At 33.8% G+C, this 72,089-nt stretch overlaps 1 protein-coding gene across 1 annotated transcript; it reads left to right on the top strand.

Annotated features, from left to right (window-relative positions):
* Positions 1–26,580: 26,580 nt before the first annotated feature.
* LOC143234484 (corticotropin-releasing factor receptor 2-like) lies at positions 26,581–67,849 on the top strand. Its single transcript, XM_076471875.1, has 11 exons — positions 26,581–26,779; positions 36,789–36,923; positions 40,393–40,484; positions 54,406–54,512; positions 55,826–55,955; positions 57,164–57,320; positions 58,730–58,860; positions 63,517–63,593; positions 64,414–64,549; positions 64,947–64,988; positions 66,065–67,849. The coding sequence occupies exons 1-11, from the start codon at positions 26,659–26,661 to the stop codon at positions 66,284–66,286; spliced, it is 1,350 nt and encodes a 449-aa protein (XP_076327990.1). The 5' UTR covers positions 26,581–26,658; the 3' UTR covers positions 66,287–67,849.
* The last annotated feature ends 4,240 nt before the right edge of the window (positions 67,850–72,089 follow it).

The raw sequence follows: 72,089 nt of genomic DNA, 5'->3' as shown, positions 1-72,089 counted from the left end.
TTCTAATACAAAGTGAAAACGTTGCTTTTGTTTTATATTTGAAAAACTATATGTGCAGAAAACTTGTGAACATATACCAGACTGTTGTACTCGACTCTTCGGTAAGACGGCCACCCCTCTGTGTTATAAGTTATGCTGCCATTTATAGTTGAACTTCTATAACTGTATTTTGCACGAATGTGAAAATTCAAAGCACGGCTACAATTTTTTATACTATTGTTGAACAAATTTGTTCTAAAGTTTTTATTTTTTAGAGCAAAATTACTTTTGGCTGTGTGCTAAGTCCGTGGGACTTAGAGCTCTGAATTTTGAAGTTGTAAGTCCGCAAACTTAACGCTGTCTCAACTGAGGACTTGATCTAACGTAAGCAATTGAAGTTTTGTAAATTGATACAAAGTAGATGATTCAGGTAGTTTCACTCTATTTATGTAAAATAATGAGGAATTACAGACTGTCGACTCACGTGTAAAGGAAACGCGGTTCAAACTGATTTATTGCGAAGAATGATTTAGGGACGACCCCCCACGCCTTACTCCATACAATGACGCTAGTATCCACGTTCTTTTGCCCCAGCCCCCTCTAACTAGATAATACGTTTCTCTTTCACATCCTGCTAGGTGGTTAAGACATTCCACTCGTAATATGAGGGTCGTGGGTTCTAATCCCGGTTGCATCAAACATACTCGCCCTCCCAGCCGTGGAGGCTTTATAATGTTACGTTCAATCCCACTATTCGTTGGTAAAAGAGTAGCCCAAGAGTTGGCGTTGGGTGATGGTGACTATCTGCTTTCCCTCTAGTGTTATACCGCTAAATTAGGGACGGTTAGTGCAGATAACAAACCAATGTGACAATGATGTTTGCAGTTATCTGAAGCCCCCTGGTGGCTCAACGGTAAACTAACGAAATTATAGTGCAGCCCAGGTATTAAACTTTCTCTCACTACGTAATCAAACCTCTGTTTTCTGACAAGTGAATTCCTCGTCATCTAAACAAAGAAACAGTTATTTGGAAAACATTTTTTATTTTCATAAACAAGATTGCTATACTGTTGATTGTCTCTTCTTACGTGACTCTCTTGGGTATAAAGGGTTAGCGCGAATAGATCAGTACGTCTCTTGGGATCACCCATTTACCCCTTTAGGTCTCTCGATGATGTTGTCCACGTTTAGAGGTTTGATTGAGAATACTGCGTGAAGAAGAAGCATGAAATATGTGAAATTAAGATTAGTCAAGGCACAACCTAGCTGTATATCTTAAACCTAGCTGTATATCTTAAACCTAGCTGTATATCTTAAACCTAGCTGTATATCTTAAACCTAGCTGTATATCTTAAACCTAGCTGTATATCTTAAACCTAGCTGTATATCTTAAACCTAGCTGTATATCTTAAACTTAATTGTATATCTTAAACCCAGTTGTATATCTTAAACCTAGCTGTATACCTTAAACCTAGCTGTATATCTTAAACCTAGCTGTATATCTTAAACCTAGCTGTATATCTTAAACCTAGCTGTATATCTTAAACCTAATTGTGTATCTTAAACCTAGCTGTATATCTTAAACCTAGCTGTATATCTTAAACCTAGCTGTATACCTTAAACCTAGCTGTATATCTTAAACCTAGCTGTATATCTTAAACCTAGCTGTATATCTTAAACCTAGCTGTATATCTTAAACCTAGCTGTATATCTTAAACCGAATTGTATATCTTAAACCTAGCTGTATATCTTAAACCTAGCTGTATATCTTAAACCTAGCTGTATATCTTAAACCTGAATTGTATATCTTAAACCTAGCTGTAAACCTATCTTAAACCTAGCTGTATATCTTAAACCTAGCTGTATATCTTAAACCTATATCTTAAACCTAGCTGTATATCTTAAACCTAGCTGTATATCTTAAACCTAGCTGTATATCTTAAACCTAGCTGCTGTATATCTTAAACCTAGCTGTATATCTTAAACCTAATCTTAAACCTAGCTGTATATCTTAAACCTAGCTGTATATCTTAAACCTAGCTGTATATCTTAAACCTAGCTGTATATCTTAAACCTAGCTGTATATCTTAAACCTAGCTGTATATCTTAAACCTATCTTAAACCTGTGTATCTTAAACCTGCTGTATATCTTAAACCTAGCTGTATATCTTAAACCTAGCTGTATATCTTAAACCTAGCTGTATATCTTAAACCTAATTGTGTATCTTAAACCTAGCTGTATATCTTAAACCTAGCTGTATATCTTAAACCTAGCTGTATATCTTAAACCTAATTGTGTATCTTAAACCTAGCTGTATATCTTAAACCTAGCTGTGCATCTTAAACCTAGCTGTATATCTTAAACCTAGCTGTATATCTTAAACCTAGCTGTATATCTTAAACCTAGCTGTATATCTTAAACCTAGCTGTATATCTTAAACCTAGCTGTATATCTTAAACCTAGCTGTATATCTTAAACCTAGCTGTATATCTTAAACCTAATTGTATATCTTAAACCTAATTGTATATCTTAAACCGAATTGTATATCTTAAACCTAGTTGTATATCTTAAACCGAATTGTATATCTTAAACCCAGTTGTATATCTTAAACCTAGTTGTATATCTTAAACCGAATTGTATATCTTAAACCTAGTTGTATATCTTAAACCCAGTTGTATATCTTAAACCTAGTTGTATATCTTAAACCGAATTGTATATCTTAAACCTAGTTGTATATCTTAAACCGAATTGTATATCTTAAACTCAGTTGTATATCTTAAACCTAGTTGTATATCTTAAACCGAATTGTATATCTTAAACCCAGTTGTATATCTTAAACCTAGCTGTATATCTTAAACCTAGCTGTATATCTTAAACCTAATTATATATCTTAAACCTAGTTGTATATCTTAAACCTAGTTGTATATCTTAAACCTAGCTGTATATCTTAAACCGAATTGTATATCTTAAACCCAGTTGTATATCTTAAACCTAGTTGTATATCTTAAACCTAATTGTATATCTTAAACCTAGCTGTGTATCTTAAACCTAGCTGTATCTCTACAGCCTAGCTGTATCTCTAGAACCAAACTGTTTTTCTGAACCTAACTGTATCTCTACAACCTAGTTGTTTTTCTGAACCTAACTGTATCTCTACAACCTAACTGTTTTTCTGAACATAGCTGTATCTCTACAACCTAACTGTTTTTCTGAACATAGCTGTATCTCTACAACCTAGCTGTTTTTTTGAACCTAACTGTATCTCTACAACCTAGTTGTTTTTCTGAACCTAGCTGTATCTCTACAACCTAGTTGTTTTTCTTGAACCTAGCTGTATCTCTACAACCTAGTTGTTTTTCTGAACCTAGCTGTATATCTCTACAACCTAGTTGTTTTTCTGAACCTAGCTGTATCTCTACAACCTAGCTGTTTTTCTTGAACCTAACTGTATCTCTACAACCTAGCTGTTTTTCTGAACATAGCTGTATCTCTACAACCTAGTTGTTTTTCTGAACCTAACTGTATCTCTACAACCTAGCTGTTTTTCTGAACCTAACTGTATCTCTACAACCTAGCTGTTTTTCTGAACCTAACTGTATCTCTACAACCTAGTTGTTTTTCTGAACCTAACTGTATCTCTACAACCTAGTTGTTTTTCTGAACCTAGCTGTATCTCTACAACCTAGTTGTTTTTCTGAACCTAACTGTATCTCTACAACCTAGTTGTTTTTCTGAACCTAACTGTATATCTACAACCTAGTTGTTTTTCTGAACCTAACAGTATCTCTACAACCTAGTTGTTTTCTGAACATAGCTGTATCTCTACAACCTAGTTGTTTTTCTGAACATAGCTGTATCTCTACAACCTAGTTGTTTTTCTGAACCTAACTGTATCTCTACAACCTAGTTGTTTTTCTGTACCTAGCTGTATCTCTACAACCTAGTTGTTTTTCTGAACCTAGCTGTATCTCTACAACCTAGTTGTTTTTCTGAACCTAGCTATATCTCTACAACCTAACTGTTTTTCTGAACCTAACTGTATCTCTACAACCTAGTTGTTTTTCTGTACCTAGCTGTATCTCTACAACCTAGTTGTTTTTCTGAACCTAACTGTATCTCTACAACCTAGTTGTTTTTCTGAACCTAGCTGTATCTCTACAACGTAGTTGTTTTTCTATACCTAACTGTATCTCTACAACCTAGTTGTTTTTCTGAACCTAGCTGTATCTCTACAACCTAGTTGTTTTTCTGAACCTAACTGTATCTCTACAACCTAGCTGTTTTTCTGAACCTAGCTGTATCTCTATAACCTAGCTGTTTTTCTGAACCTAGCTGTATCTTTACAACCTAGTTGTTTTTCTGAACCTAACTGTATCTCTACAACCTAGTTGTTTTTCTAAACCTAACTGTATCTCTACAACCTAGTTGTTTTTCTGAACCTAACTGTATCTCTACAACCTAGTTGTTTTTCTGAACCTAGCTGTATCTCTACAACCTAGTTGTTTTTCAAAACCTAACTGTATCTCTACAACGTAGTTGTTTTTCTAAACCTAACTGTATCTCTACAACCTAGTTGTTTTTCTGAACCTAGCTGTATCTCTACAACCTAGCTGTTTTTCTGAACCTAACTGTATCTCTACAACCTAGTTGTTTTTCTGAACCTAGCTGTATCTCTACAACCTAGTTGTTTTTCTAAACCTAACTGTATCTCTACAACCTAGCTGTTTTTCTGAACCTAGCTGTATCTCTACAACCTAGCTGTTTTTCTGAACATAACTGTATCTCTACAACCTAGTTGTTTTTCTGAACCTAGCTGTATCTCTACAACCTAGTTGTTTTTCTGAACATAGCTGTATCTCTACAACCTAGCTGTTTTTCTGAACCTAACTGTATCTCTACAACCTAGTTGTTTTTCTGAACATAGCTGTATCTCTACAACCTAGTTGTTTTTCTGAACATAGCTGTATCTCTACAACCTAGCTGTTTTTCTGAACCTAACTGTATCTCTACAATCTAGTTGTTTTTCTGAACATAGCTGTATCTCTACAACCTAGCTGTTTTTCTGAACCTAGCTGTATCTCTACAACCTAGTTGTTTTTCTGAACCTAGCTGTATCTCTACAACCTAATTGTTTTTCTGAACCTAGCTGTATCTCTAGAACCTAGTTGTTTTTCTGAACCTAACTGTATCTCTAGAACCTAGTTGTTTTTCTGAACCTAACTGTATCTCTACAACCTAACTGTTTTTCTGAACCTAGCTGTATCTCTACAACCTAGTTGTTTTTCTGAACCTAGCTGTATCTCTAGAACCTAGTTGTTTTTCTGAACCTAACTGTATCTCTACAATCTGACTGTTTTTCTGAACCTACCTGTATCTCTACAACCTAGTTGTTTTTCTGAACCTAGCTGTATCTCTACAACCTAGCTGTTTTTCTGAACCTAGCTGTATCTCTACAACCTAGTTGTTTTTCTGAACCTAGCTGTATCTCTACAACCTAGCTGTTTTTCTGAACCTAGCTGTATCTCTACAACCTAACTGTTTTTCTGAACCTAGCTGTATCTCTACAACCTAGCTGTTTTTCTGAACCTAACTGTATCTCTACAACCTAGTTGTTTTTCTGAACCTAACTGTATCTCTACAACCTAGTTGTTTTTCTGAACCTAGCTGTATCTCTACAACCTAGTTGTTTTTCTGAACCTAACTGTATCTCTACAACCTAGTTGTTTTTCTGAACCTAACTGTATCTCTACAACCTAGTTGTTTTTCTGAACCTAACAGTATCTCTACAACCTAGCTTTTTTTCTGAACATAGCTGTATCTCTACAACCTAGTTGTTTTTCTGAACATAGCTGTATCTCTACAACCTAGTTGTTTTTCTGAACCTAACTGTATCTCTACAACCTAGTTGTTTTTCTGTACCTAGCTGTATCTCTACAACCTAGTTGTTTTTCTGAACCTAGCTGTATCTCTACAACCTAGTTGTTTTTCTGAACCTAGCTATATCTCTGCAACCTAACTGTTTTTCTGAACCTAACTGTATCTCTACAACCTAGTTGTTTTTCTGTACCTAGCTGTATCTCTACAACCTAGTTGTTTTTCTGAACCTAGCTGTATCTCTACAACCTAGTTGTTTTTCTGAACCTAACTGTATCTCTACAACCTAGTTGTTTTTCTGAACCTAGCTGTATCTCTACAACCTAGTTGTTTTTCTGAACCTAACTGTATCTCTACAACATAGCTGTTTTTCTGAAACTAACTGTATCTCTACAACCTAGTTGTTTTTCTGAACCTAGCTGTATCTCTACAACCTAGTTGTTTTTCTAAACCTAACTGTATCTCTACAACCTAGCTGTTTTTCTGAACATAGCTGTATCCCTACAACCTAGTTGTTTTTCAAAACCTAACTGTATCTCTACAACCTAGTTGTTTTTCTGAACCTAGCTGTATCTCTACAACCTAGTTGTTTTTCTAAACCTAACTGTATCTCTACAACCTAGTTGTTTTTCTAAAGCTAACTGTATCTCTACAACCTAGTTGTTTTTCTGAACCTAACTGTATCTCTAAAACCTAGTTGTTTTTCTGAACCTAGCTGTATCTCTACAACCTAGCTGTTTTTCTGAACCTAACTGTATCTCTACAACCTAGTTGTTTTTCTGAACCTAGCTGTATCTCTACAACCTAGTTGTTTTTCTAAACCTAACTGTATCTCTACAACCTAGCTGTTTTTCTGAACCTAGCTGTATCTCTACAACCTAGCTGTTTTTCTGAACATAACTGTATCTCTACAACTTAGTTGTTTTTCTGAACCTAGCTGTATCTCTACAACCTAGTTGTTTTTCTGAACATAGCTGTATCTCTACAACCTAGCTGTTTTTCTGAACCTAACTGTATCTCTACAACCTAGTTGTTTTTCTGAACATAGCTGTATCTCTACAACCTAGTTGTTTTTCTGAACATAGCTGTATCTCTACAACCTAGCTGTTTTTCTGAACCTAACTGTATCTCTACAATCTAGTTGTTTTTCTGAACATAGCTGTATCTCTACAACCTAGCTGTTTTTTTGTACCAAACTGTATCTCTACAACCTAGTTGTTTTTGTGAACCTAGCTGTATCTCTACAACCTAGCTATTTTCCTGAAACTAACCGTTTCTCCTGAATCTATTTCTCCTAAACTTAGCAGTTTTTCATAAACCTAGATGTCTGTCCTGATTCCTAGCCTTTTCTTTTGAACCTAACTGTTCTCCTAAACTTAGCTGTTTCTCCTGCAAACAGTGTAGGAATCACTCTGGATTAGAGAAGAATATACCACTCAACCAAAACTTCTAAGTTCGAACCTGGGTACTCCTGTCTTCAACAACGTTCTTCTAGAGAAATGATGGTAAAAGACAAAATATTTAGTACGCCACCAGGTGGGTTTTATTACGTAATGCGTGCACATAGGTGAAACCAGTTTTACAAACTGTGTATTGTATGAAGCTTGATTTTGCAGTATTTTAATTCTCACAGGGTATATTCACTGGTAGCATATGGACATCAAAGAAAGAACATTTACCAAGGTATAACTTAAGCTTTCTTCTTATGTATGTATATATATATATGTAACAACTCTAAGCCTGCTTATTTTAATGAGGTCCTTTTTTTCGGGTTTTTTTTCTGCGCATGCTTCCTGTAGTTCAGCGATAAGTCTGCGTGCTTACAAGGGTAAAAATTGGGTTTCGATATCCGTGATGGGCAGAACACAGTCCGTTGTATAGGTTTGGGCATAACAGCCCACCACCTTACTACACCGTGTAAACACATTTCCGAGACTCCCTCTCTCTCTCTCTCTATATATATATATATATATCTACGTTCCACGGAAAGTTGCGTTTCCTGTATAGACATGCCTCTTAACAGTTTTGTCAACTGGTGGTGATGACGTCACCTTCCGTCTTTTTTTTTTTTTTTAAATCATTGTTTAGTGAATTATCACACAGGTATAACAAACTAACGGTCCGGCATGGACAGGTGGTTAAGGCGCTTGACTCTTAATCCGAGGGTCGCGAGTTCGAATCGCAGCCATACCAAGCATACTCGTCCTTTCAGCCGCGGGGGCGTTATAATGTGACGGTCAATCCCACTATTTGTTGGTAAAAGAGTAGCCCGAGAGTTGGCGGTGGGTGGTGATGACTAATTGCCTTCACTCTAGTCTTACACTGCTAAGTTAGGCACGGCTAGCGGGGGTAGTCCTCACGTAGCTTTTCGCGAAATTCGAAAACAAAGAAACTGTAGAGGAAAAAGGCTTAAAATATTGTAACTCATTTGAAACGTGATAAATAATTTACAACTAACTGAGAGTACATGGTATAAACAGTGAAATGTCTTGACTCGATTTGGTAGCTACGAGGAGACAGGTAGAAAATAGTTTACTTTTTAAAGATTAAAAGAACCGTCGCCTCCTCGCCCCTAAGCAGAAAAACACGTGAGCCACTGACATCTTTCTTGTAAACAGGAATCGACATGAGCAGTTAGATTTATTTTTCGTGATTATCTTATAAATTAACTAATTGGCCCTTTATACATTGACAGAAATGATATGTGTCTAAAACCAAAGTAAAGTCAAGGTTCTACAAATATAGAATCTATTTGTATACATGAAAACAACATAACAAATGTATATTGTTATTAATACAGCTGAATTACTTATTTATAAATCTAATTCGTGACCTAAGTAGATATGGATATTAAAACCGTTCATGCGTAAATAACAGTTTCAGTTATACAAGCGGACTCGCGTTTAATGCAACATGTAACTGGAAGTTATAAAGATTACACATGTATTTATGTTCGTGTACTTACAGGGTTTAAAGATTACACACGTATTTATGTTCATCTACTTACAGGGTTTAAAGATTACACATGTATTTATGTTCGTGTACTTACAGGGTTTAGAGATTACACACGTATTTATGTTCGCGTACTTACAGGTTTTAAGGATCACACACGTATTTATGTCTGGCGTACAGTGATAAGTACAATCAGCTCAAAACGTACGGTCAGTTGTTATCATAACACCTATTCCAAAGTTGTTCACTTATAATAATAATTTATCAAATTTCAAATGTAGACCTATTTTTAGATGCTTCACATAAATACAATAGATTAATTTTGTATGTAACACTGTGGCCCAAAGAGTTTCGTTTAATACGTTTTAATATTCGTATCCAGTTTATCTCCTGTCGTATTATTCATTACCTCGTCTTCACGACTCCTGTTGGGTGTTATAGCAAATCGTATCAGTTGCTTATACGGAACATTAGTCTGTTTTAACCAGAACTGATAAGCGAACCCAGCCAAGTAAAAATATCGATTATTCAACGTTAAGGAAATGTAACTTATAATTTATTTTTTTCACGGCGTGGTCTAGTGATACGAGACAGTAACGTTTCTCTTCTTTTATACTCAGTAACCTGAAACGTCGGATATCTACAAGAATAATTATACTAACATTTACTTAAATGATTCATAATATAAACGAATGTCATATTGGTAATTTCAGTGATATCACTGTGAGTTATAAAACAGTTACACAAAGTCCTTTAACGATAGATTTTATGAAACTGAAAGTTATGTAACATTCTAACCAACATGATAAAAAATAAACTTAAAAGGTAAGGTTTAAACATGAAAACTGATAACTTGAAATACTGAGGTGAAATAGACTTGATGAAGAAAATACTAGACATTAGCAGTAGTCTAAACATTCACTGTGTAGCCTCCAATAACGTTTTATACAGGTAGTTTAATATTCTGTTATAATTACTAGAAAAACAATAATTTAAATCGCAACTTGTAGTTTACATTTGAATGTTACCATAATCTTAGACTTATGTGTTACGTGCAGACGTGTTGAAGGAAACACTGATTAACTGGGACTGACCTATGTCTTAGTCATGTTATACTGATCAGTGAAGATAACATGTATTGAACAGAATACTGATTAACTAGGACTGACCTATATCTTAGTCATGTTATACTGATCAGTGAATATAACATGTATTGAAGAGAATACTGATTAACCAGGACTGACCTATATCTTAGTCATGTTATACTGATCAGTGAAGATAACATGTGTTGAACAGAATACTGATTAACTAGGACTGACCTATATCTTAGTCATGTTATACTGATCAGTGAAGATAACATGTATTGAAGAGAATACTGATTAACTAGGACTGACCTATATCTTAGTCATGTTATACTGATCAGTGAAGATAACATGTATTGAAGAGAATACTGATTAACTAGGACTGACCTATATCTTAGTCATGTTATACTGATCAGTGAATATAACATGTATTGAAGAGAATACTGATTAGGAACCAGGACTGACCTATATCTTAGTCATGTTATACTGATCAGTGAAGATAACATGTGTTGAACAGAATACTGATTAACTAGGACTGACCTATATCTTAGTCATGTTATACTGATCAGTGAAGATAACATGTGTTGAACAGAATACTGATTAACTAGGACTGACCTATATCTTAGTCATGTTATACTGATCAGTGAAGATAACATGTATTGAAGAGAATACTGATTAACTAGGACTGACCTATATCTTAGTCATGTTATACTGATCAGTGAAGATAACATGTGTTGAAGAGAATACTGATTAACTAGGACTGACCTATATCTTAGTCATGTTATACTGATCAGTGAATATAACATGTATTGAAGAGAATACTGATTAACTAGGACTGACCTATATCTTAGTCATGTTATACTGATCAGTGAATATAACATGTATTGAAGAGAATACTGATTAACCAGGACTGACCTATATCTTAGTCATGTTATACTGATCAGTGAATATAACATGTATTGAAGAGAATACTGATTAACCAGGACTGACCTATATCTTAGTCATGTTATACTGATCAGTGAAGATAACATGTATTGAAGAGAATACTGATTAACCAGGACTGACCTATATCTTAGTCATGTTATACTGATCAGTGAATATAACATGTATTGAAGAGAATACTGATTAACCAGGACTGACCTATATCTTAGTCATGTTATACATGTATTGAAGAGAATTGATCAGTGAAGATAACATGTATTGAAGAGAATACTGATTAACTAGGACTGACCTATATCTTAGTCATGTTATACTGATCAGTGAAGATAACATGTATTGAAGAGAATACTGATTAACTAGGACTGACCTATATCTTAGTCATGTTATACTGATCAGTGAATATAACATGTATTGAAGAGAATACTGATTAACTAGGACTGACCTATATCTTAGTCATGTTATACTGATCAGTGAAGATAACATGTATTGAAGAGAATACTGATTAACTAGGACTGACCTATATCTTAGTCATGTTATACTGATCAGTAAATATAACATGTATTGAAGAGAATACTGATTAACCAGGACTGACCTGTATCTTAGTCATGTTATACTGATCAGTGAAGATAACATTATTGAAGAGAATACTGATTAACTAGGACTGAGTTATATCTTAGTCATGTTATACTGATCAGTGAAGATAACATGTATTGAAGAGAACACTGATTTACTAGGACTGACCTGTATCTTAGTTTATCTAGGACTGATCTATATCTTACTCATGTATCCAATCAAAGAATACCTCGTCTACAGTTATAGCCGATATCGTATTGAACAATACTCGCCTTGTAGTAATTAGAACCAAGTGTCCAATCAAGCAACGCCTAGTCTTATTGTTCTAACGAATTATCCAATCAAACAACATCTCATCTTGTATTAGTAACCACTAAATACACAGTCAATAAATGCAATGCAAAGTTTAAACCATGAACCATCGTTTTCACATTACCGGTAATTTTATTATTAAGTCACTCCATACCACAATAAACCGAAACAACTATAGGACTGAGGTTCGATTTTTTTATAGAGGTAATAAGTAAAGTACCATTTAGTAGAATATGTTTATCAAATTCTTTAACATAACTCTATAGGCTTATAAAATACTCTTTTGGTTTTATAGTTTTTCCCCATTATTTGTATAGTAAACGTTAAGATTAAATCGTTTGATCAGAAATAATTAGAAAGTTTACGGAATTATCAGATCCATGGATCGTTCACTAGATCATTGTGTATACAAACTTTCACTAGATCATTGTGTATACAAACGTTCACTGGATCATTGTGTATACAAACGTTCACTAGATCATTGTGTATACAAACGTAACCTCATTCATAAATCTTACGTTATGTGAGTTTCGAACAAAACGAAAATAATCGATCTACGTGAATATGAAGGTAAGATGACGAAAGACCACCTTTAGTCTTTGATGTGTTTTTTTAATTATATTGTATCGTTATTGTATTGAAACTAAAGACCCTTTCTTTGTTTTCTTTTGAGAATTTTAAAACCTAATGAGGTTATGATGGAGCCAGCATCTTTTGTTTTGTTTTTTAATTACTAGTCAAGGAAATGACTGCATTAACATTTCAGACGTGACTTGTCTGGTTCATGGAACCGAATGAAAGACTTGACTGCCAATTGTGATCCACAGTTTAAAGTGAAGGGCATGTTTCACGGCTACACACGTCTCGAACCATAGACCTTCGGTTTGTAGACCGACACGCAAGTACTCGGCCACAGCCCGTCAAGTACGTTTCCTCACTTTGAATGTGGACAGTCTTGTAAATTTTTTCCTTTTGAAAGTCTGTCGATAGGACGTATACTGTTTATATATATAGGTTTTATATGGTATAAGGTTACACGATAGAAATGTTACATATGGTGATAGATTATACGTGATAAAACTGTTGCATATGATTATAGAGTATACGTGATAAAACTGTTACATATGTTGATAGATTATGCGTGATAAAACTGTTACATATGGTGATAGGGTATACATGGTAAAAGTTACATGTGGTGATAGAGTATACATGATAGAAATGTCACATATGGTGATAGAGGATGCACGAAAAAACTGTTAAAACTGAAACAGAAACTCTTATAACCCGAGCGCTTTCAAAAGGTGGACATTTCTTCTTTAGGGACAATCTAGGCGATAAAACTGTTACATATTTTGATGAAGTAACAATTTGGATAAATCTCTGATGTCACAACTGGACTCATGTTTCAGTGTCTGTGTGTTTGTATTACAATAAATATTAAAACCATTTTGTTAAGCAGTTATCATTGGTATTATTTTGTTAACAGTTAGTACTGGTATTATTTTGTTAAACAATTATTACTGGTATTATTTTGTTAAGCATTTGTTACTGGTATTATTTTTTTAACAGGTATTATTGGTATTATTCTTTTGAGCATTTGTTATTGGTATTATTTTTTGACAGATATTACTGGTGTTATTTTGTTAACAATTATTACTGGTATTATTTTGTTAAACAATTATTGTTGGTATTATTTTGTTAACAGTTGTTATTGGTATTATTTTGTTAAACAATTATTGTTGGTATTATTTTGTTAACAATTATTACTGGTATTATTTTGTTGACAGTTATTACTGGTATTATTTTGTTGACAGTTATTACTGGTATTATTTTGTTAACAGTTATTACTGGTATTATTAGTTTTTGGTATTATTTTGTTAACAGTTATTACTGGTATTATCTTTGTTGACAGTTATTACTGGTATTATCTTTGTTAAACAGTTATTACTGGTATTATTTTGTTGACAGTTATTACTGGTATTATCTTTTGTTGACAGTTATTACTGGTATTATTTTGTTAACAGTTATTACTGGTATTATTTTGTTGACAGTTATTACTGGTATTATTTTGTTGACAGTTATTACTGGTATTATTTTGTTAACAGTTATTACTGGTATTATTTTGTTGACAGTTATTACTGGTATTATTTTGTTAACAGTTATTACTGGTATTATTTTGTTGACAGTTATTACTGGTATTATTTTGTTGACAGTTATTACTGGTATTATTTTGTTAACAGTTATTACTGGTATTATTTTGTTGACAGTTATTACTGGTATTATTTTGTTAACAGTTATTACTGGTATTATTTTGTTGACAGTTATTACTGGTATTATTTTGTTGACAGTTATTACTGGTATTATTTTGTTGACAGTTATTACTGGTATTATTTTGTTGACAGTTATTACTGGTATTATTTTGTTAACAGTTATTACTGGTATTATTTTGTTAACAGTTATTACTGGTATTATTTTGTTGACAGTTATTACTGGTATTATTTTGTTGACAGTTATTACTGGTATTATTTTGTTGACAGTTATTACTGGTATTATTTTGTTGACAGTTATTACTGGTATTATTTTGTTAACAGTTATTACTGGTATTATTTTGTTGACAGTTATTACTGGTATTATTTTGTTAACAGTTATTACTGGTATTATTTTGTTGACAGTTATTACTGGTATTATTTTGTTACAGCCATTACTGGTATTATTTTGTTGACAGTTATTACTGGTATTATTTTGTTGACAGCCATTTATTACTGGTTATTACCGGTATTATTTTATTATTTTGTTGACAGTTATTACTGGTATTATTTTGTTGACAGTTATTACTGGTATTATTTTGTTGACAGTTATTACTGGTATTATTTTGTTGACAGTTATTACTGGTATTATTTTGTTGACAGTTATTACTGGTATTATTTTGTTAACAGTTATTACTGGTATTATTTTGTTAACAGTTATTACTGGTATTATTTTGTTGACAGTTATTACTGGTATTATTTTGTTGACAGTTATTACTGGTATTATTTTGTTGACAGTTATTACTGGTATTATTTTGTTGACAGTTATTACTGGTATTATTTTGTTGACAGTTATTACTGGTATTATTTTGTTAACAGTTATTACTGGTATTATTTTGTTAACAGTTATTACTGGTATTATTTTGTTAACAGTTATTACTGGTATTATTTTGTTGACAGTTATTACTGGTATTATTTTGTTGACAGTTATTACTGGTATTATTTTGTTGACAGTTATTACTGGTATTATTTTGTTGACAGTTATTACTGGTATTATTTTGTTAACAGTTATTACTGGTATTATTTTGTTAACAGTTATTACTGGTATTATTTTGTTGACAGTTATTACTGGTATTATTTTGTTGACAGTTATTACTGGTATTATTTTGTTGACAGTTATTACTGGTATTATTTTGTTAACAGTTATTACTGGTATTATTTTGTTAACAGTTATTACTGGTATTATTTTGTTAACAGTTATTACTGGTATTATTTTGTTGACAGTTATTACTGGTATTATTTTGTTGACAGTTATTACTGGTATTATTTTGTTGACAGTTATTACTGGTATTATTTTGTTGACAGTTATTACTGGTATTATTTTGTTGACAGTTATTACTGGTATTATTTTGTTAACAGTTACAGTTATTATTTTGTTAACAGGTATTACTGGTATTATTTTGTTGACAGTTATTACTGGTATTATTTTGTTGACAGTTATTACTGGTATTATTTTGTTGACAGTTATTACTGGTATTATTTTGTTAACAGTTATTACTGGTATTATTTTGTTGACAGTTATTACTGGTATTATTTTGTTGACAGTTATTACTGGTATTATTTTGTTGACAGTTATTACTGGTATTATTTTGTTGACAGTTATTACTGGTATTATTTTGTTGACAGTTATTACTGGTATTATTTTGTTGACAGTTATTACTGGTATTATTTTGTTAACAGTTATTACTGGTATTATTTTGTTGACAGTTATTACTGGTATTATTTTGTTGACAGTTATTACTGGTATTATTTTGTTGACAGTTATTACTGGTATTATTTTGTTGACAGTTATTACTGGTATTATTTTGTTAACAGTTATTACTGGTATTATTTTGTTGACAGTTATTACTGGTATTATTTTGTTAACAGTTATTACTGGTATTATTTTGTTGACAGTTATTACTGGTATTATTTTGTTGACAGTTATTACTGGTATTATTTTGTTGACAGTTATTACTGGTATTATTTTGTTAACAGTTATTACTGGTATTATTTTGTTGACAGTTATTACTGGTATTATTTTGTTAACAGTTATTACTGGTATTATTTTGTTGACAGTTATTACTGGTATTATTTTGTTACTGGTTATTACTGGTATTATTTTGTTAACAGTTATTACTGGTATTATTTTGTTAACAGTTATTACTGGTATTATTTTGTTAACAGTTATTACTGGTATTATTTTGTTAACAGTTATTACTGGGTAACATTATTTTTGTTGACAGTTATTACTGGTATTATTTTGTTAACAGTTATTACTGGTATTATTTTGTTAACAGTTATTACTGGTATTATTTTGTTGACAGTTATTACTGGTATTATTTTGTTGACAGTTATTACTGGTATTATTTTGTTGACAGTTATTACTGGTATTATTTTGTTAACAGTTATTACTGGTATTATTTTGTTGACAGTTATTACTGGTATTATTTTGTTAAGAAGTTATTACTGGTATTATTTTGTTAACAGTTATTACTGGTATTATTTTGTTGACAGTTATTACTGGTATTATTTTGTTGACAGTTATTACTGGTATTATTTTGTTAACAGTTATTACTGGTATTATTTTGTTGACAGTTATTACTGGTATTATTTTGTTAACAGTTATTACTGGTATTATTTTGTTGACAGTTATTACTGGTATTATTTTGTTAACAGTTATTACTGGTATTATTTTGTTGACAGTTATTACTGGTATTATTTTGTTGACAGTTATTACTGGTATTATTTTGTTGACAGTTATTACTGGTATTATTTTGTTAACAGTTATTACTGGTATTATTTTGTTGACAGTTATTACTGGTATTATTTTGTTAACAGTTATTACTGGTATTATTTTGTTGACAGTTATTACTGGTATTATTTTGTTGACAGTTATTACTGGTATTATTTTGTTGACAGTTATTACTGGTATTATTTTGTTGACAGTTATTACTGGTATTATTTTGTTGACAGTTATTACTGGTATTATTTTGTTAACAGTTATTACTGGTATTATTTTGTTAACAGTTATTACTGGTATTATTTTGTTAACAGTTATTACAGTTATTACTGGTATTATTTTGTTGACAGTTATTACTGGTATTATTTTGTTGACAGTTATTACTGGTATTATTTTGTTAACAGTTATTACTGGTATTATTTTGGACAGTTATTATTTTGTTTACAGTTATTACTGGTATTATTTTGTTGACAGTTATTACTGGTATTATTTTGTTGACAGTTATTACTGGTATTATTTTGTTGACAGTTATTACTGGTATTATTTTGTTGACAGTTATTACTGGTATTATTTTGTTGACAGTTATTACTGGTATTATTTTGTTGACAGTTATTACTGGTATTATTTTGTTAACAGTTATTACTGGTATTATTTTGTTGACAGTTATTACTGGTATTATTTTGTTGACAGTTATTACTGGTATTATTTTGTTGACAGTTATTACTGGTATTATTTTGTTGACAGTTATTACTGGTATTATTTTGTTGACAGTTATTACTGGTATTATTTTGTTGACAGTTATTACTGGTATTATTTTGTTGACAGTTATTACTGGTATTATTTTGTTGACAGTTATTACTGGTATTATTTTGTTGACAGTTATTACTGGTATTATTTTGTTGACAGTTATTACTGGTATTATTTTGTTGACAGTTATTACTGGTATTATTTTGTTGACAGTTATTACTGGTATTATTTTGTTGACAGTTATTACTGGTATTATTTTGTTGACAGTTATTACTGGTATTATTTTGTTGACAGTTATTACTGGTATTATTTTGTTGACAGTTATTACTGGTATTATTTTGTTGACAGTTATTACTGGTATTATTTTGTTGACAGTTATTACTGGTATTATTTTGTTGACAGTTATTACTGGTATTATTTTTTGTTACTGGTATTATTTATGTATTATGTTGACAGTTATTACTGGTATTATTTTGTTGACAGTTATTACTGGTATTATTTTGTTGACAGTTATTACTGGTATTATTTTGTTGACAGTTATTACTGGTATTATTTTGTTGACAGTTATTACTGGTATTATTTTGTTGACAGTTATTACTGGTATTATTTTGTTGACAGTTATTACTGGTATTATTTTGTTGACAGTTATTACTGGTATTATTTTGTTGACAGTTATTACTGGTATTATTTTGTTAACAGTTATTACTGGTATTATTTTTGACAGTTATTACTGGTATTATTTTGTTGACAGTTATTACTGGTATTATTTTGTTGACAGTTATTAGTTAACATTACTGGTATTATTTTGTTGACAGTTATTACTGGTATTATTTTGTTAAGAAGTTATTACTGGTATTATTTTGTTGACAGTTATTACTGGTATTATTTTGTTGACAGTTATTACTGGTATTATTTTGTTGACAGTTATTACTGGTATTATTTTGTTGACAGTTATTACTGGTATTATTTTGTTGACAGTTATTACTGGTATTATTTTGTTGACAGTTATTACTGGTATTATTTTGTTGACAGTTATTACTGGTATTATTTTGTTGACAGTAACAGTTATTACTGGTATTATTTTGTTGACAGTTATTACTGGTATTATTTTGTTGACAGTTATTACTGGTATTATTTTGTTGACAGTTATTACTGGTATTATTTTGTTGACAGTTATTACTGGTATTATTTTGTTGACAGTTATTACTGGTATTATTTTGTTGACAGTTATTACTGGTATTATTTTGTTGACAGTTATTACTGGTATTATTTTGTTAACAGTTATTACTGGTATTATTTTGTTGGTATTACTGGTATTTTTGTTGACAGTTATTACTGGTATTATGACAGTTATTACTGGTATTATTTTGACAGTTATTACTGGTATTATTTTGTTGACAGTTATTACTGGTATTATTTTGTTGACAGTTATTACTGGTATTATTTTGTTGACAGTTATTACTGGTATTATTTTGTTGACAGTTATTACTGGTATTATTTTGTTAACAGTTATTACTGGTATTATTTTGTTGACAGTTATTACTGGTATTATTTTGTTGACAGTTATTACTGGTATTATTTTGTTGACAGTTATTACTGGTATTATTTTGTTGACAGTTATTACTGGTATTATTTTGTTGACAGTTATTACTGGTATTATTTTGTTGACAGTTATTACTGGTATTATTTTGTTGACAGTTATTACTGGTATTATTTTGTTGACAGTTATTACTGGTATTATTTTGTTGACAGTTATTACAGTTATTACTGGTATTATTTTGTTGACAGTTATTACTGGTATTATTTTGTTGACAGTTATTACTGGTATTATTTTGTTGACAGTTATTACTGGTATTATTTTGTTGACAGTTGACAGTTATTACTGGTATTATTTTGTTGACAGTTATTACTGGTATTATTTTGTTGACAGTTATTACTGGTATTATTTTGTTGACAGTTATTACTGGTATTATTTTGTTAACAGTTATTACTGGTATTATTTTGTTGACAGTTATTACTGGTATTATTTTGTTGACAGTTATTACTGGTATTTTGTTAACAGTTATTTGGTATTATTTTGTTGACAGTTATTACTGGTATTATTTTGTTGACAGTTATTACAGTTATTACTGGTATTATTTTGTTGACAGTTATTACTGGTATTATTTTGTTGACAGTTATTACTGGTATTATTTTGTTGACAGTTATTACTGGTATTATTTTGTTGACAGTTATTACTGGTATTATTTTGTTGACAGTTATTACTGGTATTATTTTGTTGACAGTTATTACAGTTATTACTGGTATTATTTTGTTGACAGTTATTACTGGTATTATTTTGTTGACAGTTATTACTGGTATTATTTTGTTGACAGTTATTACTGGTATTATTTTGTTGACAGTTATTACTGGTATTATTTTGTTGACAGTTATTACTGGTATTATTTTGTTGACAGTTATTACTGGTATTATTTTGTTGACAGTTATTACTGGTATTATTTTGTTGACAGTTATTACTGGTATTATTTTGTTGACAGTTATTACTGGTATTATTTTGTTGACAGTTATTACTGGTATTATTTTGTTGACAGTTATTACTGGTATTATTTTGTTGACAGTTATTACTGGTATTATTTTGTTGACAGTTATTACTGGTATTATTTTGTTGACAGTTATTACTGGTATTATTTTGTTGACAGTTATTACTGGTATTACTGGTATTACTGGTATTATTTTGTTGACAGTTATTACTGGTATTATTTTGTTGACAGTTATTACTGGTATTATTTTGTTGACAGTTATTACTGGTATTATTTTGTTGACAGTTATTACTGGTATTATTTTGTTGACAGTTATTACTGGTATTATTTTGTTGACAGTTATTACTGGTATTATTTTGTTGACAGTTATTACTGGTATTATTTTGTTAACAGTTATTACTGGTATTATTTTGTTGACAGTTATTACTGGTATTATTTTGTTGACAGTTATTACTGGTATTATTTTGTTGACAGTTATTACTGGTATTATTTTGTTGACAGTTATTACTGGTATTATTTTGTTGACAGTTATTACTGGTATTATTTTGTTGACAGTTATTACTGGTATTATTTTGTTGACAGTTATTACTGGTATTATTTTGTTGACAGTTATTACTGGTATTAGTTATTACTGGTATTATTTTTGACAGTTATTACTGGTATTATTTTGTTGACAGTTATTACTGGTATTATTTTGTTGACAGTTATTACTGGTATTATTTTGTTGACAGTTATTACTGGTATTATTTTGTTGACAGTTATTACTGGTATTATTTTGTTGACAGTTATTACTGGTATTATTTTGTTGACAGTTATTACTGGTATTATTTTGTTGACAGTTATTACTGGTATTATTTTGTTGACAGTTATTACTGGTATTATTTTGTTGACAGTTATTACTGGTATTATTTTGTTGACAGTTATTACTGGTATTATTTTGTTGACAGTTATTACTGGTATTATTTTGTTGACAGTTATTACTGGTATTATTTTGTTGACAGTTATTACTGGTATTATTTTGTTGACAGTTATTACTGGTATTATTTTGTTGACAGTTATTACTGGTATTATTTTGTTGACAGTTATTACTGGTATTATTTTGTTGACAGTTATTACTGGTATTATTTTGTTGACAGTTATTACTGGTATTATTTTGTTGACAGTTATTACTGGTATTATTTTGTTGACAGTTATTACTGGTATTATTTTGTTGACAGTTATTACTGGTATTATTTTGTTGACAGTTATTACTGGTATTATTTTGTTGACAGTTATTACTGGTATTATTTTGTTGACAGTTATTACTGGTATTATTTTGTTGACAGTTATTACTGGTATTATTTTGTTGACAGTTATTACTGGTATTATTTTGGTATTATTTTGGTTGACAGTTATTACTGGTATTATTTTGTTGACAGTTATTACTGGTATTATTTTGTTGACAGTTATTACTGGTATTATTTTGTTGACAGTTATTACTGGTATTATTTTGTTGACAGTTATTACTGGTATTATTTTGTTGACAGTTATTACTGGTATTATTTTGTTGACAGTTATTACTGGTATTATTTTGTTGACAGTTATTACTGGTATTATTTTGTTGACAGTTATTACTGGTATTATTTTGTTGACAGTTATTACTGGTATTATTTTGTTGACAGTTATTACTGGTATTTTTGTTGACAGTTATTACTGGTATTATTTTGTTACAGTTATTACTGGTATTATTTTGTTGACAGTTATTACTGGTATTATTTTGTTGACAGTTATTACTGGTATTATTTTGTTGACAGTTATTACTGGTATTATTTTGTTGACAGTTATTACTGGTATTATTTTGTTGACAGTTATTACTGGTATTATTTTGTTGACAGTTATTACTGGTATTATTTTGTTGACAGTTATTACTGGTATTATTTTGTTGACAGTTATTACTGGTATTATTTTGTTGACAGTTATTACTGGTATTATTTTGTTGACAGTTATTACTGGTATTATTTTGTTGACAGTTATTACTGGTATTATTTTGTTGACAGTTATTACTGGTATTATTTTGTTAACAGTTATTACTGGTATTATTTTGTTGACAGTTATTACTGGTATTATTTTGTTGACAGTTATTACTGGTATTATTTTGTTGACAGTTATTACTGGTATTATTTTGTTGACAGTTATTACTGGTATTATTTTGTTGACAGTTATTACTGGTATTATTTTGTTGACAGTTATTACTGGTATTATTTTGTTGACAGTTATTACTGGTATTATTTTGTTAACAGTTATTACTGGTATTATTTTGTTGACAGTTATTACTGGTATTATTTTGTTGACAGTTATTACTGGTATTATTTTGTTGACAGTTATTACTGGTATTATTTTGTTAACAGTTATTACTGGTATTATTTTCATTGGTCACTGTGCAGTCGTCAGATTTGAGACAAGACGTCCGTTTTACCAGAAAGAAACATTAATACGTGTAGCCTTCAAATTATGCTGAGAAATTATATCTTGCTTTAAAGCGTCCTTAGATGAAAATCAGTTTTAATGAGCAGGCGCGGGAAACACCCGGGAACTAGAGTAACATTTTATTTTACCTTTACCTTATAGGGGACCGTCTTAAAATCTTTATCTGGTTTGTGTTATTCGCGGTTATTAATTTACTTCTACATCACGATAAAGTTCGAGCAACGTAACAATTGTGAAGTTTTATAATTAACCTATAACTGTACCGAAAAATACTGACCAAAGTTTCATAGTACGGAGAGAAAAAAAATTACAAACATATTTTAACCATAAGTAGGCAGTACTTTAACATGATATTACTAGAAATAACGAAATCCTATAAGATTAAAAATGGATATTAACGTAATTAACGCTCGGTTGAATTATTAGACGATACCTATTGTAGGTAGAGTGATATTTTTACTAAACAATAAGCAGTTAATCTTTAATTCATCTCAGGAGTTTACGCTGTTCAGTTAGTTAGGTTGACTAACGTTAATCCTATATCTCAACTCATTAAATCCACGTTGTTTCCAGAGGATGTCAAGTCTCATCCACAATGGAGGTCACCGAACGTTAAACCACACCTGAAGTGAACTGTATAATAATTTCATTGCTAGATTTACTTACTGCAGTCTTTCTTTGATCGTTTTAGTACATCAAATTTTAAAGTCCAACATAATAATTTCTATCATTAGATAGTCGTTGCTAAGCGCTATATAATTACATTCCTAATTAATGATATTATTACAGACCAGGCTATTTTGATTGGTCAGTTTCCTTCGACTTGTGCAACATTAAAAACAAAGTGAGACAGGATTTGTTTCAGAAAGATGTAAGTTTTATGTAAAAGAGGTCGCTCTCGTGGATGAGTCTTACTTAAGAAACACATATATTAGTTATAATAAACTAATCATTTTCCAAGTACCGAGTAAATTTTGCGTTACGATTGTAAAGATATTACTAGTACAAGATGATTCAGTGTTATTTCGTTAGAACGTATTTGGAGCCCCAAGCGACACAAACATAAACTAAATACTTCTCCAAGTGACAAGATCATCGGAAGTCCTGTGTCCTTCATCAATTACCGATTCACTCCTTTCATTTGTTTCTCAAATTCTCCCAGCTGTAAATATATTTGTGAATAGAATATTTTATGGTGTGTTTCACGTTTTAACATCAAATCTGAGATTACGGTTTGAATTATTTAATTTTAAACCCGTTTCTTTACTCATAACGTACACAATGGGTTATCTGTTTTGTGCCCATCGGTTGAATCGAGCCCTGAATTTTAGTGATATAAGACCGCAAATACTTGTTAGCTATCTAATTAAGCTTGATAACGTAAAATAATAAAAGAACAAACCATTTAATGGTCCACTTAATACATCTAACAACAATTATATCATTGTGAACCATTGTTAACTTAATACATCTAACAACAATTATATCATGGTGAACCATTGTTAACTTAATACAACTAACAACAATTATATCATGGTGAACCATTGTTAACGTAATACAACTAACAACAGTTATATCATGGTGAACCATTGTTAACTTAATACATCTAGCAACAATTATATCATGGTGAACCATTGTTAACTTAATACAACTAACAACAATTATATCATGGTGAACCATTGTTAACTTAATACATCTAGCAACAATTATATCATGGTGAACCATTGTTAACTTAATACAACTAACAACAATTATATCATGGTGAACCATTGTTAACTTAATACATCTAGCAACAATTATATCATGGTGAACAATTGCTAACTTAATACAACTAGCAACAATTATATCATGGTGAACCATTGTTAACTTAATACATCTAGCAACAATTATATCATGGTGAACCATTGTTAACTTAAAACATCTAGCAACAATTATATCATGGTGAACCATTGTTAACTTAATACATCTAGCAACAATTATATCATGGTGAACAATTGCTAACTTAATACAACTAGCAACAATTATATCATGGTGAACCATTGTTAACTTAATACATCTAGCAACAATTATATCATGGTAAAACATTGTTAACTTAATACATCTAACAACAATTATAATCATGGTGAACCATTGTTAACTTAATACAACTAGGAACAATTATATCATGGTGAACCATTGTTAACTTAATACATCTAACAACAGTTATATCATGGTGAACCATTGTTAACTTAATACAACTAGCAACAATTATATCATGGTGAACCTTTGTTAACTTAATACATCTAACAACAATTATATCATGGTGAACCATTGTTAACTTAATACAACTAACAACAATTATATCATGGTGAACCATTGTTAACTTAATACAACTAACAACAATTATATCATGGTGAACCATTGTTAACTTAATACAACTAACAACAATTATATCATGGTGAACCATTGTTAACTTAATACATCTAGCAACAATTATATCATGGTGAACAATTGCTAACTTAATACAACTAGCAACAATTATATCATGGTGAACCATTGTTAACTTAATACATCTAGCAACAATTATATCATGGTGAACCATTGTTAACTTAATACATCTAGCAACAATTATATCATGGTGAACCATTGTTAACTTAATACATCTAGCAACAATTATATCATGGTGAACCATTGTTAACTTAATACATCTAACAACAGTTATATCATGGTGAACCATTGTTAACTTAATACATCTAGCAACAATTATATCATGGTGAACAATTGCTAACTTAATACAACTAGCAACAATTATATCATGGTGAACCATTGTTAACTTAATACATCTAGCAACAATTATATCATGGTGAACCATTGTTAACTTAATACATCTAGCAACAATTATATCATGGTGAACAATTGCTAACTTAATACAACTAGCAACAATTATATCATGGTGAACCATTGTTAACTTAATACATCTAACAACAATTATATCATGGTGAACCATTGTTAACTTAATACAACTAACAACAATTATATCATGGTGAACCATTGTTAACTTAATACATCTAACAACAATTATATCATGGTGAACCATTGTTAACTTAATACAACTAACAACAATTATATCATGGTGAACCATTGTTAACTTAATACAACTAACAACAATTATATCATGGTGAACCATTGTTAACTTAATACAAGTAACAACAATTACATCATGTTAAAACGTTGTCAACATAATAGAAGTTACAACAATGATATCATATTAAACAATTGTCAAATTAAAACATGTAACAATAATGATATCATGTTAAACAATTGTCAAATTAAAACATGTAACAATAATGATATCATGTTAAACAATTGTCAATTTAATACGTCACAATAATGATATCATATTAAACAATTGTCAACTTAATACGTGTCACAATAATGATATCATATTAAACAATTGTCAACTTAATACATGTTACAATAATGATATCATGTTAAACAATTGTCAACTTAATACATTTTACAATAATGATATCATGTTAAACAATTGTCAATTTAATACAACTAGCAATATTACAGATCGTTCACTGGTACTAATTTGAGTGTACTATGGTACTAGTTTCAGTATGACAGATCGTTTTCTTGCAGTGCTTTGAATGTTTTGCGGTACTAGTTTCAGTATGAGAGATCGTTTACTGGTACTAACTTGAATGTTTCGAACTACTAGCTTTAGTAAGACAGATTGTTTACTGGTACTAACTTGAATGTTTACTGGTACTAACTTGAATGTTTACTGGTACTAACCTGAATGTTTACTGGTACTAACTTGAATGTTTACTGATAGTTTTTCAGTAGAACAGATTCTCTAGTGGTACTAATTTCACTAAGCCATAACCCTTGTTTTATAATAACGTAGAGACGTTTGAAAACAGAAACTGCTACAATTTCCATCGTAATTACTTAAAACCGAAGGATGAAAATTGAACAATAGATTTGAAAGCTAAGATGACAGAACTTACTGCGCATGAATTTCGCGAAGAGCGCTAGTTTACGGTGCCGCACGCGCAGTTTCTTTTAATAACCGTACTTCAACAGTTTCGTATTTCATTCTGATGGGCCTCGTGCTACAAGTAGGTCTGAACAAACTGATTTTCCTATCAGATCGTCTCACCTCGATCCAGCCTTTGTTATGATGAACCAGTCCAAAGAAATTCCTCGCAACTGGACTATGACAGAACCCCTGGAGAAACTTCCACAATCAGAGATAGAATGCACCAAGAAGTACCAGAATTTCAATCGAATAATGAAAGGTAAGGACATGTCTGATAAGCAGGCCAATAATGTTCATAACTAATAAAATAATCTAACGAAGGGTTTCTTAACCAAAAGCTACGCACATAATATAGACAGAGGTATTAAGTTATTGTTTTAAAAGTGACACTTCATAACAGGAGCAGGACTCATAGCTAACGAACATTATCTGAATATTCTCTCTCAGTTTTACTAATTTTATTTTACACTAGTTTAAGAGCTTTGAATTGATAATGAACTTTCCCTTCGTGGAAAAATATAACATAAAATGTAAACAAGAGGTTAGAGAGAATGTCAGCAAATCAACTGAAAGTATTCCTCTATCAGTGTGTGTTTAAATGTGTTCTTTTCCTATCTCTGTTATCGACAGTTTTATCTATGTCTGTGCATCACTGTTTATTTTTTTCTCTTATTGTTTGTTTGTTTTGAATTTCGCGCAAAGCTCCTCGAGGGCTATCTGCGATAGCCGTTCCTAGTTTAGCAGTGTAAGACTAGAGGGAAGGCAGCTAGTCATCACCACCCCGGCAACTCTTGGGCCACTCTTTTACCAACGAATAGTGGGATTGACCATCACATTTTAATGTCCTCACGGCTGAAAGGGCGAGCATGTTTGGTGCGACAGGGATTCGAACCCACCACCCTCGAATTACGAGTCGAAAGCCGTAACACGCTTGGCTATGCCGGGCCGTCTTCTGTTATCTACGTCTGTTTAGCACTGTGTAATATGTTTTTCTATCTCTGTTATTGGCAGATTTATCTGTGAATTTTTACTGTTGTTCAAATATGTTCACCTTCCTGTTTTTCTGTTTGTTAGTAGCTAAGCGTAAAGCCACTGAATGTGCTATCTGTGCATTGCCCATCACTGGTATATAAACACAGTTTTAGTGTTATAAGTCTTGAAAAATTTAATATAGTTCTTTTAGAATTCCTTAAATACGGTTGAAACATTTCTATAGAAATGTACAACATTGTGTAAATACCAAACGTTAAACACTGTGCAAATATGAAATTAACATCTTGTGAATACGAAATATTTAAAATCATGCAAATATGAAATGTTCAACACTGTGTAGGTATGAAAGGTTTAACACTATGTAAGTATACAAGGTTTAACACTGTGTAAATATAAATTATTTAACACCGTGTAAGTATGGAAGGTTTAACACTGTGTAAGTATGGAAGGTTTAACACTGTGTAAGTATCAAATGTTTAACACTGTGTAAATATAAATTAATTAACACTGTAAATATAATTTATTTAACACCGTGTAAGTATGAAAGGTTTAACACTACGTAAATATAAATTATTTAACACTGTGTAAGTATGAAAGGTTTAACACTATGTAAATATAAATTATTTAACACTGTGTAAATATAAATTATTTAACACCGTGTAAGTATGGAAGGTTTAACACTGTGTAAGTATCAAATGTTTAACACTGTGTAAATATAAATTAATTAACACTGTAAATATAATTTATTTAACACCGTGTAAGTATGAAAGGTTTAACACCGTGTAAGTATGAAATATTTAACACTGTGTAGGTATGAAAGGTTTAACACTATGTAAATATAAATTATTTAACAATGTGCAAGTATGAAATGGTTAACACTGTGCGAATATAAATTATTTAACATTGTGTAAGTATGATTTCTGTTGTTGGAAAGCAGATAGTAATTTTGAACTTTAGTGAGGTCAAGACTTGTGATAAAAATCATATGTTTTATCACTTACCTCTTAATTTGTTTACTTGCTATTTGTACTCAGACCTACTTAAGAAGTCAAATCAATCTTATTTGTTAAGTAATTATCTTGCACCAGGTCTTTCGTCAATACCAGAACTGTGAAGGACGACGGAACGAAGTCTAACCAGAAACAATATTTATGTATGATGGATCGAAGTCTAACCACAAACAATATTTATGTATGATGGGACGAAGTCTAACCAGAAACAATATTTATGTATGATGGGACGAGTCTAAACCAATATTTATGTATGATGGGTCGAAGTCTAACCAGAAACAATATTTATGTATGATGGGACGAAGTCTAACCACAAACAATATTTATGTATGATGGGACGAAGTCTAACCAGAAACAATATTTATGTATGATGGGACAAAGTCTAACCACAAACAATATTTATGTATTTATGCTATAAGTGTTTCCAGTCTTCGATGATTTCGATGCTTAAACGATAATGTTCGATAGTAACTAGAATTTTTTAAATACTATTTTTTTTTTGCAGACTCTAGAGCGAAACTGTGGTTTCACCAAGCCAACGGGTTTAACAGAGCTAGGGTTTCTCATAACAATAATGAGACGTCCGTTAGAGCAGTTTTGACGTTTGTTATTGATTTATATGTTAAAAAAATGAGTGCGTCTCTATAAGGTATCTTGAGAGCTGACACTGGTCGGGTGATATATTCATGAAAACCAGATGTCTAGTTTTAAGTCGTTAACATCAGAGCACTAATAACCCATCATATGTATTTAACGCAATTTACAAGAAAAGTTAGATCTAAAGGACAAACCAAGAAGTTATGAATTATGAACTAGTAACTAATGATAAAGAATTGAGGAGGCACCAGTAAAAAAGACTGATTTAAAAGGTGAAGGCACCAGCAAAAATTAGAGAAAAGTGGAGGTGCCAGTAAAGAAGACTGATTTAAAAGGTGAAGGCACCAGCAAAAATTAGAGAAAAGTGGAGGTGCCAGTAAAGAAGACTGATTTAAAATGTGAAGGCACCAGCAAAAAATTATAGAAAAGTGGAGGTGCCAGTAAAGAAGCCTGATTTAAAAGGTGAAGGCACCAGCAAAAACGTATAGAGAAAAGTGGAGGCGCCAGTAAAGAAGACTGATTTAAAAGGTGAAGGCACCAGCAAAAAATTAGAGAAAAGTGGAGGTGCCAGTAAAGAAGACTGATTTAAAAGGTGAAGGCACCAGCAAAAAATTATAGAAAAGTGGAGGTGCCAGTAAAGAAGACTGATTTAAAAGGTGAAGGCACCAGGAAAACTTATAGAGAAAAGTGGAGGCGCCAGTAAAGAAGACTGATTTAAAAGGTGAAGGCACCAGCAAAAACCTATAGAGAAAAGTGGAGATGCCAGTAAAGAAGACTGATTTAAAGGTGAAGTGAAGGCACCAACAAAACTTATAGAGAAAAGTGGAGGCGCCAGTAAAGAAGACTGATTTAAAGGTGAAGGCACCAGCAAAAATTAGAGAAAAGTGGAGGTGCCAGTAAAGAAGACTGATTTAAAAGGTGAAGGCACCAGCAAAAATTAGAGAAAAGTGGAGGTGCCAGTAAAGAAGACTGATTTAAAAGGTGAAGGCACCAGGAAAACTTATAGAGAAAAGTGGAGGCGCCAGTAAAGAAGACTGATTTAAAAGGTGAAGGCACCAGCAAAAACTTATAGAGAAAAGTGGAGATGCCAGTAAAGAAGACTGATTTAAAAGGTGAAGGCACCAGCAAAAACTTATAGAGAAAAGTGGAGGCGCCAGTAAAGAAGACTGATTTAAAAGGTGAAGGCACCAGAAAAAATTAGAGAAAAGTGGAGGTGCCAGTAAAGAAGACTGATTTAAAAGGTGAAGGCACCAGAAAAAATTATAGAAAAGTGGAGGTGTCAGTAAAGAAGACTGATTTAAAGGTGAAGGCACCACCAGTGGAGGTGCCAAAACTGATTTAAAGGTGAAGGCACCAGCAAAACTTATAGAGAAAAGTGGAGGTGCCAGTGCCAGTAAAAAGACTGATTTAAAGGTGAAGGCACCAGGAAAACTTATAGAGAAAAGTGGAGGTGCCAGTAAAGAAGACTGATTTAAAAGGTGAAGGCACCAGCAAAAACTTATAGAGAAAAGTGGAGGTGCCAGTAAAATAGACTGATTTAAAAGGTGAAGGCACCAGCAAAAATTATAGAAAAGTGGAGGTGCCAGTAAAGAAACCTGATTTAAAAGGTGAAGGCACCAGGAAAAACTTATAGAGAAAAGTGGAGGTGCCAGTAAAGAAGACTGATTTGAAAGGTGAAGACATCAGCAAAACTTATAGAGAAAAGTGGAGGTGCCAGTAAAGAAGACTGATTTAAAAGGTGAAGGCACCAGCAAAAACATATAGAGAAAAGTGGAGGTGCCAGTAAAGAAGACTGATTTAAAAGGTGAAGGCACCAGCAAAAACTTATAGAGAAAAGTGGAGGAGCCACTAAAGAAGACTGATTTGAAAGGTGAAGGCACCAGCAGAAACGTATAGAGAAAAGTGGAGGCACTTGTAAATATTCTGATATACAATTGTTAAATATTTAATAAATATTTAAAGATTGTGTCTGATTCTGTTTGTATTATAACATTCTCTAGTGTCGTCCATCGAGCTATTTTAATATGATAGCTGTATGACATTCTTGCAGTTGTGGACTAAACAACATTGAAACAACTAAACCATATGCTTAGTTCTTATACAACCTAAAACACAAGAGCTGTTGAACGTTGTTAAATGTAACTAAACGATATGTAACTGGATTCACGTCTGTTTATCTCTTACCACTGTACTTAAAACCTCCAATTAGAAGCTCAACATAAAGCATTACTGTCACAATTGGTATGAATATAGCATCAGTCTGGTAAAACATATATTTTTGTTTTCCTTTAAAGTGTTCCTGTCACAATTAGTGTGCATGTAGCATCACTTTTACCTGAAAATCAGTGACACGTACCCAAAATAAATCAGTATTATTCCTGAGCTATTTGACCAGAAAATATAATTTATCTTGCCTTTCATATTTCTGTTTTCACTGATGTTTCATAGAAATCGCCAGCTGTGTGTGTGAGATTCAGGAGTGTGACTTTTGCGTGACTGAAACTCGACGTTGCTATGACATGACAAAAGAATACAAGGAATTCACATAATTTATTTATTGGTCAAGTTACGACTAATAGAGTATTACTGTATCACAAAATATAAAACATTTTTGATCATATTAGATGGTTTTTTTTATCAATATCAGCTCAGTAACATCTGTGTAAGTACGGTTTGTTTGCCTGTCGTGATCCACCTCTACCAAAGCATGATTTTATTAACCCTAAACCACTGAATTGATTCAACCAATGATTTGATTTGCTACCACGGAATCACTAACACGTCCGCGTTCTACTAATTAATAAATAGCTAAGAAATCGTTGGATGATAACCTGAGTGTAGTGATTTTGTTAAACTGGTCGTCGTAACATTCTTTTCATTGTTGCGTGTGGTTTGAACAAAGTTTTTCCCAGTGAACGAACTGTTTGATACTTTCAGCAATCATACTGAAATAGAACTGCACATTACAGTAGCGACAGAAGATGAAATAAATCTCGAATAGTTTCAACTGATTAGAAGACTTCAATGACTGAACTTCCTGTCTGCCCTGTTTAGCCCATGTATATGCCCATGAGGTAGCGTTCAGGACGAAAATAGCAATACCAATGTTCTAGTACATTCTCGATGTTAGGGTCTCTGGGTGTTTTCTTACAGCAAAACCAAATCGGGCTAACTACTGTGTCCACCGAGGAGAATCGAACACCTGATTTTAGCGCTTTAAATCTGAAGACTCAGTGCTGTCCCACCTGGGGACTGCTGGCGTCTTATCAAGGGGGTGACCCACCATTATCTCAATACAAGTTTATATGTTTTGTTTGTTGTTAAACACAAGGCCAAACAATGGGCTATTTGTACCGATGCCCACCACGAGTATCGAATCCCGGTGTTTAACACCATAAGCCTACAATTTACAGCTAAGCCTCTGGTAGATTAGGTTCTTTTCATGGTATATGAACACATATATAAACATCCTATCAAAGAATCCAGTATTACCTTCTATACAAGCAGCTTTATTCTTTTAAACAAATTTATAAAATTTACACGGGGAACAGAAATAATGCGTGTATAGTGGGTGCAATAGACTAGCTTAGTCTACGTTAAGCCTATTTTCCATCAGACACCAAGTACGTGTCGCGATGAATTCATATAGAATTATCATCAATTTGTTCCCGCGATACATTCATACATTTCTTTTGAAGTATTGAGGCCCGGAATAGCCAGGTGTGTTAAGGCGTTCGACTCGTAGTCCGAGGGTCGCGGGTTCGAATCCCCGTCGCATCAAACATGCTCGCCCTTTCAGCCATGGGGGCGTTATAATGTGAGGGTCAATCCCACTATTCGTTGGTAAAAGAGTTGCCCAAGAGTTAGGGGAGGGTGGTGATGACTAGCTGCCTTCCCTCTAGTCTTACATTGCTAAATTATGGACGGCTAACGCATATAGCCCTCGTGTAGCTTTGCGCGAAGTTCAAAACGAACAAAAAAAGGTATTGGTTAGATATGTACAAAAGTTATTGTGTTGTGTGACAATGTTTTCATACCTGGAACTAATTTTTCCACAAAGAGAAATAAATAAATGTAAGTTTTCATGTTTAAAACGTCCATCTTTTAAAAGTTTACCTGTGAATGCATCTCCGATAATTCAGAGTTCCGTTGAAAACAGAACAAACAAACACAGTATAGTTTGAGTTTCATTTTTTTGAATTTCGCATAAAGCTACACGAGGGCTATCTGCGCTAGCTGTCCCTAATTTAGCAGTGTAAGACTAGAGGGAAGGCAGCTAGTCATCACCACCCACCGCCAACTCTTTTACCAACGAATAGTGGGATTGACCGTTATATTATAACGCTCCTACGGCTGAAAGAGCGAGCATGTTTGGTGCGACCACGATTCGAACTCGCGACCCTCAGACTACGAGTCGAATGCCTTAACCCACCTGGCCATGCCGGGCCCTAGTATTTACATGCTCTTATGTGATCACCCAGACAACCACTGTGTATTAATATTGACAGTGTACGTACTGTGTAGAAACCTTGTTAACTAAACAAAAAATCTTTATCTAATTAATTTAGTAATAATTACAGGACTTTATGTTTGCTAGAATACGACCCCAGGTTATCAAACCGTTAGGACTGTGTAATATGACAGAAAATGCTGTATAGTTTATCAGATATTTTAGATTTTGAAACCCTATATAAGGAGATCAGGTATTAAGGTTTAGTTTGATATTATTACTTAGATTGAAGATACACTGATAATTAATTGTACATGACGTTAATTAATTATAACGTTTAGTTCTTAAGCTTAGCAAATCAATAATTAATTACCGTCAAAAAACTGTATAGACAGTAGTTATTATGCCCTATTATAGTATTCCAGTCTAAGAATCACAGACACAAAACTAATTGTTACTTGATGTAACAGTGTTCCCCTCAGGTATCTAAAGGCGCTTTCATCAGACAGACATAATTTCAAACATACATCCACAAATATTATCTGTGTTCTTGAAAGACTGGAGCGAAGTCTTCGAATTAATGTAGAAAATGGATATTTTCAGTCTTGGGACAGTTTGTTTCTAAAGTTACTAACGATTGTAACCCTAAATAAGACGTTAAGAAATCAATCGTTTTGAGACAGTTTCTTAACGACACGAAACGTTACAGGGTCGTCACGTGAAAACAAAGTGTCATATTAAAAAATCGGAAGATGAAAGAGAAAAAAAAAATCTCAATAGATGACCTAAGAGCGAAGAAGACGAAGGTATAGTTAAGATCTAGGTGTCGTCTGAGAAACAGATATGAATAAAATTTTAAAGCAAATAAACTAATGAAATATTTACTCTAATTTCTGATCGGTTAGTAGGGCAACTACTAAAACTGGCTACACAAAATATATGTAACAGAAAAACAGGTTAGCACCCAAAGGTTTGAAATATTTTCAAGTTTGGTTCGTTCTTTAGTTCAAAAGTACACAATGGGCTAACTGTGCACTGCCCACCACAGTTATTCAGAAACGATTTTTAACATTAGAAGCCCTTTGGCCACCTAGTGGCATATCGGTATATCTGGGGGCTTATAGAGCTTGAAACTTGGTTTCGATACCCGTAGTAGGCAGAGTACAGAGTTCCCATTGTGTAGCTTTGTGCTTAAAAGCAAACAAACAAACTTCTTTACAATCTGCGCCCTAGTGGCACAACGACATGTTATGTCTGCAGATTTAACTGCTAGAAATTGGGATTAGACGCCCATTGCGGATAGAAAGTAGATAACCAATTGCGTAGCTTTGTACTTAAGCGACAAACTATAAGTTTCTTGAGCTGATCCACCAGGGGGCTAACAAAATATATTATTTTCTTGGTTCAATAAAATGTATGTATAGATCCAAAAACTATTAACCGACTTTCCTGACGAGTTTAAACTAAGCTGAATATAATTCCTCGCGCTACAAATTATTTTTGTAGAAAACGCGTGAGAAGCACGTGTTTCCTGTCTCGCATCACAAACTTCTATTAATACAAACATTGAGATGTTTTCTTCTAAGATCTGGTATTTCACAATTTCAGATCTACCATGATTAGGCCAACCTCTTCATTTTTATATAGAAAACGAAACGTTTATCTATAGTTTTTTCGAAACTTAGTTGGATCTTATAAACTCAGCTTCTGTGTTTTCAGACCGTGTATGTCAGAAAATATTACTAATCACTTTGATGTAAAAAACAACAAATCAACCAGATAAGCGTTAGAAGAACGAAAGAGGTGTGGTAGGACTGATTTGTAGTTATTACTTTAAGATTCTGCGACAGAAGAAAAAATAGATATTTAGGCCTAGTGTACGTAAGTGTGTTGATCATAAATTTCTCACATTTCAATTCGTATAATTACCCTTAAAAATCCCCTCGAAACTACTAAAATGTCTGGTTGATTATTTCATAACAAGTTCGATAAAACTGAAACAATCATTTGTGGTTAGAAGCGTCTGGTTAGAGTTTCAGGGTAAATAACCAAAACTGGGGTTAAGGAATACGTAAAATGGATTATATTACGACTACGTTATTTTGTTATGTGTAATAATATTAATAAAAGAATGGTTATAGAAAAAAGAAAACACTTCATTCCAACAGGTGAGAGGAGGATAGCCAACCATTATTCGTAAGTTTTTGGTTAAGGATATTTGTGCAAATCTACCCAAAGACCATCTAGGCCAGTTGGCCTCATGTTAGACAGATAGTCAAAATCGCCCACTGTTGCTCTGATCAAACAGTCTGAACTGACTGTCACTTTTAACGCATACATGATCACAGAGTGCGAATTACGATTTTGTGGAAACAAATTGCGAAACATGGACTTCTGACGTAACAGTCCAGTAATCCATCCATTAAGCCACGTTCAGCCCATATTCAAGTTTCTGTAATTGTATTTTAGTTTTATAATTGGCTAATAGGTGTTTTACCCTAGAAATGTGTCGATATTATGAAAACATAGACTAACCTTTAGGTCCCGACATAGTTATCTCTAACTTAGAACTCCAGACCCTAGGATATGTTCTAACCTTAAACTGTCTTATTCTATAGACTAACCTTCAGGTCCCGACATAGTTATCTCTAACTTAGAACTCCTGACCCTAGGATATGTTCTAACCCTAAACTGTCTTATTCTATAGACTAACCTTCAGGTCTCGACATAGTTATCTCTAACTTAGAACTCCTGACCCTGGGATATGTTCTAACCCTAAACTGTCTTATTCGCAGCAAGGAAAAAACTCTACAGTTTCCACGATTTTGATGACAAATTTAGACTTACTGATTTCCAATGATTCGTCACTTGGACGTTAAAAGAAACTTTGAAGTATTATGCTGTATATACAAATGGAACTACAGAGAACATTCTGTTTAATCATCATTCAAAACCAACTAATGAGTTCTGGTATCGTACGAAAGTGACTTATGATAGAAAAAACAGTTTTATATGCTTCTGATGAATCCAAAATGGATAAATTCAGAAGAATTTTGAGAAATAGAAACATGGGCACTTTACACAATTTATATTACAAGTTTCAAGAGAAATGCTTATCTGTATTTTTAACTTGTAACGTCATGCCACCATGAATAAAAATATCGTGCGTAATTATTGTAGTTTTTCTCTTTCAGATAGGTGTAACTCTTATTTTATAGGTCCACACTGCAGCGCCATCTGGGATTCGGTTTTCTGCTGGCCCCCAACACCTGCTGGCCAGATGGTTAACAAGCTATGCAAGGATATTCTGGCATCAGCATCTCTGTCTTTAAGCCACGTTAACCAATATAAAGGTTTGTATGAATATCGAGCACCTAAAGATGCACTATTATGATCTAACCGAAGATCCCTGATGAATTTTTTCTGTAGCTTAAAATTACGATGAAGTTTAATTAAGTATAATAAAAAAAAGAATTACCAGAGTAGAATATATTATGGCGCTTTAATTGGATATGATGCATAACCATGTGCTAATAAATCACAGTAAAACGTTGGCGAATTAATAGGACAACATAATACAAACACTTTAACACAAGTACAAAGTAGAATAAAATATTACTGGTTAGTGGACAGAATTTATGTGGACAAATTAATGAGAGGTTATATTAAGGTATGGAAAGTTGCTTCTTTTATATGTAATTGCAAAAAACACTAAACGCCCATTAAACCTGCTAAACACAAAATGTGAAACCGCCAATTTGCATGTATCTCCGCTTGCACCTAAAAACAAAAGCAACAAAAAAACTTCACGCCAAATTTAGTGAATACCCACCAACACCCATGCAAAGTAGTTACATGGACAAACAGCAATCTCTACAGATGTATCTTAATACCCGCTAATTTTGACAAACTATACACTAGCAATATAAGGGTATTGGTAGAATACAACAATAATACAGTGTATTGGTAGGGTACAACAGTATTGTAATGTATTAGTAGGGTACAACAATATCGTAATGTATTGTTAGGGAACACAATATCGTAACACTGTTTCTAGCGTCGTATGTCCACAGATATACAGCTATGCCACTCGGTGAAGGGGGGGAGTTAAAGAAAAGTAGAATTACTCAATTAATCTAATGAAATATTTCTTTTCGACAGACTTATTTTTTCCCTTGAGTCTTAAATCAATAAATAAAGATTGCTTCAGAAATGTAGATAGATGAATACAGTTTTTATAAATAAACACATGACGAAGCGTGTGATCGCTTACTTCAATGTTTTTGGAAATTCTGGCCTAACTTGTAATTTTAGAAAATTTTAAAATTCCTACTTTATGTCTACTGATCAGAGTTGTAATATTATTTTCATTTAAGCCTTCATTTAACATGACTGTAGACGGTCCGTTTGCGGCCTTAGGTTTAACTTTGTTTTTAATTTGTGGTAATAATAACAACAAAAAATGTAAACAAAATTTCTAGGCTTTCGCTAGAATGGTTATACGACCTAGTTTATAAGGTGTACAAAATAACTGATTTATTCGAGCTTTCTTATGAGTCTTGTTATCAAAAGCACGTCTTGTATAACATATTAAACGTTTTTATTTTGTTCTGTGTTACCATAATTAACCGTATTGGTTACAAAATTTAATATGTCTGTTGTCGTTATTACATTTTTACCATAACGAATATTTTACATTATATGTTCATTATATAAGGTAAGAACTAATTCATATCTACAAAGCTGGCCGAATCCCATGAGATATTAGTGGATTTATGGCCGAAAATTCTACTATTTACAGCGAGTGTATACCACTGAGGAAACAATATATTATAAACTTTACAAGAGAGAACTCAATAACAATTTATATAATTAGCTATACTTATTACCGTGTTGATTTTTGGTTACGATCCAGGTCGGTAGCTCGTTTTGATCAATGTTAAATTACGCAGTATAATTATTTAATTAATTATTTACTAAAAAGCTTGAAGTTAAAGAAAGCTACCACTCCACAAAACTAACATAATTATAATTTGAACTTTTTGGTCTTTAGAATAAATGGAACACTGGAAATGCATAAAAAGTAATTTTGGGTCACTCTTTTAAGTTTTACATAAATGGATTGAAACAGTGGATTTAAAAGAATCCTCATCTAAAAATTAGGTAAATAAAGTTAAAAACGTAACCAATAACAGGCTTAAAGAAATGTATTATTAACTACAAAGTATACGCTATAAGTAATAAAGAACTTATTATTTAGGTTACTTACATAGATATGTCAACACCCCTGCAGATAAAGCAGCTACCGACATTGTTTTCTTTTTTGAAAGACCTTATAACTTAATGTAAGGAATTAGGGTTTAATTTGAATACATTTAAGAGCTACAGATAATGAGGCTTAAGAACACGTCAATAAATTAGCACATAAAGTATCGTAAATAAATATATTGCAGTTGCATTGTACATTATTGGTGATATTAATGGAATTACGGCCGAAAATCTTGTTAGCAGCTTGGGTACCCAAATGATGAAAATATATATTCTAATTTTTATTAATAGGAACGTAATAAACGTATATTTAATATCTATACTGGTGGCTAGGCTTATTTTTAGAGAAGCTGACCAGTTACCCTAAGATAAACATTTCTGGTCATTGGTATGCATGTATGGAACTAAGAGATGATGGGTGGACATGGTCAAGGTTTGGGGGAAGCTGACCAATTACCCTAAGATAAACATTTCTGATTATTGGTATGCATGTATGGAACTAAAAGATGATGGGTGGACATGACCAAGGTTTGGGGGAAGCTGACCAGCTACCCTAAGATCAACATTTCTGGTCATTGGTATGCTTGTATGGAACTAGTAGATGATGGGTGGACATGATCAAGGTTTGGGGGAAGCTGACCAGTTACCCTAAGATAAACATTTCTGGTCATTGGTATGCACGTATGGAACTAATAGATGATGGGTGGATATGACCAAGGTTTGGGGGAAACTGGCCGATTACCAGATAAGATAATGTGTTATATATCATGTGAGTAAGAGTAAAAACATGTTGCAACGTTGAAGAAACAAAACTGAAACCCAAAATGAAAGGAGCGATACACAAAAAAAAAGAAACAGGTAGAAAAATACTGGATTTTACGAGTCGTACCAAATGAAAACGCATCGTATTCTAAGCCATGGTTTATATGTTATTCTGCATGGATTAACTTTTAGGTATAAGAATGATACAAAGCTCAAATCTGATGGTTTCGATACGTCATCGATATGCGAATTCGATTTGTTTTAGAGAAAACCCAACCCGAATTTAGCACAAGTCTTTAGACTTACTGCTGTCTTACCAGAGAACATAATAATAAGTTTATGTGCTTTAGAACTGTGTTCACCGCGGATACTCGAACCCTTGATTTTAGCCTTTTAAGTTCTTAGACTTACCATTTGTCCCACCAGGAGACAAAAACACAGTCATACCTTATTTATTACTGTCTTCTTTGTCCCTGATTTACTGATACTAAAGCTCCCTTTTTACATAAACAGTAAGCTATACTCTAAATGGTGTTTACTTTCTCATTGTAATAGTAGTGTTTTGACTGCTTCATTTATCACTCAGTGATAGCAATGTTTTAACTGTTTCCTTTCTTACTCCGTGTTAACAGTGTTTTAAGTGTTCGTTAGAAAAACGTTATAAATAGAATAAGTGATCAGAATGTGCTATCTTCGGCGATATTTTGAAAATCAAACCAAAGTAGATTTTAGGCTTAACTTCTAACAATGGCTGTATATCATGTAAATAATTCCAAATGTATTTCTTTACAGCTGCATTTGCGTATAGAGTCTGCAGTGAAACCAGTGACTGGCTTTGGGGAAACTGGACAAATTACAGCGAGTGCGTGGATATTTTGTCAGAGGTAGGTGCTACAAAAAATCTCGCAACATTCACTTGTGGAGAGAGAACGGTTGTCAAGGTGATCGATTGCTAAGCGACGCTGTCCCGTCTGCTGATCTTTGAGAAATAACGACATCTTTGTTTAATACACTTGGCCAGTAACACGAGAAAACACACGCAAAGCACTATAGTTAGGTTTACCAGAAATTTCCATATATTTGTCCGCAGTAAATAAAGGAACGATCCCTCACTATTCATCAAGTGTGGTGAAGCTCTCACTTACCGTTGAAAACTTTTCAGACTTTTCAGTTCCTACCTTTTCTCTAACTTATCATACGTTCCCACAGTTTTTTAAACCCTCCTTCGTTAGTAATACCGTAACTATTACACTAGCCATTATCTGCTGTTTCTAGATCAAGTCTTTATAGTCGGTATTACTGGTCATTTCGAAGTGTCGTTAAATGTTCAGCTGTTTTTTGTTACTTCTAGGTTAGATTTGACTTGGAAGTCGGTTGCTGTGAGTTTTTCCTAAATATTTTTTGTTTTGTTTTAGATTTCACGAAAAGCTACACGAGGGCTATCTGCACTAGCCGTCCCTAATTTAGCAGTGTAAGACTAGACGGAAAGCAGCTAGTCATCACCACCCACCGCCAACTCTTGGGCTACTCTTTTACCAAAAAATAGTGGAATTGACCGTCACATTATAACGCCCCCCACGGCTGAAAGGGCAAGCATATTTAGTGCGACAAGGATTCGAACCCAGGACCCTCGAATTACGAGTTGAACGCATTAACCTACCTGGCCATGCCGAGCCTAGTGGGATTGACCGTCACATTATAACGCCCCCACGGCTGAAAGAACGATCATGTTTGGTGTGACCGGGACTCGAATCCGCGACTCTCAGATTACGAGTCGAGTGCTTTAACCCACGTGGTGACGCCAGGCCCTATATTATTAAATAGGAATATACTGATAATCAGATATTACTTATCATTTCTAGGTTATGTACCAGATGTACTCTCCCAGGGTCCCCGAAAGTGTTCTGTTTCAATAATACGTTAAACAAAAACTAGCAGTAACAAACATGTTTATTTCTTGTTTTTGAAGCTCATGCGATGCTATTTTGTAGCCTACACAGTGCATAGTTCTTCTCGTGATTCATGGAATGCGCACGGTTTACTAACGTCATTACCATAAGCGTCCCTTATGTGACATAATGTTAGTGTCTATTGACTGACTGACAGAGAACAGACTACAGCATAGTAGTTAAAATGAATAACCCGCCCAGGTGACCTTCGGCCTCCTTTCGGGGAAATTATTTAAGAGCCGGTCTAACTGGTTGTTTTAAAAATGAGTAATGATTAATTTATTTGAACTATTTCGATGTTTGTGTGTAGATCATTAACACAAGAACGTGAAAGTCTGTATTGGAGATAGTAGTACAAACACGATCGGTAAAGAAACTGTAATATTGTCAATTATAGATATTCAAACATAGATTGTGAAGTATGAATCTGTTTAAACTGGGCATAAGTGTGTTGGAATGATTTCAATAAATCTGGTACAAAATAACAAACGTTTACCTACGAACAACAGAATTCAGTATAAAATGATGAAATAAGAGAATGAGATGGAAAATAAATGTTTTTGTTGATTTTTTATAACGATGAGGGTTGACATGTCCTTACTAGATCGAATTCCGCCGCTGAACATGTTCGCTTCTTTATTCATAAGGACATTATAATGTGAGGATTAATCCTACTATTCGTTCGAAAAGTCGTAAAGAGTAACCCAAGAGTTAGCAGTAAGCGGCGTTGACTTACAAGTTGCAGCGTTAAGCGTCCCTTATGTTACGTAATTTTAGTGTCTATTGACTGACTGACAGACAACAGAATATAGTATAGAGGTGCGAGTGACTGAAAAAAGATTTGTCTTCCCTTCATCTAACACTGATACTCATCCAGTGTAACTCATCAGAGAAACAAGACAACCATTAAGATAACTTGACCGTGCACTAGGGTTTAGTGTGTGTCAAGCTGAGGATGGTGGAGTCCGAGGTTTGTGAAGTTAAGCTGTGGAACAAATGTCCCACGTTCTGCTCTTATAAACGTCCCAGTCAATACCATTATGCAGTTTACAGAAACGCCCAAGATTCCTTAAGGACCATGTGTTGATAGCCGGATGAACTTCTTTAGGGTTAATAGTTCAATAGTTAGGGTCAATAGTGCCTATGTAAATATTATGTTTTTGAAATTTAAAAATAATAGAATAATCTTTGAGTAAAAATATTGTGAAAATTTCAAATAAAATCTCAACTTTATAATAAGTACAAATTATGTGTTATAGTAATGATCTTTTGTTCGAACCTTAGTCAATTTCGTATTTTCTTCCTGCTGAAACAACTGAAATTTGATAAAGGTCAAATAATTTACTTCTTATGTAAAGTGAACTTGAAAGTGTAATTTAGACATTTGTAAGTTTAACCTCAGATCAAGCGAATCTACATATAGATCAGGTTTAGACTGTACTTTATAAAATATTACGTTTATCGATTCATTATTATATTTTACGAAAGTTCAAACAATGTCTCGTCCTAGTTTGTTCTTTAAATGTGTATATATATATATATATATATATTTCTTACACCTGAAACAGAAAAGAAAATTATAAGGTTTAGAGGTAACCCTGACGATTTAATGGCGACTCTCAACAGCAGATTTCCGGAACGTGCGAATCTGGAGCGAAACGTAGTCACGTGACAATTCTTTCTCGAGTCATTGAAACGTGCTCTTCAAATAGAAAAATAAAAAGTAAACTTCGGGTAACACGATATCATTACGACTCAACATCTCGTTCGAAGTCGAACGTTGGTAAAAATTAAAAGATCAACCGAACAGAATTCCCGCTTTTTTTTAACCTCGTGCTCAGTTGATTTATGACATCGATCGCTGTTCTAGCTAGCAAGTGTCTTGTAAAAATTTGTAACCGACATGTTCGTTGCCGACGGTTCTTTAAACCAAAGAAAAACTAAAAGTAAATTGGGAGTTTCAACTATAGGAGAAAACTAGTGTTAATCTCCTCACGATTATCGAAATATCTTTAATACTATAGTATTTCTTCCGACATTGTTTGATAATACAGTTTAAGTCACATGTTAGTAGTAGTCCTAACATGTATAAAGAAAATGATGTTCATTCCTTTTTGGGACATTTATCTAGGACCAGCATGGCCAGGTGGTTAAGGCACTCGACTAATAATCCGAGGGTCGCGGGTTCGAATCCCTATCATACCAAACATGCCAGCTCTTTGAACCGTGGGGGCATTATAATGTGACGATCAATCCCACTATTCGTTGGTAAAAGAGTAGCTCAAGAGTTGGAGGTGGGCGGTGATGACTAGCTGCTTTCACTTTAGTCCTACACTGCGAAATGAGGGACAGCTATCGCAGCTAGCCTACGTGTAACTTTCCCCGAAATTCAAAACAAACAAACGTTTATCTTTATTTGTCAAAATAAAATACGTGTAATAATACAGAGTGCCCCAAAAAAATGTTCACACACGTTGAATGATTATAATTAGAATGTTTTTTTTAAGCTATAGCATGGTTTTATAATCCAAGTTTAAGAAGAGAAGTGTAGAATCTTTTGAGTTATCGCAGGTGTTCGAACTGATGACCATTCTGATCCAGACACTACTGATAACGTAGACAGATGGAATTGCAAACTTCACGAATCATTTCATTTGGTATTTGGGTTCATTCTCTTTCAATTTCTGCTCTCAGCTCATTGATTATTGCAGGTTTTGTGCTGTAAACCTTATCTTTGACGTAAATAAAAAGTCCAGAGGTGTGAGGTCTGGTGAAGATGGGAAAAATTCAGTGTTACCTCTTCGCCCAATCCATCTGTTCGGTAAATGTTCACCAAGATAGGTCCTCACATTAAGATAGTAGTGGGGAGGTGCTCCATCTTGTAGTAGTGAGGAGGTGCTCCATCTTGTAGTAGTGGGGAGGTGCTCCATTTTGTAGTAGTGGGGAGGTGCTCCATTTTGTAGTAGTGGGGTGGTGCTCCATCTTGTAGTAGTGAGGAGGTGCTCCATCTTGTAGTAGTGAGGAGGTGCTCCATCTTGTATTAGTGAGGAAGTGCTCCATCTTGTAGTAGTGGGGAGGTGCTCCATCTTGTAGTAGTGAGGAGGTGCTCCATCTTGTAGTAGTGGGGAGGTGTTCCATTTTGTAGTAGTGGGGAGGTGCTCCATTTTGTAGTAGTGGGGTGGTGCTCCATCTTGTAGTAGTGAGGAGGTGCTCCATCTTGTAGTAGTGAGGAGGTGCTCCATCTTGTAGTAGTGAGGAGGTGCTCCATCTTGTATTAGTGAGGAAGTGCTCCATCTTGTAGTAGTGGGGAGGTGCTCCATCTTGTAGTAGTGAGGAGGTGCTCCTTCTTGTAGTAGTGGGGAGGTGTTCCATCTTGTAGCAGTGGGGAGGTGCTCCATCTTGTAGTAGTGGGGAGGTGCTCCATCTTGTAGTAGTGAGGAGGTGCTCCATCTTGTAGTAGTGGGGAGGTGCTCCATTTTGTAGTAGTGGGGAGGTGCTCCATTTTGTAGTAGTGGGGAGGTGCTCCATCTTGTAGTAGTGAGGAGGTGCTCCATTTTGTAGTAGTGAGGAAGTGCTCCATCTTGTAGTAGTGAGGAGGTGCTCCATCTTGTAGTAGTGGGGAGGTGCTCCATTTTGTAGTAGTGGGGAGGTGCTCCATTTTGTAGTAGTGGGGAGGTGCTCCATCTTGTAGTAGTGGGGAGGTGCTCCATTTTGTAGTAGTGGGGAGGTGCTCCATCTTGCTGGAAGTAAAACTCCTGATCTCCAAATTGCGCTCAATGCGTGGCATGACAGATTATTGCAGGAAGTTCAAATAAATGAGACCAGTAACTGTGTTTTCGAAAAAGAATGGTCCAATTACCCTCAACACTAATAATCCACACAACACTGTAATCCCTGGTAAGTTTACGTGGTGTTCAACCGTAACATGCGGGTTCTGGGGTGCCAAGTAGGTGCAATTGTGGCAACTAAATGAGCCATTTAACTAAATGTGGCTTCATCGCTCCAGACAATCTTGTTCGGAAACTGTGCATCCTCTGCAGAATTTGCTCACAACATTCAACTCTCCGGTCAGAATCACCTTCATTGAGGGCGTGGACTAATGCTGGAATAAAACTATTCCAATAAACGCGCTTCCACATGCGATGGACGCTCGATTTTAGGATTCTCGTCCCACGGGCTGTTTGCCGAACATATTTTCTTGTGGGACATGATGAAAGCAGGAACCTACAATAACATCAAAGTGAATAATAATTAAACACTTTAATCAACAAAAACGTTGAAGTATAGACAAAAATAAATTATCACTCAAGTGTTTAGTTTCTCTACATCTAGTACCACAATAAACAATAGTTGGTTCGTCTATATCTAGTACCACATTATAACAATGGTTGGTTCGTCTACATCTAGTACCACAATATAACAATGGTTGGTTTGTCTACATCTAGTACCATAGTATAAAAATGGTTGGTTTGTCCACATCTCGTACTACAGTTAACAACAGTTACGTTGTCTATATTTATTACCACAATGTAAGAATGGTTAGTTTGCCTATGTCTGGTGCCACACTAAAAGAATGGTTAGTTTATCCACATTTAGTACCACAGTATAACAATGGTTGGTTTGTCTACATCTAGTACTACGATATAACAGTGATTAGTTTGTCTAGTATCACAATATAACAATGGTTGGTTCGTCTACATCTGGTACTACAATATAACAGTGGTTAGGTTGTCTACATCTAGTACTGCAGTATAACAATGTTTAGTTTGTCTACATCTAGTACTACAGTATAACAATGTTTAGTTTGTCTACATCTAGTACTGCAGTATAACAATGTTTAGTTTGTCTACATCTAGTACTGCAGTATAACAATGTTTAGTTTGTCTACATCTACTGCAGTATAACTACATCTAGTACTACAGTATAACAATGTTTAGTTTGTCTACATCTAGTACATAACAATGTTTAGTTTGTCTACATCTAGTACTACAGTATAACAATGTTTAGTTTGTCTACATCTAGTACTGCAGTATAACAATGTTTAGTTTGTCTACATCTAGTACTGCAGTATAACAATGTTTAGTTTGTCTACATCTAGTACTGTATAACAAGTTTGTCTACATCTAGTACTACAGTATAACAATGTTTAGTTTGTCTACATCTAGTACTACAGTATAACAATGTTTAGTTTGTCTACATCTAGTACCACACTATAACAATAGTTAGTTTGTCTACATCTAGTACCACAATATAACAATGTTTCGTTTGTGTACATCTAGTACTACAATATAACAATGTTTCGTTTGTGTACATCTAGTACTACAATATAACAATGTTTCGTTTGTGTACATCTAGCACCACAATATAACAATGTTTCGTTTGTCTACATCTAGTACTACAATATAACAATAGTTAGTTTGTCTACATCTAGTACTGCAGTATAACAATGTTTAGTTTGTCTACATCTAGTACTACAGTATAACAATGTTTAGTTTGTCTACATCTAGTACTACAGTATAACAATGTTTAGTTTGTCTACATCTAGTACTGCAGTATAACAATGTTTAGTTTGTCTACATCTAGTACTGCAGTATAACAATGTTTAGTTTGTCTACATCTAGTACTGCAGTATAACAATGTTTAGTTTGTCTACATCTAGTACCACACTATAACAATAGTTAGTTTGTCTACATCTAGTACCACAATATAACAGTGGTTAGTTTGTCTACATCAAGTACTACAGTATAACAATGTTTAGTTTGTCTACATCTAGTACTGCAGTATAACAATGTTTAGTTTGTCTACATCTAGTACTACAGTATAACAGTGGTTAGTTTGTCTACATCAAGTACTACAGTATAACAATGTTTAGTTTGTCTACATCTAGTACTGCAGTATAACAATGTTTAGTTTGTCTACATCTAGTACCACACTATAACAATAGTTAGTTTGTCTACATCTAGTACCACAATATAACAATGTTTCGTTTGTGTACATCTAGTACTACAATATAACAATGTTTCGTTTGTGTACATCTAGTACTACAATATAACAATGTTTCGTTTGTGTACATCTAGCACCACAATATAACAATGTTTCGTTTGTCTACATCTAGTACTACAATATAACAATAGTTAGTTTGTCTACATCTAGTACTACAGTATAACAATGTTTAGTTTGTCTACATCTAGTACCACAATATAACAATGGTTGGTTCGTCTACATCTAGTACTACAGTATAACAGTGGTTAGTTTGTCTACATCAAGTACTACAGTATAACAATGTTTAGTTTGTCTACATCTAGTACTGCAGTATAACAATGTTTAGCTTGTCTACATCTAGTACTGCAGTATAACAATGTTTAGTTTGTCTACATCTAGTACCACACTATAACAATAGTTAGTTTGTCTACATCTAGTACCACAATATAACAGTGGTTAGTTTGTCTACATCAAGTACTACAGTATAACAATGTTTAGTTTGTCTACATCTAGTACTGCAGTATAACAATGTTTAGTTTGTCTACATCTAGTACTACAGTATAACAGTGGTTAGTTTGTCTACATCAAGTACTACAGTATAACAATGTTTAGTTTGTCTACATCTAGTACTGCAGTATAACAATGTTTAGTTTGTGTACATCTAGTACTACAATATAACAATGTTTCGTTTGTGTACATCTAGTACTACAATATAACAATGTTTCGTTTGTGTACATCTAGCACCACAATATAACAATGTTTCGTTTGTCTACATCTAGTACTACAATATAACAATGTTTCGTTTGTCTACATCTAGTACCACAATATAACAATGTTTGGTTTGTCTACATCTAGTACTACAATATAACAATGGTTGGTTTGTCTACATCTAGTACTACAGTATAACAATGGTTAGTTTGTCTACATCAAGTACTACATAACAATGTTTAGTTTGTCTACATCTAGTACTGCAGTATAACAATGTTTAGTTTGTCTACATCTAGTACTACAGTATAACAATGGTTAGTTTGTCTACATCTAGTACTACAGTATAACAATGTTTAGTTTGTCTACATCTAGTACTGCAGTATAACAATGTTTAGTTTGTCTACATCTAGTACTACAGTATAACAGTGGTTAGTTTGTCTACATCTAGTACTACAGTATAACAATGTTTAGTTTGTCTACATCTAGTACTGCAGTATAACAATGTTTAGTTTGTCTACATCTAGTACCACACTATAACAATAGTTAGTTTGTCTACATCTAGTACCACAATATAACAATGTTTCGTTTGTGTACATCTAGTACTACAATATAACAATGTTTCGTTTGTGTACATCTAGTACCACAATATAACAATGTTTCGTTTGTCTACATCTAGTACCACAATATAACAATGTTTCGTTTGTGTACATCTAGCACCACAATATAACAATGTTTCGTTTGTCTACATCTAGTACTACAATATAACAATGTTTCGTTTGTGTACATCTAGCACCACAATATAACAATGTTTCGTTTGTCTACATCTAGTACTACAATATAACAATAGTTAGTTTGTCTACATCTAGTACTGCAGTATAACAATGTTTAGTTTGTCTACATCTAGTACTACAGTATAACAATGTTTAGTTTGTCTACATCTAGTACTGCAGTATAACAATGTTTAGTTTGTCTACATCTAGTACTACAGTATAACAGTGGTTAGTTTGTCTACATCAAGTACTACAGTATAACAATGTTTAGTTTGTCTACATCTAGTACTGCAGTATAACAATGTTTAGTTTGTCTACATCTAGTACTACAGTATAACAGTGGTTAGTTTGTCTACATCAAGTACTACAGTATAACAATGTTTAGTTTGTCTACATCTAGTACTGCAGTATAACAATGTTTAGTTTGTCTACATCTAGTACCACACTATAACAATAGTTAGTTTGTCTACATCTAGTACCACAATATAACAATGTTTCGTTTGTGTACATCTAGTACTACAATATAACAATGTTTCGTTTGTGTACATCTAGTACCACAATATAACAATGTTTCGTTTGTCTACATCTAGTACCACAATATAACAATGTTTCGTTTGTGTACATCTAGCACCACAATATAACAATGTTTCGTTTGTCTACATCTAGTACTACAATATAACAATAGTTAGTTTGTCTACATCTAGTACTACAGTATAACAATGTTTAGTTTGTCTACATCAAGTACCACACTATAACAATAGTTAGTTTGTCTACATCTAGTACCACAATATAACAATGTTTCGTTTGTGTACATCTAGTACCACAATATAACAATGTTTCGTTTGTGTACATCTAGCACCACAATATAACAATGTTTAGTTTGTCTACATCTAGTACCACAATATAACAATGTTTGTTTGTACATTAGTACTACATCTAGTAGTTTGTCTACATCTATAACAATATAACAATGTTTAGTTTGTCTACATCTAGCACCACAATATAACAATGTTTAGTTTGTCTACATCTAGTACCACAATATAACAATGTTTCGTTTGTGTACATCTAGTACTACAATATAACAATGTTTAGTTTGTATACATCTATTAACATCAGATGCTAATCGTCACTACTTTTGATATTTTGTAGCTCCAAAACCGTAAGGCGAAACGTTCTTATGCGGGGACTATTTTCTTTTTACGATTTTATTTTATTACGTAGGTTACACAGACTATTTTTTGTTTGCAATAATATTTTATTATGTTGATTACACGGATTAATTTCTCTTAAAAATAATATTTTATTACGCAAGTTACACAGGTTATTTTCTGTTTCACTATTTTACTTTATTACGTAGGTTACACGGACTATTTTCTCTTTCACTCTTTTACTTTATTACGTAGGTTATACGAACTATTCTCTCTCTATAATTGTATTTTATTGCGTAGGCTACCAGCGAGTTCTGCTGGTTGATCTCTGGTCAGTACTTAGATACTTGGGTCATCTTTTACATAAGTTCCAGGAGTCTCTGACAGAACATTCTTTTCGAGAACTGACGAACTTTATTACCAAAAATCTTCTATAAAATAAAAATGAAACAAATCTAGAATAAGTGGAAGAATTGTTCGCACGCACTGAAATATTTCGAGAAAGTTAAGTAACCACAATGAAAAGCAGTAAAAAAAGGTTTATTTATTGTCAGCGGAACATGAGAAGATAAGTTAACCCTTGTTTCATAAATACCAAATGAAGGACCTTCGCTCTTAACACACCTAAGGAAAGTAACTCGATATAAGTTAATTGTAAGTACCAAAACATATCGTTAGTTCCAGAATATATAACTCACTACTCTGTGGCAATATATCTTCGAGAATTGTTTATAGACCTAAATTACTTAACCTTTAGATGTATGCTCTTATAAATGATGACAAATCATAACAAATCATTCAGTAATTAAATTATCTTCCAAAGAAGGCATTGTTCTAAGAGAGCAGGTAAATAATTGAGAATGGTGTTGGAGAAACATTGGACCGTGTTAACTATGTTGGAAGGAAACCATCTGTGCTAGCTGTTGGTAGCCTTACAAATGAATTAGTAACATTATATAACTGATGCCTCAGAACTTCACCACTGTGTACTGTACATTACATTACTTGTGTACAAGTCACAAGAAGATTTAATAGTAATGAAAAATACGCAACAACAACAACAAAATGTGATTTGTGAAAATATTTAAGTTCACATCCAAATGGTTTGCGATTTGAAATATTAAGGTTTCACGAAGAAAAAACAAATCAAATTACACAAAAATCTTGTGATGTGTCAATATTGGAATGAAAATCAATATAAATATAATATTACTGTCTGTTTTATGTCCATCTAACTACTTCCCAAGGTGTTCATGGATCTTCGCCAACATTGGTTTGGAGGTTCTATAAACCTAATCTGGAATACACACGAATTTTCAGTTTTTAAAAGCTTTTTTTTTTCACTGCTACTTTAACCCTAACATGAAGGTTTGCTAGTTCCAAGGGGAGATACATGCAGATTCGTAGTTTCACAGTTTCTGTTTTGCAGTTTATGTGGGCGTTTTTTACAATTACATATAAGGGAAACAACATTTGATGTCCTAATGTAACCTTTTATTAATCGAGAATTTATATAAGTTTCATCCAGGGGTCGCATGCTACAGTTATGATAAAATAACTTTAACATATGTATATATATATAATTTGGTTTCAACTATTACTTTGCAAAAGTTCAAACCCTACAAAAATAACAAGTATTTCTAGTTAAAGTTATTAACAACATGAATATTTATGTGTAATTACAAACTCTTGTCTAAGCAGTAATGTTTGTCTGTTTGATATTTTGTAAATATAGAAGAGACGCAGCGTTTGTGTATAAATCTGCTTTGTTCATCTAATCTGTAGTGTTTATTGAATAGGTACCTTTCTAAGAAATGTTGAGCGACTGATAAATTTGTAATGATCAAATGGTATTAAATTATTATCTGTGGTGGTCAAATGGTATTAACTTGATTATGTATGGTGATCAAATGGTATTAACTTGATTATGTGTGATCATCAAATGGTATTAACTTGATTATGTGTGATCATCAAATGGTATTAACTTGATTATGTGTGATGATCAAATGGTATTAACTTGATTATGTGTGGTGATCAAGTGATATTAACTTGATTATGTGTGATCATCAAATGGTATTAACTTATTATCTGTGGTGATCAAGTGATATTAACTTGATTATGTGTGGTGATCAAGTGATATTAACTTGATTATGTGTGATCATCAAATGGTATTAACTTATTATCTGTGGTGATCAAGTGATATTAACTTGATTATGTGTGGTGATCAAATGGTATTAACTTATTATCTGTGGTGATCAACTGATATTAACTGGATCATGTGTGGTGGTCATTAAGAATGACATTTTTGAATTAAGAATTTTAATCTAGCTTTTATTACTCGGAGAAGAAGATGACCACTGGTTTTCAAATCATAAAACTGGTTTTCCCTTTTAGAACCTGTTCACTTCAATGGTTTTTATGATCAACTCCTAATGGCCAGAGTTACAAGACTTCTAGTGGAATACAATAGCTTCACGATTCTGTTGAAAGGCCTATTAGTGTTGATAGCGCGGGAAAATTACTCTACAAGTATTAGTTTTCTGATTTGCATGACCACATACGTATTGTTTACAGTGTTTGTTAGCCCTCACATTACAGCGATGTCGGTTCCTTTTACAGTGTTTGATAGCCCTCACATTACAGCGATGTTGGTTTCTTTTATAGTGTTTGTTAACCCTCACATCGATCACTGCCGGTTAACCAGCTGGTGCTCTGATGTCACTGCACGTACAGTATTCAGGAAAATATACTGACCAAAATCTGAATGAAATCACTCATTTGTTGCATACTAGATGGCGGAACTAGTAATTAACGTCATTGACTTCAATGTTGATGATATTTTTTTTTATGTTGTTTTTTGTTACTTATAAGTTACTGTTGGCTTCACAACTGATAAATTCTTGGTCTCTTCTCATCCTCCCTCCCCAGAAGCAACGTATTTAGAGCAAACGATGGAATCCAGACTCCTATCTCTAATTCTAGAATTAACCAATTAGGTGCATTACAGAACAGATTGTCAAACTTCAAATCGAAACTGAAATCACTAACAAAGTACTCGGGTAAAGTTCTGTTTCAAGTCGGAAAAAAGCATCACTTACACAATAAGTCGCTTATAATTGTCCTACAGTCGACACGATCCTTGTGCCTTACCCTCTCTATATTAAAAGTCAGGCAGTTTAAATAATTTCAGTTGGGAAATATTAGGATTAAATTTTTAGCCTCGGCATAACGGCTCATAGAACGGCTTTGAGTTTGATTTTTGAAGTACAAACTATCTACTGATAGTTCCGCCATCTCTTAACCAATTTGAGATCTGATTACAGTTTTGGACTCAGGAGGTCAAACGCTATCGAATGATGTATTTGACCAGGCAAAAGTTATACTAGATTAAGTTATTTTACTCCTATCCAAAATAAATTCAATTTGAGTGTAGACTAGTAGATAACCTAATGAGTAATAAAATCGAATAGAGTGCACGCGCGCTTCACGCTTAGAATTGCTGCGCGCGAAAATATAGTTAATAAAATGGAAGAAAAAAGGTCTCATAGGTTAATTTACTCTAATCCTGCACAAAAGAATTTCGCGTTAACATTTAATATTATTGGTTTATTCTATTACATTCATAATGAAGTACTCGTAAACTGTAAAAGTACATTTAAAAAACTGCTTGTTTACAAATGTACTTGTGTAAAAATCCCAGTTTTTGAAATTTTCATTTTTTCTGTTGTTCAGAATAAATAAATAAAAATGCTCTTTGTTCACAAAATTATCGTGAAAGATCCAAAAGTTTGTTTGTTGGTTTTTAATTTCGCGCAAAGCTACTCAAGGGCTATCTGCGCTATCCGTCCCTAATTTAGCAGTGTAAGACTAGAGTGAAGGTAGCTAGTCATCACCACCAACTCTTGGGCTACTCTTTTATTAATGAATACTGGAAGTGATTGTTGAATTATAACGCCCCCACGGCTGAAAGGGGGAGCATGTTTGGTCTGAGGGGGATTCGAACCCGCGACCCTAAGATTATGAGTCGAAGGCGTTAACCCACCTGGCCATGGCGGGCCAGAACATAAGATTTGGAGCTGTTATCTTTTATTTCTTTACTTTGTTATTATTTTCGTGATAACTGATAACTCCAAACACTTTATTCTGAAGTTGGAATATTGGATATAATTTGACTCCAGTTTCGTATAGCAAGTTGACTCTACTGTGTTTCTCAGACAGCTTAGTTTATTTATTTTTTCTTTTCTGCAGGACGTGATCCCTTCAATCCCCCTAGTGGTGAGCTACATATTACTGATTGGATCTTTTCTCTCGCTATTCTTCCTGTGTATAACATTTTTCATCTTCTGTCACTTCAAGTAAGTTTCTTCTTCCTTAACTTTCAGTAACCATGCTCTTGTTTTTATCTCTAACAAATAGAGTGGATTACTATACGTCCTCGCTAACCTAACCCTAACCATAGAAAGAGGACTTACTGTTCAAATAAAACACAACAAAGTTATCAGAATTGTGCCTTAAAGATGAAATGTCAGAAAGGAATAACTGAAGTTAAACTAGTTGGTGAAACGTATTTACTTTTATTTACTTTGAGAGTATAAAGATAATTTGTTTAGGGTGACAAAACACACTAGATACATATACAAGGTCAACTTATGATTGATTACTTTCAGGGCCGTGTTAATTTTAGAATATAAAGTGAGCATGTAAGAAAATCCAAGTAACTTATTGGAATTGTCAGAAATATTTATTCATACAATATTAGTATGAATATGAACATAGTTCAGTAAAATAGATCGTACAATACGCGCAACGCAGTAAATACATTAAGTGGCTGTCATTTAAATTACGTTTAAAGTATTATTTTATGAATAGCCTTTACCTAACTTTTACGTTATGTTACATAAATTTTACAGGAAATATAATTATATAATCTATGGACTGGAAAATATACTTCATACTTTACTTGCCAAATAAATTACTGAAACAGTAAAATAGTTTGTTGTTTGTTTGTTTGTTTTGGAATTTCGCACAAAGCTACTCGAGGGCTATCTGTGCTAGCCGTCCCTAATTTAGCAGTGTAAGACCAGAGGAAAGGCAACTAGTCATCACAACCCACCGCCAACTCTTGGGCTACTCTTTTACCAACTAATAGTGGGATTGACCGTCACATTATAACGCCCCACGGCTGGAAGGGCGAGCATGTTTAGCGCGACGGGGATGCCAACCCGCGAACCTCGGATTTCAGTGCCTTCACCACCTGGCCATGCCGGGCCCAAAAATTAAAGGAATGGATGTTTTGTTTTACCAAAGCCACACCGGGCTATCTGCTAGTAACATTATATAATTGGTTTTATTCACTTTCCCTTATATTTGATATAAACTAGATATAATCTATAATTTGTGGAGTCGTAAATTATCTTCTAAGTAAACGTATTTTAAATAATTTGGATAATAACTACAATTATTTTTTATTTTCCTGACTAAAATGTGTAGCCACCTAGCGGCACAGTATCTGAACTTATAAAACTTGTAGTTTAATGTGCTAAGAAATGTTTATATCGGTTTATTCCTTAATTAAAGAAACATTGAGAAAAACGAAAATTAATTTGTATTTAGTTATTTCGTGGCCTCCTAGCGGTGCCCATAATAAACATAAACCTGTCTTTCATAGGTCGTTGCATTGCTCTCGTCTTCGAGTCCACAGAAACTTGGTTGTAGCTCTGATAATTCATTCCATCATGCTGGTTGTGATTTCACTGCCGGTTGTTGGTAGAGGTGTTGTCCCTTCATATCAACAAGTGGTAAGTTTACAATTTTTTAAACTGATTTACGTCATTCGATTTTAGTGAGTATAAGAGACCAAAATAAACGAATAAGACATACTACAAGCACACCTTTTCATTTTTAAAGTTTTGTTTGTTTTATAATTTCGCGCAAAGCTACACGAAGGCTATCTGCGCTAGCCGTCCCTAATTTAGCGGTGTAAGACTAGAGGGAAGGCAGCTAGTCATCACCACCCACAGCCAACTCTTGGGTTACTCTTTCACCAACGAGTAGTGTGATTGACCGTCACATTTTAACGTCCTCACGGCTGAAAGGGCGAGCACGCTTGGCGTGACATGGATTCGAATTCGCGACCCTCGGATTACGAATTGAGTACCTTAACCACTTGGCTGTGTGTGATGTTATAATATGGAAGTTGGTACAGAAGAGGTGTTAATATTATAAATTACATGTGTAGCATTTTCAAAATTATTTATCGTTCGGTCATATTCTAACCTGAGTTATCTCGCATACTAAACAAATGGTCAACAATGGATCTAAAGGGTTAGCCCCCTGACGGTTGCCAGTACGGCATTTTGTTTTGTAACCGCTTAAAACATCGCATACGTATTTGTGTGTGTCAACTGATTAGGCCTAGATATAACAAAAAATAATAATTTAGAACGAAATATGCTTAGCAGTACACAACAGCAGTGATAATACACTTATATTCGCAGTCTGTACACGTGAAAAGAATTTAGGGTTAGCTTGGCGTTTACGACTACAATGACTTATGTTGTTGTTTTTTATCGTCTTTTAATTCTGTACGGTCAGGTGGAAAGTGTATAAAAGTTAAATCTAATAGACGCTGCCTTTTCTTTTTAACACACTTGGATAGTTTCTTTTATAGCCTATCAAACGACGACATATTGGTTTTCAATGGTTCTGTGACTATTCGAGTGACTTTTCTCACATTAAAATGGGGCCCGTTCCTCTTAGAGTAAGAAAAAATATTGTTTGTACTTTCCACTATTATTCGATTTTGCTCACAATTCGTTACAAAGGCCGTTGTCGTCAGTAATGCCCATACAAACACGTCTCCCATGTTTGACTACATCAGGCACATCACTATTAAATCGCATGTTTTAAAGATCTGATTATACGTTACAGTTCTCCGACTAGAACTTTAAGAGTTGTCTTTGTTTTCGTTGGCAACTTATGTTAAACTTTTATGTTCCCTCTTCAGACCTGGCTTTGTCGCTCTGTTCTCTCAGTGAAAATGTACGCTGCATTAGCTAGTATCAATTGGATGTTTAATGAAGGACTTCTCCTACACAGTAGAACAGCTGTATGTGTCTTTCAGCAAGACGCTCCTTTCAAGCTTTACTATTTCATAGGTTGGGGTAAGTATCTGTATCTCTGAACAATATTCTCCTATTAAACTGTATTAACATGTGTTTAAACTGTGTTCATTCGTATTAAGACTGTTAATGCGTATTAAAGCTGTGTTTGTTTTGTTGTTGTTTTTTTTAGAAAGAGCGAGCATGTTTGGTGCGAAGGGGATTCGAACCTGTGCACCTCACATTACGAGTCGAACGCTTGGCCATGCCGGGCCATTAAAGCTGTGTTAATACGTATTAAAACTGTGTTAGTTCGTATTAAAGCTGTGCTAATACGTATTAAAACTGTGTTAGTTCGTATTAAAGCTGTGCTAATACGTATTAAAACTGTGTTAATTCGTATTAAAGCTGTGCTAATACCTATTAAAACTGTGTTCATTCGTATTAAGACTGTGTCATTACGTACTAAAGCTGTGCTAATACATATTAAAACTGTGTTAATTAGTATTAACACCGTGTCATTACATATTAAAGCTGTGTTAATACGTATTAAAGCTTTGTTAATACGAATATAAACTGTTAATTCGTATTAAGACTGTGTCATTACGTACTAAAGCTGTGTTGATACGTATTAGAGCTTTGTTAAAACGAATTAAAACTGTTAATTCGTATTAAGACTGCGTTAATGTCTCAGGATGAGATAAGTATTTGGATCGCTCTGTGTTTTTAACCAAGACGTTCCTGTTATTTGAGACGTTGAAGCTGACGAGTCGTCAGGTGTGTTTTCTGTGTTTTACATGTGAAACACTGGATTAACGGAATATAAAATTAGAGAAGTTTCATTATAAGATTATTCATGTACCTAACGAATGATAGGTTTCAAGTTACACGTTAAGACTTCACGAACAGAGTCCACAGACAAAATACATAAACACAGGTTCTAAATTAGGGATTAATGGGTGTTGATAGAAATGTTACGTATCACCTAGCTATGATCGAAACTCACTAGATCGTTCCTAAGGAAACATTTTCAATATTACAATACCAATAATATTATTTTAGAAAGGTATGGGGAGAAGGGGGGGGATAAAGGATGTTGACCTCTAGTGTGTTCCCCAGTTTAACTAGAACATTTCAATATTTCTAGAACTCAATAATCCGTTTTGACTACAGAAACGACTCTTTAGAGCTCTCCTTTCGCTCCTACACCCACAGACACCCCTACACAAGAGCCAATAGTATTGACTTATTTGAAACTTTCTGTTGTTCACTTAAGGTTTAATTTATCAAGTCTTATGTTTTAAGGAAATTAATTTTCAGGGATATTGTACGTGTGTTAATTAATACGATTCACTGAGTTTATAAATATATCGTTCGCATTACCTGTATAAATAAACTGAAGTTAATTAACCTATACTTAAAACAAACAATGGGTACAAACAATTTCACTTATGCTATGACCCTAAATCTAGGCTTACCACTCATCTTAATCGTTGCCTGGGCTATCTGTGTCAGTGAAACTTTGACAACTCCATGCTGGGAAGGTTATGGAGATTCACCACTCATCTGGATACTGACTGCCCCCATGTTGCTGACTTTGACAGTAAGTGAGATCTGTTATGTGTAAATATATCCGTTGGTTACATTCATGACTTTGATAGCAAGTGATTTCTACTATATTTGAATATATCCGTTAGGTGCATCGATCATTTGACGGTCAGTGACATCTGTTATGTGTGAATATATCCGTTACTTATATCCATTAATTTGACGGTCAGTTATTTCTGTTATGTTTGAACATATCCGTTAGTTATATCCATAATTTAACAATCAGTGATACCTGCTGTGTGTAAATATATCCGTTACCTACATACTACGTCAGTGACAGCAATCTAATGGCTGTTCCTTCTTTGTGAGCTGTGATAGGCTTCATTTATAAGTTAAACGCCATTATAATAGATTAATAGTTAAATAATAAACCTTATTTCACTCTATAAATATCAAGGAAAGAAATATCAACGATACCTTTATAAATAAGTTTCTGGTGACTTAGTATAAGCTTAGTTACTTCATATTTACAACAGTTTGATTTATTTCACTTTCATATTAGTTAAGATGTAACATCAACATCTTACTCCAATGTTTCCTAAGCTCTCCGAAACGATTGGCGTAATTATCGATTTTCATTGGGTAGGACATCAGTAGGTTTACGAACTCAGAACGCAAAAATCCGGGTTCGAGTCCATGAGGTAGACATAGCTGATAGACCAATGTGGCTTTGCTTTGGAATAAATGTAAAAAAAAAAACAACTTCTTATTAAAAATACGGAAGCGATGAGTTATTTCAAGTAACAGTTATGTTGACTCAATTTTGTTTGTTTGGAATTAAGCACAAAAACTACACAAGGGTCTATCAGTGATTGGCCTACCCTTGGTATCGAACGCCGGTTGGTAATGGTGTGAGTCTGCCGACATAGAGTTGTGCTACTGGGGGAACGCAGTACTCTATAGTAGCTATTTCATGTGCCTGGAAGACAAACTTGGTTCTGTCAGTCGATTATATAAAACGTAAAGCAGACATTTTAATTTTAACTAATGCAAAGTAACAGCTCTTTCTGTCCCATATTTTACGTCCCGCTCTTATTTCTATTTACGTCCCGTATTTTAACACTTATTTATGATTAGGTCACATATATTACTTTGTTTTTACACCAGAGTTAGTTATTGAATTTTCTTGTTGTTGAGTGCAGTAATGCAAACAAAGGGATGTGGGACTGAGACTACCACCCCTATCGGTGTTTGAACAAACTATATTAAGCCTAATTTCCGTTAGTTTTAAATTAATGAATTTAGCAAATTTAACCGCTAAACCCTTTTCTTTGACTTTTTTGCGTAATGATTTTTTTTTACTGCCACAACAAGTTGTCAACGTAATACAGAAGAAGGAACCACCGTGACATATGTCATGTCTCAAAATAAACTTTGCTATTTGAGTTTCAATACTAAAAAAGCAAGATCGAATAAAATGACGTTAAACAGACCATAGTCTAGTAGCCCTAACATTATTTTCTGCAAAACCTAATAAATACTGATATCTCGTGCTGGTAACTGCTGTGGGCCCTTGGATACATTGTAAGAACGATGATCAAATCCCACTATTCAGTTTCAGCTGACCAACAGATGGCGGTAGATGTTATTGAACATCTTTTCGTCTGGTATTCCAGTTCAAAATTAGGGATAGTTAATACACGCAGCCTTTGCGTAGGTTTTGTGATACAAACAATTAAAATATATTTTTTATAAAGTAACTGTGGTAGCCATAGCAACTATCATTGTTTTCTGAAATAAGTACGATAGTTTGTTTTTGAATTAAACATTCTTATATATGACAACGATTTGTTTGTTTCGAACGTCGCGCAAAGCTATACGAGGGCTATCAGCGCTAGCCGTCCCTAATTTAGTAGTGTAAACCTAAAGGAAAGGCAGTTACTTATCACTACCCACCGCCAACTGTTGGGCTACTCTTTTACCAACGAATAGTGGGATTGACCGTCATATTATGACGCCCCCACGGCTGAAATGGCGAGCATGTTTGGTGTGACGGGGATTCAAACCGGCGACCCTCAGATTACGAGTCGAGGGTATTAACCACCTGACTGGTAGCATAGTCATAAACCTTTTTATTGTTTTCTATAACTGGCGTTTTGCCAGATTTGGGTCGTTAATCTATATTTTGTTCGACTCATCATATCACAAATTCTGATAGCTTTTTGTTTTAAGTCCTTTTCAATCACCAGAAAAGTAGCCTAAAATAATTTAAGTGTTTGAAGCATGTCAGTGAATGTTCCTAAATTCTTTATCCATATTACTTACCGAACCAGATATTAAATGATCACAAGTGTGTCTTTTCACAACCAATGTTTAGACGAAACACGAACACTAGTACTCTAATTCAGAGTTCTTTCTAGCTAAATCTACAAGTGTTTTTAATTTGAGCTCAATAATTAAATGCGCTGCTTAGCTAAGCCTCCCGATTCAATTGTCATTAACTTACCAGTAGTTTAATTAATATGTGAAACAGAGTTAGGCTTAACGGACATCAAGTTCAGCTTAGAACGTGGCAGCGACGATTTGTCAAAAATCTCTTTTAAACCTTTAGTTTATTTTTTGTGAGATCTATGCGGCATTATAAATACTTATCACTAATTAATAAAAGTTGACATACGCTTGTAATTACTAATGTACAGAGTTTATTACTTCCAGTAATGTATAAGGTATTTATATGTTTTGAAATAATAAGATTATAAAAATTTTGTTGTCGTTTCTAATGTTGATCACTTGAATAGATCCAGGGTCTTAAATTCTCTGAAAATCTTTATACTAGATAATTAATTAGGAACCAAAAGTGAAATACCAGTAATAAGACTTGCACTTGCGGTCGCTTAATGAAAGCAATATTCAGTCACGTTACTTGGATCAAAACTGGATTAAGCTGGCCGATTCTCCCCGTCAGTCACTTAACTCAACAAACTTATCACAATTTAGGTTCAAATTAACTCCAATCTTTAATACGTTTTTTTTTAATTCATTTTCAAAATACTTCTTTCCATTAATAAATCGGAGGCAAAGACATGACGTTATGGGTTCATCTGGCTCGAGCCAGTCCCACTCAGCAGGTGTAGATACGGTAAACGCACTTTTCTTCGTCAGTGGTTAAAGGTCAGACATACTGACTGTATGCTGGTTTCTTATGGTCTGCTTTTGTAAATGATGTCGAATCTCCGTTGTTATGGCAACGGTGTTGCCACTCGAGAATGTGCCGTAACCCAAGATTCAATTGAAGGTAACCATTAGTAGAGAGTTTTTGTTCGTTCGTTTTTGAATTTCGCGCAAAGCTACACGAGGGCTATCTGCGCTAGCTGTTCCTAATTTAGCAGTGTAAAACTAGAGGGAAGGCAGCTAGTCATCACCATCCACCGTCAACTTTTGGGCTACTCTTTTACCAACGAATAGTGGGATTGACCGTCACATTATGACGCCCCCACGGCTGAAAAGGCAAGCATGTTTGGTGTGACCGGAATTCGAACCCGCGACCCTCAGATTACGAGTCGAACGCCTTAACCCACCTGGCCATTAGTGGAGAGTAACCCTAACAAAAATTTGTCATCACGTAACCGAAACGTCGTTTGTTTTTCACACAGTTGGTTTACAACACGAAACTGGCGTCTGCTTTTGTCACTATTTTTAGACCTTTTCTAACCACGAAAACAGATCATAAAAATCTCCCGAGATTGATTTTCAACTTAAGCATAAAGCTCTACAATGGGTTATCTTTGCTATGCCCACCACGGGTATCGAAACCCGCTTTTTACCGTTGTAAATCCGCAGAAACACCGCTGAGCCACCGGGGGGCATCTCCTGAGAGCAACTGAAAAACAACCCGAGTTCAGCTAATCATTACAGATGGCGATGTATGTCAGTACTTGGTACTTACATAAGCAACATTTTGAGACCAACATTGCTATGGTAACTCCAGATTCACGTGATCTCTGTTGTTGTATTTTGAATTTTTTTTTTCTAGTTCCTTGGTAAACGTGTTCGATTCTGCATTTTAAATGTTCTGCGTAGGTTTTAAACCTCGCCAGTGTGGTTAAAGTTGTCGGTAAACCAAATTACTCGTTTCAATGGTTTCATATTTCATATAGACATCAAGTTTAGAACTTCCGGTTTGAAGTTCAGATAAAGAAACATTCACAGAGTTAACAGTTCAGCAATATGTTTGGCCCGACATGACCAAGCGTGTTAAGGCGTTTGACTCGTAATCTGAGGGTGGCAGGTTCGAATCCCGGTTGCATTAAACATGCTCGCTCTTTCAGCCGTGGGGGCGTTATAATATGATGCTCAATCCTGCTATTCGTTGGTAAAAGAGTAGCCCAAGAGTTGTCGGTGGGTGGTAATGACTAGCTGCCTTCCCTCTAGTCTTACACTGTTAAAATAGGGAGCAGCTTTGTGCGAAACTCAAACAATTCAACAATATGTATGTTCAATTTTCAGGTTAATGAACCTGATGAAAATAAATTATCAGAGAAACAAGTGATTAATCACAAGTAATATTAAAACAGTTAGATATAAGTTCTGTTAAGACAGGTTGTTGTAAGTAAAATAACTGAATGTATTTTAAAACTAATCTATTAAATCAATAGATTTGGTTTCAACTCTTTCTTCGATGTAATTTTGTTTCTCGTTTCTCCACACGCAGGTGAATTTTGTTTTTTTGGTTAATATTATTCGGGTCTTGGTCACCAGGTTGCGCTCACGAGAAGCCACTCATATCAGGTATCAATTTAACGTTTATTATTTTTTGTTGTATGAATGAGAACTTGATGTATATATATTTCATAGCTGGTGTAACATGTTTATAAAATAAATAAATATCTTGGAAAGGAATAGAAGACATTACGTTTACAGAACTGAATATGTGAAGCGTCATCTATCTGAAACATCCACGTGTCTTTATTTACCCCGAACAGCCATCTATTTGTAATATCCATGTTTCTATGTCAAACTTAAAAATCTATTTGCAATATTCATGGTCAAACATCTATCTATTCTCAAACACATCTATCTATCAACATCCGTTTTGGATGTTAACCTCAAATATCTATATATTTCAACATCCATTTTTATTACACCTCAAACATCCGTATGTCTTTATTTGCAATATTTTCTATATTAACCTCAGAAATCTATTTGCAACATCCATGTTTTTGTTAACCTCAAACATCTATATAATTTCAACATCCATTTTTGGATATTAACCTCAAACATCTATCTCTTTTAAACATCCGTATGTCTTTATTTGCAATATTCGAGTTTCTATATTAACCTCAGAAATCTATTTGCAACATCCATGTTTTTATTAACCTCAAACTACTCTATATTTATTTCATCCACGTTGCGTTATTAACCTCAAACATCCATCTAGTTACAACGATCATATTTCTATATTGCTTTGGACAACTATTATAACATCCATTTATCTTTATTTGCATCACACATCATAAAAATATCTTTAAAAAAACTTTTTGCAGTGTACCTCTGGTGTCGAAATGTGTAAGTAGTTAATGTTGTTTATTGTTATTATTCAATTTTATAGGAGAGCTATAAAAGCGACAATTTTATTGTTCCCTTTACTTGGAATCACTCACTTGTTGTTCTGTGTTAATCCGCAAGATGACGCCACTCTAGAGGAAGCTTACATGATTACAAACGCTGTCCTACAATCTCTCCAGGTAGGATAAAAACGCAGAGTTTCTTTTTTCGGTTCAAAGTAAAGTGAGTTCTAGGGTAAATATGATAATTTCCCCAAATACCAGATCTAGAAATTTATATGCAGTAACAATTATGCAACTCAATGAAATATAAAAACGTAACGCCTTTTGTTTCTGGTTTATTACATTGTAACACACCAGATATAGTTATGTGCTTTTCTGAAAAATTATACTCAGTCACAACAAACCTACTTTCTATGAGTTACTATCGCCTACATAAAATTATAGTTATTTAGAAGTCTCAACTTTTGATCCCCTGTCGGTCAGTTCTAACATTACTCCCACATAATTTTAACTACTGTATTTCTCTGAGAAAAAATTACAAACTAAATACAACACTTATTTTTTTTTCATATAGGGCATTTTCTTGGCTGTACTCTACTGTTTCATGAACACAGAGGTCAGTATTGTAGAACTAATGTAGAATATAAGGTGTAACCTAACTTACTTTGGAGAATAGGCCTAGCGCTGTTCAATTTTATATTTTTTTTTTACCGCAAATGAATTTCCTGTTTTTTTTTCTCTCTTCTCTTAAAGAATTATTGGTGAGAACGTATTTGAGAGAACTCAATATTACACTGTTTTCTGTGAAATCAGTATGTTTCACAAATTCAGATGATCTATGGTGAAAACATTCCTTACAGAATTTGTCCATCAGAAATTGTAAATAATCCAAGTTTCCTTGTGTAGATGTGTAACAATAGAATCTGTCGCATCTCTGTGATAAACTGAACGTAACCCTTATAACTACGTGGTAAACTGGACCTAACTTAGCCATGATAACTGTGTGGTAAACTGAACCTAACCCTAATAAGTAACTATGGGGTAAATTAAACCTAACCAAATTTTAATAACTACGTGGCAAATTAAATCTAACTCTCATAACTATGTAGTAAATTGAACTTAACCCTCATAACTATGTGGTAAACTGAACCTAACCTAACTTTCATAACTATGTGGTAAACTGAACCTAACCTAACTTTCATAACTATGTGGTAAACTGAACTTAACCCTCATAACTATGTGATAAAGTAAGCCTAACCTCACTTTCATAACTCTGTGGGAACTAAACGTAATCCTTATAACTATGTGGTAAACTAAACATAACCGTCATAACTATGTAGTAAACTGAACTTAACGTGACATTTTCATGTTTACCGGGTCGGCGATAGACCTCGAACTTCCCAATTTATAATTAAAGTCTACAGCTGCGAGCTTTGTGCAGTAATGTCCTACAATGTCTTCTTTTATTGCCTAGCATACTAATATGAATGTTCATGGTTTGCATCTCATTGCTCGAAGAATCGCGTTTTGCACTTTAAGACCGGAAGGTGCGTTATAAGAATGACGGTCATCTCCAACTATCTGACTGAAGTAGACGGGTACCGCTGGCTAGCAGCCCTCACTTTAATTTATCAGTCTAAAAGTTGGAACGGCTAGTGCTGACAGACAAACCTTTCGTTTTCTCTCCCGTAGGTTCAATCGGCTCTCCGAAACGCTTACCTCCGTGCTACTGTTCGACGTTGCGCTACCACCAGGATACGAGAACGAGGCTTTTCGAACACTTCGGCTACGTATTACGACTGTTCGGCAACTTCCAGTCCGCGCTTCAAAGGGAACTCGTCAAAAGGGGTTCATATCCACCTGTCTGACTTAACGAGCTCAAAAATCTTAGGCAGACAACCTTGTCGCGTGTGAAGGTTCACTTTTCCGGATATATTTGATTTTTGATAAATGTTTCATCGCTTGAGTTTATTGTACGTGTAATTAAAAAAATATATATATTATTTTTAGTATTTGGAATTCCGAGTTGAAACGATTCGAGAAAACAAATTATCGAAGCTTATAACCGAGTTACGGCAATATTTTCAAAGTTCCTCTTTCTATGGAAATAAAAATAGAACAATAAAAACATGATATACAAATAAATAAGAAATTATTTGTATGTATATAAAATAAAATAGATGTATGTATATTGTTATGAATTAATATATGAACACGTTACCAAATCAAAATAAACAATAAAATTTTTATACCCTCGCTACTTAAAATGCCCGGCACGGCCAGGTGGTTAGAGTGCTTGATTTCTAATCTGAGGGTCGCGGGTTCGATTCCCCTACGAACAAGACATGCTCGCCCTTTAGGCCGTGGAGGCGTTATAATGTGACTGTCAATCCCACTATTCGTTGGTAAAAGAGTAGCCCAAGAGTTGGCGGTGGGTGGTGATGACTAGCTGCCTTCCCTCTAGTCTGACGCTGCTAAATTAGGAACGGCTAGCGCAGATAACCCTCGTGTAGCTTTGCGCTACGTTCAAAACACACAAATCGTTGTCATGTATAAGAATGTTTAATTTTTGAAATTATTTTTGTCCTGCACTTTAACTGGACTGGTTGCTAGGGTCATTATCATTAGTTTAAACTTGTGCTTTTCGTCTTCTATGATTTATTTTATTTAGTTATAAATAATTTCTTAGTTCAAACGAAACAAGAATTGTTTTAAAATAAAACGAAATAAAAAACATTTTCTTACGTTCCGGTTTTCGACGTCACGTGCTAATCATCACATAAAACGACATAGAGGGCGCTACTTTGTAATTACGTAATAAATGTTGTTTTGAGTTAAGCACAAAGCTACATGATGGGCTATCTGTGCTCTGCCCACCACGGGTATCAAAACCCGGTTTTTTAATATTGTAAGCCCGCAGACATACCGCTGAGCCACTGGGAGGCAGAAATGACGGGGTATCAACAGAGAACTTTATATATTCAAAATAAAAATATCTAAATTTAACTAATATGCATTTTTTTCAAATTAACTTTTCCATAATGAAAGTTGTTGTTTTTTATGGCGACTGAAAACATTTGTAACAATGTTTACTAAATATTCCAAACATCAGAATTTTATTAACAAAGTAAAAACTCGCTAGTATTAATTTAGTGTTTGTGTTCTTATAGCAAAGCCACATCGGTCTATCGTCCCGCTAAGGGGATTCGAACCCTTGATTTTAGCGTTGTAAATCCGTAGACCTACCGCTGTACTAGCGGGGGGGGCTGTTAATGTAGTCAAAAATAACTGTGGTGTTTATAAATTAAAGTAAACTTGATGTTATTATTATTTGTAAGCTTTTGTTAAGTCATGCTTATGATGCTTACAAAATTATTCCCAGCTGTAATGTATAAATAAGGTAATAATTATTTCTATTCTCTGTTTATTGTGTAAACTTGAGGTTTGCGTAATGATGTAAGAAACAGTACGTGTGCAATAAAGTCAGCATACCGTAGAAATGTTTGTTTCATTTGTTCTACATTGTTTGTCCTGGTATTCTATATTTATTTACAATTTCGTGATAAGGTTTATAAAAAAAAATTATAATTTAATTATTGTAAATCCTATATATTGTGAGGTAAGGTTTATTTGCTAACCAATGAGATTTAGTGATGTTCCACACTTAACCAATCAGAATTAACGAAGAATTAAAAACTACCCTCTAAGAAAGCGTATTAAAGCTAACTAACATCTGTAGTGATAAACTACATGGCCAAAAGTATGTGGACACCCCTTCTAATTAGTGGGTTCGGTTATTTCGGCCACACCCATTGCTAACAGATGCATGAAATCGAGCATACAGTCATGTAATCTCCATAGACTAATATTGGCAGTAGAATGGGTTGTACTGAAATGCTTAGTGACGTTCAATGTGGCACTATCATAGGATGTCACCTTTCACACAAGTCAGTTCGTTAAATTTCTGCCCCGCTAGAGCTGCCCCGCTCAACTGTAAGTGCTGTTATTGTGAAATGGAAACGTCTAGGAGCAACAACAGCTCAGCCACGAAACGGTAGGCCACACAAGTTCACAGAACGAGACCGCCGAGTGCTGAAGCGCGTAAAAATCGTCTGTCCACAGTTGCAACACTCAATATCGAGTTCCAAGCTGCCTTTGGAAGCAACGTCAGCACAAGAACTGTTCGACGGGAGCTTTATGAAATTGATTTCCATGGGCGAGCAGCCGCCCTCAAGCCCGAGATCTCCAAGCACAATGCCAAGTGTCAGTTGTAGTGCTGTAAAGCACACCGCCATTGAACTCTGGAGCAGTGGAAACGCGTTTCCTGGAGTGATGAATTACGCTTCACTATCTGGCAGTCTAACGGACGAATCTGGATTTGGCGGATGCCAGAAGAACGCTACGTGCCTGAATGCGTAGTGCCAACTGTAAAAATTTTGATGAAAAGGAATAATGGTCTGGGGCTGTTTTTCATAGTTTAGGCTAGGCTCTTTAGTTCCAGTGAAGGGAAATCTTAATGCTACAGCATACATTGACATTCTAGAGAATTGTGTGCTTCCAACTTTGTGACAACAGTTTGGGGATGGCTCTTTTTTATTGCAGCATGACAATGCCCCCGTGCACAAAGCGAGGTTCATAAATACATGATTTGCCGAGGTTGGTGTAGAAGAACTTGACTGGCCTGCACAGAGCCCTGACTTCAACCCCATCGAACACCTTTGGGATGAATTGGAACACCGACTGCAAGCCAGGCCTTCTTGTTCGACATCAGTACCTGACCTCACTGATGCTCTTGTGACTGAATAGGAGCGAATCCCCGCATCCATGTTCCAAAATCTAGTGAAAAGCCTTCCCAGAAGAGTGGAGGCTTTTATAGCAGCAAATAGGAGACCAACTCAAATAGGAGACCAACTCCATATTAATGCGTATAGTTTGAAATGAGATGTTCAACAAACACATATGGGTGTGATGGTCGGGTATCTACATACCCATGCAGTGTATGTGAGAAACGTTTAATAACCAATCTGTGAAACGTAATAAAGAATTTACAGTTAATCCACAAGATGTACGAAGTGTCTAATAACCGCCCAATGACAATTTAATAAAGTTTAGCAGAATTCTAATAGGTAAGAAAGATTTAATAATTAACCAATGAAATTTGAAAAAAGCTATGACAACCAGCTACTGTTGTACAAAAAAGGTTAATTAGCCAACCAAGCAAGTAAGGCATACTCAGTATCGTAAGTTATGTACTGGTGGATCAAAGGTAAGTTTACGGACTCGCAACATTAAGATCCGAGGTTCGATGCGCCTCGGTGGGCAAAGCATAGATAGCTTATTAAGTTCGGGCAAAAGCTTAGTTATTGTTCAGGAACAAAGAACGTGTAATATTTCTCAACAGTACTTGTGTGTGTATCTGCTTTTAATTGAGAATAAATAAGAAAACAGACAGTATAAAGTAATGTATCGTTTAAATGTAAAACATGTTTATAACATACCAGTAGGCCTAAGCCCAGCATGACCACGTGGTCAAGGCGCTCGACTCGTAATCTGAGGGTCACGGGTTCAAATCCTCATCACACCAAACATGCTCGCCATTGCAGCCGTGGGGGCGTTATAATGTTACGGTCAATCCCACTATTCGTTGGTAAAAGAGTAGGCCAAGAGTGGGCGGTGATGACTAACTGCCTTCCCTCTAGTCTTACACTGCTAAATTAGGGACGGCTAGCACAGATAGCCCTCGAGTAGCTTTGTACGAAATTCAAAAAACAAACAAACAAACTTTCGTTGAACTCCTGTCTTTAAAATTCCTTATTCAAATTACGTCAAACAGACCCCATCTTTCTAACTTTGTACATCGGTTTTCGTCGTATATTGGATTACAACATCTCATAATCAAAGGATGTTTGTTTGTTTTGAATTTCGCGCAAAGCTACTCATGGGCTATCTGCGCTAGCCGTCCCTAATTTAACAGTGTAAGACTAGAGGGAAGGCAGCTAGTCATCACCACCCACCGCCAACTCTTGGGCTACTCTTTTACCAACGAATAATGGGATTGACCGTCACATTATAACGCCCACACGGCTGAAAGGACGAGCATGTTTGGCTCGACCGGAATTCGAACCCGCAACCCTCGGATTACGAGTCGAACGCCTTGACACGCTTGGCCATGTCGGGCCGAATAGAGATAAGAGAAATTGAAAGTAATAGGACGGTTAAATTGTAGTTGAGGAAGTTGGAATAACAAAACCACTGGGATGTGCTTGAAAATACAATTTATCAAAGAGTTAACGGATGTAAGAGATAAACAGAAAAAGACTGGTGAAATAATATGAAGTGAAAATAACCAGTAAAAAATAAAGGTACGTGTATATTGAAGAATTTATAAAACAACAGTAATTAATAATAAATCTTAGAAAATTATTGAATTATATAAAACTTCATGTGCAGAACATATGAAAGGATTACAATTATGAATGCATTTGGAAAAAAAAAAATCTTTATAGAGTGTGTGTGTTTTCTTAGAGCAAAGCCACATCAGGCTATCTGCTGATCCTACCGAGGGGAATCGAACCCCTGATTTTAGAATTGTAAATCCGAAGACTTACCACCGTACCAGCAAGGGGCGCGTCTTTACATAACTATAAAGTGAAATAAGGTAAAATGTAGAAGAAAAACTATGCTAGTTAAAGCGAAACTGAAACCTTATTCAAGAAATGCTGGGCCTAAATTACAGAATAACACGTGCTTTAGACGATGGAAACAATCGATAATATTGAACGAGTTAGAAAATCCCTCTGAGACACCATTCCTAAGAATGGGTTTAGTGGAGACACGCGATGATTTTTGGTAAATCTGTTTACTTACTTTAATCTGACTGAAGTGAAAAAAAATATTTTTATTTATGTAGTTTTTTTTTCATGTTTCGGTACAGAGAATCTGCGGATCTGTATAAAAAAATTTCCCAAGAAGCAATGTCTACATTAAAAAATAAATAATAGAACATTATTAGCTACACATCAGGATTTCATTTGAATACGAAGGATTCTCTATATTAAAACCAGCTAAAGTTATCGAGGTTTTCTTCCAAAAAACACTCTCTGTATTAAAACTTTATTAAAACTGTCAAAGTTTTAAAAACGCTTTTATTGACACATCAGGCAAAATTAAGTTTCAAACGCCAAAGTTTAAAAAAAAAATTGTCATAATCATCCAAACAGTCTGGTATCTTCTCTCATTGGCTAAGTGATTAAATATGGTTACAGTAATAACACGTGATATTCTATTGGTTAAACTGTACCGGTAATTATAATCACATGGTTTCTGTCTCCCAGGAAATCCCATGTCTTGTAAAAAATGTGATGAAATTTGTTATTGGGTTTGGTTATGAGTTTCCTTTACGGAATGCAATTTTGTGTAACAAATATACAAAACTACAGGGGGCGATACGACTGAAATTAATATCAGTTTTATCTGCTTTAATGCGTTTATTTAACGTTAGGCCTGTTTCAGCATAATAGATTTTATAACATGTTACCCACATAATTTTGTATAAACTACACAATATGTTTTCACGTAATATGGGATATTTTCGACTATCTTTTTAAGCTAATCACAAAATTACACAGTGGGCTATCCGTCTTGTGCCCATCACGGGTATCGAAACCTAGTTTTTATCGAAATAAGTCCGCAAATTCACCGTTGTGCCGATAGAATT

The sequence above is a fragment of the Tachypleus tridentatus genome, chromosome 12 (assembly GCF_004210375.1).
Source record: "Tachypleus tridentatus isolate NWPU-2018 chromosome 12, ASM421037v1, whole genome shotgun sequence".
NCBI classification, from domain to species: domain Eukaryota; kingdom Metazoa; phylum Arthropoda; class Merostomata; order Xiphosura; family Limulidae; genus Tachypleus; species Tachypleus tridentatus.
This window is presented reverse-complemented; position numbering and strand designations above follow the sequence as displayed.

Coding starts and splice junctions, on each gene's coding strand:
- LOC143234484 (XM_076471875.1), top strand. CDS start 26,659: ATGATGAACCAGTCCAAAGAAATTCCTCGCAACTGGACTATGACAGAA. Junction 26,780..36,788: donor TTTCAATCGAATAATGAAAG/GTAAGGACATGT, acceptor CTTATTTTATAG/GTCCACACTGCAGCGCCATC. Junction 57,321..58,729: donor TTACTATTTCATAGGTTGGG/GTAAGTATCTGT, acceptor CCCTAAATCTAG/GCTTACCACTCATCTTAATC.